This window comes from Dendrobates tinctorius, unplaced genomic scaffold, assembly GCF_039654945.1.
Source record: "Dendrobates tinctorius isolate UK_male_01 unplaced genomic scaffold, ASM3965494v1 ptg000133l, whole genome shotgun sequence".
Lineage (NCBI taxonomy): Eukaryota > Metazoa > Chordata > Amphibia > Anura > Dendrobatidae > Dendrobates > Dendrobates tinctorius.
The window spans coordinates 2,098,811-2,170,899 of NW_027361801.1; positions in this window are offsets into that span (position 1 = coordinate 2,098,811).

Here is a 72,089-nt window from a genome sequence, read left to right on the forward strand (position 1 = left end):
TGGAACTGATTACCGTATTTATTGTTCATTAACATTACTTCTGTTACATAATTATAGTTAGCTTGTAACATCCAATTATTTTCATTAATTTTACTGTAATTTTTATAATTACTGGAAGTATGGTGGCCTTAAAAGAGATTTTACATACCTTTTAGTTCATTTCCACCACACACAGATGTTATGAACTTACCTATCCCAGCTATCGATTGTCTCTGCTTTCAAGTGCCATTGTTTCGACCCTGTGGATGGCACTGACATCACCAGGGGTGATGGTCCTGATATCATCGCTAGGGAAGGAGTACTCGCTGCCCAGCAGTCACTTTAGTCTTGGAAGAGTGTTCTCCCTTCCCGTTGGCCAGCTTGAGCCAGCTAGGCTTATTAAAGTTGATGGTTATACTAATAAAGGCACTGTGGACAGACCAATTGTTGTTCGCATGTTGCCCTATGTAAATAAATCCACTGCCTTTGCCAGTTGGTGCATTGTATAACTCTATTTTTGGTTTAGCTATTATTAGTTTGACACGCTTTGAATTCGGGCCATGGTTTTTCTGCTTTTACTTTGCTGCTGAAAACTCACTGGATGCCCTTCTGGATTCTACCCTGAACTGTTTGATTACAGTTCTGCCTCACATCTCTGTCTTAGGTCCTCGTCACACATAGCGATCTCGCTAGCGAGATCGCTGCTGAGTCACAAGTTTTGTGACACAACAGCAATCTCACCAGCGAGATCGCTGTGTGTGACAGCGATCAGCGAGCGGCCCCCCTGCCAGTATCGCTGATCGCTGTAGGTAACCGCTGGACATTTCTTTTGTCGCTGGTCTCCCGCTGGCCAGCATGCATCGCTGTGTGTGACAGGCGGGAGACCAGCGATCTGCTGGTAGCTAACGTACACATCGGGTATCCAAGGAACGTGCGTCCCTTAGATACCCGATGTGTACGTTAGTTACCAGCGCGCTGATGCAGGGAGCTGGTAACTAACGTACACATCGGGTATCTAAGGGACACACGTCCCTTGGATACCCGATGTGTATGTTAGTTACCAGCTCCCTGCATCAGCGCACTGGTAACTAACGAACACAGCGACGCCGCGCGCTCGGCGTCGCTGTGCTGATCGCTGGTGAAGCTGTCTGTGTGACAGCTCACCAGTGATCACATAGCGACTCACCAGCGATCCTGACATATTGTTGTTGGGATCGCTGGTGAGTCACTATGTGTGACTCCAGCTTTAGTCTTGATGTGGCTATGCTCAGACTAAATCCTTTGTGTTTGATTTTCTGATTATCTCCACTTTCTGGCACTGACCCGTTTTGCTAAAGACTGTGCCCCAAACTTGTCCAACCGGCCAGCAGCTACTTCAAGGAGACAACTCGGGGTCCTGAAAGGCAGGAAAGGGCAAATACCTATAAAGGGTGATAGGATGAAAACCAGGATTTCCTTGGAATATTGAAAGTGAAATGGTAAATTTCAAGTTTGGCCATAAACAGCTTCATTACATCAGATATCCGTAAAATTAATATTTGTAGGGAAAAATTATTTTACTGTGAAGATGAGAGTCATCAACAACTAAAGGCTGACTAACTGTTATGTCTGTCTGAGCCCTCAGACTCCAAACGGTTACCTAGGACAGACTTGAGGAAAGCCACTTGGCCTGGCAGATTCTAGAGGAATCCCGATCTTTACTTATTAATCTTTGTACATGATCTGGACTAAAACGAGGGGCCATTGGATTGCTTTCATGGAGCAGCTGCTATCCGGAGGAGTGAACCAGAGAATAGTCAGGTAGCCTGGTCAGAATCAGGAGGTCAGCGTAGGGTCAAAATAGTAAAGAAGGAAAATAGTCAATAAGCAAATGGAGAATAGCAAGGCAATTTACACAGGAGCTGGTCAGAATATAACTAGCAGTGGACAGCAGGATTTCAGGATCTTAAATAGCTTGCAGACCACCGAAACCACGCAACAGTCAGCTCTATGTCTCCCATTATGGATGGGACTACAAGTCCCATAGAGCAAAAAACTAGAACAGTCTCCTTTCATTACCTGCAACCAATGAGAGTGTGGCACCGCCTGGCAACAGAAGCATAGGCAGGAAGGGACCATTTGGACTTAGAGATGTGCTCACGACGAGAGGAGCCATACCGCTCCTTTATCAGAGCACTCATGAAAGTGGTCCTATTAAAAAAAGAAAAATGCAAGAGACTATAACATGGGGCACTTAGATACTGAGGTTAACTGCAGTCACATTGAGATTTTAGGTCTCAAGTAGATCAGGGGTTTAAGCCAATTATTAACGCCTATCTATATAGAATATGACAGGACTTGACTCTGTACCAGCGTTCTACCTTCTGTAGTAGAATATAGCAATAAAGAGGCTAATTAAACCATGAGATTTTTCCAAGTAATGTCTACAATTCTTGTATTCTCCAAAGGTGCTGACCATATTGAAAAACCTAATTATTTTTGCAGGTCTGTATTTCTACAAATCTCCCTTATGAATTCTGTTTTTCCAATGAAATAATTGAATTAAATCTCATTGGTAAAAGTGTGGATATTTGGCTGGAGAGGGCTTTCCTCCATAGGATTTAACTTGCTTAGGGAGATGCGCACGATAGATGGAGAAACCCCTTAGAGAAAACTTCAGATCAACAGTTACTGTGGGCTTATCGGCATAATTATAGGTGGTTACTCAAGTGGAGTCTTCGGGGACAATACCTCTTGACCTAGCACTGGATCAAAGACTATTTTGTGAGTCAGAGGAATGAACAGAAATCTGTTGGATTTTAAGTAACTATTGAATTTCAGGATATATTTACATGAATCCACCTCAAAGTGAAATTTAGATTTTCTTGTAGGTGTACTTTTTCTTTAATAATAGTATCTATGAAAATCAAAAGTTGTTAAAATTTCTCCAGTTGAAAATCTGCTTGTGTTGAACCTAGTCAGACCCAAACATGCAACAATCTAAAAAAATTATGATGAAAAGTCCTCCAACATCCAGATAGTTACAGCAATGGTAGTCTAGTAGATTCACTATTTGTTCCACACAATTTGGGTCCCAGTAGTTCCACAAAAACTCTTTTTGTTGCCAGATACTGTTATTAATAATGTTAAGACACAATATAATAATTATGTAATAGTGTCAAAGAGCAGTGCAACACAATGATTATATGAAAAAACACATTTTTAGGTGTCAAATTCAAGTAAAAACAATTAAAAAGCCATTTTTCCCCTGAGGAAGCCACGTTATGGTGGCGATACGCGTGGGGTTTCCACCCACCCCCTCTTGACACATCATGCGGGTATTAGGATCTTGTTAGGACCTGTTTGCTCAGATTGGGCTTCGCTATTCAGGCACTTTCTGCTCCTTCTTTTGAAGATATTTTCTTTACAGTCTTCATAGTGTGCCTATAGGAATCTGTCATACTCCTGGTTGCATTACAATTTGAAGCTTATTTGCTTTTTAGGGGCTATACTCTTTCTATACTGTATATTTGGTGATGTTCTTCACCCATTGTGACATTGCATTATATATTTACCAAGATAGAGGCCTCTTTTCCATGACAATTTATATTGCTATAAGCCTATTTTTTTCTTTAGCATATCGGTATAACCTTTATTGAGATTTATTGAGAATTAATGTATGGTATCCACTACCTGGTCCATTTTTTAGGTATCTCCATAAAGGTTTAACGCTTTATGTTTATCTATACCAAGCTTATTTCATCAGGCTCCAGGTTTTCTGTGTATTGCATTCCTTTAAATCTTTTGTATAGTGCCTTGTTATGATATCTAGTGATTTCTTGTTTAATATATGCTTCACTCAGGTCCTACTTTTCATATGTATTTACAGTACATATTGTATAATATAGCTTTTGCCCAGCATTTTTGAGGAGGTGAGCAACAGATCCCCATTATGGGATCTTTTGTTTTTGGAGTGTCTTTCATGGTCATCCTTTTGGCTTTTTAATTGGTTTTTAATTGAATTTGTCACCTGTAAATGTGTTTTTTCATATGTCAATAAAACTTAGTATTGTTTTTTCAGTATTTTTTGGGATATTATATTGTTATTTTGATTTTGGGGTTGATCGTGCCCTTGGTACACACATCTTTCTTTGTCTATTTCTCTAGTTTCTATGTGTGTGGTCAGCAGTCCCCCTTACCTATTCTTGGTAGTGCCCTCAAAGCCCCCTTTTTTGTTCAGTTGCATTTTTTGGAGTTATTTTGTACTCTGTCTCTTTTGAGTGGTGACACACTTGTTATTGGTTTATTATGGATATGGAAGCAAGGGAAGCATCATGGCTTGGCCAGGTCTCCGGTGTATTTGGTGGTAGTAGGGCCACTGAGGTGGCTGATGACTCTTTTCAGAAATTATCTCTTTTCAGACCTTATTCATCTTAACAAAGCAATAGCTAAAACTTGGTGGAATATAAAGAGTCTAGAAGAATACCTTAAATTGAAATTGGTCCCTAGGGGCTTGAGGATACAGATTTTTCCTGCCAGGGAGGTGGAATCTGGGTTTAAACATGTATGGGAGTCTGGCTTGTTTCAGTGTTCCACGATTCTAATTAACATGCTCATTGAGCATGATAAGACACTACTACTTGATCTAAAGGAGAAGGTTAAGATTGGTGAAAGCTAATTAAAAACTTTTGATATGGAATCTGTGGTTCTACCTTTTCAACAGAGACTTAAAGATATAGTGGACAAATATGTAAATGAAATAATGCGTGGCAAGAAAACTAAGTTTGCCAGAGATGAAAACGATTTTGATGAGCAGAAAGCTTATAAGTGGACACATAATGGCAATCGTAGACAGAGGAGGGGCATTAGCTCCACGTCTAAACCAACGGAATTAAATGCAGTCTCCTTCCAAGATCCACCATCTTCCAGTGATTTTTTGTCCTCAGACACCGATCAAGAAAATCCACCAGGAGGGGCAAACGGCGCAACAAGTTCACTAAACATAAGGAAACGGCATCGGCAGGATCAGACTTGGTCCCCCACGTACAGGAGGGAAACAAGACAGAATCGGAGGCGTTAGGAAGTGACCAGGTCACAGGTGAATTGCAAGTAATTAATTTATCCAACTATGTTCTCTCCCAATATGAAACTAATCTTTTGTCAAGGGGGTTGTCATTCTCACCCACTAATGCACTAAACAAATTTGAATTAATTAAGGACATCTATCTTTTTTGTAGACAGGTCACCTTCAGATCAGGTACCATCAACCATCTGTTATAGACACTCTCCCTGAGGAAGATCGTCAAACATTTCGTGACCTCCTTGAGCTTCTGACTGAAAATCATAATGGTCCAGGTAAGAGAACTGTGTTCTCTCAAAGGCTGCCCTCTCAAGCTACACCTTCGTTGTCTTTGTTCCCAGCAGTTGAAATATTTTTCAATACTACTTGCCGGGATATAATGAATCTCCCGACCGATTTCAATAAGGGTAACAATTTGAGTCGGGAGGAAAAACAAGCATTAAAAAATCTGCAGAGCAACAACTCTTTTCTTATTAAAGAGGCGGACAAGGGAGGGAATGTTGTTCTCTGGTCAACTGAATTGGATTTAAAGGAGGCTCGAAGGCAGCTCAACACTGCCAAATATTATAGGGTGTTACCATCTGACCCCAGGGAAATTTTTAAGACCAAGATTGACAAATTATTGAGAAAAGCATTTGATGTGGGTACCATAAAAAAAAGAACGTGATTTTTTGACTACGAAATATCCAGTGGTGCCCACATTCTACATGCTTCCAAAAATTCATAAGTCACTTCAGGAACTTCCAGGACGCCCAATAGTTTCGGGTATTGGAAGCATTTTTGAGCGCTCATGTGTCTATTTGGATTTTTATTTGCAGCCATTTGTCCTCTCTTTAGGTTCGTACATCAGAGATTCTTCATATCTTATTAATCAATTGGATGGATTTGCGGTGGATGAAAATGTCATATTGGTTACGATGGATGTGAAAGCCCTTTATACGTGTATAGAACATTCTTTGGGCTTACAAGCTGTCTCATATTATTTAAATTTGAGAACTTCTGGAGACCATCTACATGACTCTTTCTTATTGGATCTACTAAGGTTTGTGCTCAAAAATAATTATTTTGTTTTTGATCGCACTTTTTTTAAACAGATATTCGGTACCGCGATGGGTGCCAGATGTGCACCCTCCTATGCCAACCTGTTTTTGGGTTGGTGGGAGGACACATTTGTATCACATCTACCCTTATTTCAGACACGTGTCATCCGATGGTACCAGTATATTGATGACATTTTGTTTTTTTGGTCAGGTTCAATGGTTGATTGTGAGAGCTTTATTTCAGCTCTTAATGTTAATTCTTGGAATATTTATCTTACAGCATCTCTAATGTTTCCGTGAATTTCTTGGACTTGAAAATTGCCAAAAATGGTGATCGGATCTACACTTCTCTATTTCGGAAGTCTACGGCTTCGAATAGTTTGCTTCATTATAGCAGCTTTCATCTATTGCACATTCGCAATGGGATGCCTAAAGGACAATTCTACAGAATCAAGAGGAATTGCAGCAAACATGATCAGTTTTTAACTGAAGCTAGATCACTTTCTACTCGCTTTAAACAAAGAGGTTATCCTAAGCGAATTGTTGCTCAAGCCTTTCAAGCATCCAACCAAAAGGAACGTAAGGAGTTACTGGAACCAAGACAGAGGAAGGCATTCACAAACACCAATATAATCACCACCTATAATAACCGATGGACTGAAGTACAAGAGATCCTAAGTAAAAATTGGAACATCTTACTGAGTGAATCCAGAGTCACGCAGTTTATTGGTGAACGTCCTCGATTGATTGCTAGACAAGCGAAAAATGTAAAGGATCTTTTATGCACAAGTCACTTTAAACGTGCTACAGAACCCCTAGGTAGAGGGGTAAAATTGATTGGGACTTACCCGTGTGGGGGTTGTACGATCTGCCCATTCATTGTGGGTAACAAAAACTTGAATCTCCCAATTTTCCCAGGCTGTATTCAGACTTCTTTCTATTCGAATTGTCGTATGCACAATGTTGTTTATATTATGGTTTTTAGTTGTCCGAAAATTTATGTCGGACAAACAAGCCAAGAATTGCATCGACGTATCCAACATCACTTTTCAAATTTCTCCTGTGCACGAAGGGATCAGGAACTTGGTAAACCTATCACTTCAGTGGCCAATCACTTTTTATTGTGTCACAATGGACTTCCTGATAAGACACGGATTATGGTGGTTGATAAGGCTGAGACCTCCATAAGGGGTGGAAGATGTACGGATGTGCTACTCAGGAAGGAATCCAGATGGATTTTCCAGTTGCAGAACTTAGCACCTAATGGCCTTAATGAAGAACTTTTGTTTACAGGTTTTTATAAAAAATGAGTCCATATAATTATTTTGAGATCTGTATTTATTTGCTCACTTATCTTTCTCCAAAATGCTTGGCAAAAAGGGACAACTAAATTTGTTTTGTCTTACTATGCTTAATATGTGACAATAAATGTTTAATCTATATTATTGCTATATACAGTTGTGGCCAAAAGTATTGACACCCCTGCAATTCTGTCAGATAATACTCAGTTTCTTCCTGAAAATGATTGCAAACACAAATTCTTTGGTATTATTATCTTCATTTAATTTGTCTTAAATGAAAAAACACAAAAGAGAATGAAGCAAAAAGCAAAACATTGATCATTTCACACAAAACTCCAAAAATTGGCCAGACAAATGTATTGGCACCCTCAGCCTAATACTTGGTTGCACAACCTTTAGCCAAAATAACTGCGACCAACCGCTTCCGGTAACCATCAATGAGTTTCTTACAATGCTCTGCTGGAATTTTAGACCATTCTTCTATGGCAAACTGCTCCAGGTCCCTGATATTTGAAGGGTGCCTTCTCCAAACTGCCATTTTTAGATCTCTCCACAGGTGTTCTATGGGATTCAGGTCTGGACTCATTGCTGGCCACCTTAGAAGTCTCCAGTGCTTTCTCTCAAACCATTTTCTAGTGCTTTTTGAAGTGTGTTTTGGGTCATTGTCCTGCTGGAAGACCCATGACCTCTGAGGGAGACCCAGCTTTCTCACACTGGGCCCTACATTATGCTGCAAAATTTGTTGGTAGTCTTCAGACTTCATAATGCCATGCACACGGTCAAGCAGTCCAGTGCCAGAGGCAGCAAAGCAACCCCAAAACATCAGGGAACCTCTGCCATATTTGACTGTAGGGACCGTGTTCTTTTCTTTGAATGCCTCTTTTTTTCTCCTGTAAATTCTATGTTGATGCCTTTGCCCAAAAAGCTCTACTTTTGTCTCATCTGACCAGAGAACATTCTTCCAAAACGTTTTAGGCTTTTTCAGGTAAGTTTTGGCAAACTCCAGCCTGGCTTTTTTATGTCTTGGGGTAAGAAGTGGGGTCTTCCTGGGTCTCCTACCATACAGTCCCTTTTCATTCAGACGCCGACGGATAGTACGGGTTGACACTGTTATACTCTCGGACTGCAGGGCAGCTTGAACTTGTTTGGATGTTAGTCGAGGTTCTTTATCCAACATACGCACAATCTTGCGTTGAAATCTCTTGTCAATTTTTCTTTCCGTCCACATCTAAGGAGGTTAGCCACAGTGCCATGGGCTTTAAACTTCTTGATGACGCTGTGCATGGTAGACACAGGAACATTCAGGTTTTTGGAGATGGACTTGTAGCCTTGAGATTGCTCATGCTTCCTCACAATTTGGTTTCTCAAGTCCTCAGACAGTTCTTTGGTCTTCTTTCTTTTCTCCATGCTCAATGTGGTACACACAAGGACACAGGACAGAGGTTGAGTCAACTTTAATCCATGTCAACTGGCTGCAAGTGTGATTTAGTTATTGCCAACACCTGTTAGGGGCCACAGGTAAGTTACAGGTGCTGTTAATTACACAAATTGGAGAAGCATCACATGATTTTTCGAACAGTGCCAATACTTTTGTCCACCCTCTTTTTTATGTTTGGTGTAGAATTGTATCCAATTTGGCTTTAGGACAATTCTTTTTGTGTTTTTTCATTGAAGACAAATTAAATGAAGATAATAATACCAAAGAATTTGTGTTTGCAATTATTTTCATGAAGAAACTGAGTATTATCTGACAGAATTGCAGGGGTGTCAATACTTTTGGCCACAACTGTACTTACCTTAGTGACATTGATCTGTGGTCTCAATACGTAATTTGTTGATTTTTGTAGGAAAGAATATTAAATGGTATGGGCTAATAGGGGATAGGAGAGGGAAGGTGCAACTTTATGATCACCTTTTCTTTTCTTTTATTCTCTCAGATATGCATAATATTGGATAAATTATTGGGTTCCTTTCTTCCATGTTCTTTGTTATAATCTATATAGAATTGAGAGTAGAGTTGAGCGACTTTGGTCGGATCGGGTTTCGTGAAACCCGAATTAAACAAAATAAGTTTCAGATGAAACTCGTCCGACTAGAGCAAAAAAAGTCGGAGTTTCGTCCGACTTTTATTTCCCATTGACTTGCATTGGGGTCGGGTTTCGGACGAAACTCCGACTTTGTTTTGCTCTAGTCGGACGAGTGTCATCTGAAACTTATTTTGTTTCATTCGGGTTTCACGATACCCGATCCAACCAAAGTCGCTCAACTCTAATTGAGAGTATTTATTGTGATTCGTGCTGCTAGGCCTGTCTCTCTATATGTGGGATGGGATTATCATTGGGATGGCTTTCCCCCCTTTCCCCCATTTGATTACTTTCCTTTTCTTTATTATGTGGTCTTGACACTATTCAAGTGTTTTGTGAATGTTTATAAGCGCTGGTACAACAATGCGTCTTTATACTCATCTATATATATTTTTTATTATTTTTTATTTTTTGTTTTTGGTAGCTATGGTTGCTCTTCTCTTTACACATTCAATAAAGTGTTTCATTTAGGCACATAGCTCCCTTAGCCACGTTTATTGCTATATTGGCAACAACACTTTTTTTCATCATATACATAATTTATTGTAATCAGTTATGTTTGCTAGTCGCTTGCTGTATATTGCGTGTGCGTCAAAAATTCCAATTGCTCAACAATGTTTTGATTGTGCCTGCGCATTTGTATTTGTTTTTCTTGATACTTATTCTGTGTATCTGAATGGCCCCACTTTTGATGAATTGGATTCATTTTATGGCATACTATTTGCTTATTGTGTATGTGTAAAAATCTTTTTATTTCCAGCTGTTTGATAAAAGATTGAGTATTCCATCAGCGTTTGCGTATTTATCATTCTCGGACGTCGTTTTTTGCATGCTAAAACAGCTTTAGGTATGATAATCTGCGACATATATACCTTTTAAATTATCTAAATATGTATGGCTTTGTGATTTCCATTTATTTTTATTTCTAATATATACTGAGTGTCTGGTGATATAGGCGCTGCTAGCATTTCCGGACATTTGTCCAATGTGTGTTGAGTCAACGCATGCGTGAGTTTTCTCTGACTACCTCCCATTAACAGCTCATACTGAGTGGTTTTGTGACATAAGTGCTCCATTGATTCTGGATGCTGACCTGCTCTATGTTCAATCAGCTTGACATGTGAGCGAACTCCGATGTCGGTCCACTGTATGCTGAATCAGCGCATGTGTGAGGTTTTTTTTACTCCCATTACCAGCCTATACTGAGGGCTTTGCGATGCAAGCGCCGTTATCACTTCTGGACGCCGGTCCGCTGTATGCTAATATATGAGCGAACCCTGATGCCGGCTCGCTGTATGTTGAATCAGCGCATGCGTGAGTTTTCTTTGATTGACTCCTACTTCCAGCCTATACTGAGCGCTCTGCGACGCAAGCGCCGTTATTACTTTCGGACGCCGGTCCGCTGTATGCTGAACCAGCTTCACATGTGAGTAATCATTTTGGATTTTGTAGCATATAAAAGAGACATTATCGTGACTCAGACTCACTTCCATTTTTCCCCTGAGGAAGCCACGTTATGGTGGTGATACGCGTGGGGTTTCCACCCACCCCCTCTTGACACATCATGCGGGTATTAGGATCTTGTTAGGACCTGTTTGCTCAGATTGGGCTTCGCTATTCAGGCACTTTCTGCTCCTTCTTTTGGAGTTATTTTCTTCACAGCCTTCATGGTGTGCCTATAGGAATCTGTTATACTCCTGGTTGCATTACAATTTGAAGCTTATTTGCAACGTGATGCCCGCGTTCTCCACCACAATGTGATAAAACACTCCGGGATCGCCTTTGCTGGGGTCAAAGGTCACGTGCAGTCAGCATGAAACTCAGGCGCAGAGCGGGGATTCCTGTGTATAACTGACCCTGGGTCAGGTTTATTAATGGTGAAAGCAATGCATAAAAGAAATAAAACATAAAACAAATCCTTGCCTGTCCGGCACTAACTAAACAAAGTACAACCTAACTACCAGCTGGCGGGCTTCTCCCATCCAGCCAAACCACAGTTGCAGTGGGCACTGCTTCCACTCACGTGTGTGTCTCTCACACAGACAGGCTCTCTGTGTTCCCAGGCTGAGACACTCACACAACCACCTTGCATCCTTATATATCCACCTCCCATTATCCATTAGTAAGCAGGTGCGATACTGACCAGACTAGGCCACATAGGAAAGGAATCTGGGCGAGATATACCTGCCCTCATCCACCATTCCCACATGATTCTCACATATCCCCCCCTTCTGCTCAGACCACTCTGGTCGAGCAATGACACCCGCCAAACAGTGCACTCGGGACAGGGCATCTGCATTCCCCATCTGTACTCCTGGGCGGTGCTCCACCGTAAAAGTGTAGGCCTGCAGGGAAAGGAACCACCGGGTCACCCGGCTATTCCATTCCTTGTTCAAGTGCATCCACTTGAGAGGGGCATGGTCAGTGATCAGCCTGAACTTTCGGCCCACCAGGTAATATTTGAGGGCCTCTAGAGCCCACTTAATGGCTAGGCACTCTTTTTCCACGACTGCATACCTTTGCTCGTGTTTATTCAGCTTCCTGCTGAGATAGAGGACTGGGTGTTCCACTCCGTCCCTCACTTGTGAGAGTACGGCCCCGATACCGGTATCAGAGGCATCCGTTTGTACCACAAACTCGCTGCGGAAGTCTGGAGTCACCAGTACGGGCTGAGAGCAAAGTGCCCGTTTTAGGCTATGGAAGGCTTCTTCAGCCGCTAAACTCCATTTAATCATGACGGAGTCTTTCCCTTTTGTAAGATCCGTCAGGGGGGTAGCGATGGCTGCAAAATTGGGTATGAACCGGCGATAATAGCCGGCGATCCCCAGGAAGGCTTGCACCTGCTTCTTGTTGACAGGTTGTGGCCAGTCCTGAACCGCCTGAATCTTATCAACCTGGGGTTTAACAACACCCCTCCCAATTACATACCCCAAATACCGGGCTTCTTCTAGCCCGATGTGACATTTCTTGGGGTTCGCGGTTAGACCTGCCTCCCACAGGTCGTCAATCACAGCTTGTACTTTCTGGAGATGAGTCTCCCAGTCCAAGCTGTAAATGACAATGTCGTCCAAATAGGCCGAAGCGTACCGCCTATGTGGCCTCAGGACTCGATCCATCAGTCTCTGGAAGGTCGCTGGTGCTCCGTGCAGTCCAACCGGCATATACACATACTGAAATAGACCTTCTGGGGTAGCAAATGCCGTCTTTTCTCTGGCAGCCTCCGCCAGAGGGATCTGCCAATACCCCTTTGTTAGGTCTAGGGTCGTAATATACCGAGCTTTTCCTAACCAATCTATTAACTCATCGACCCGGGGCATAGGGTAGGCATCAAATTTTGAGACCGCATTCAGTTTCCTGAAGTCATTACAGAACTGGATGGTGCTGTCTGGTTTAGGAATTAGCACAATCGGGCTGGACCACGCACTGTGCGATTCCTCAATGACTCCTAACTCTAACATTGCCTTCACTTCTCGGGAAACGGCTTCACGGCGCGCTTCCGGGATTCGGTAGGGCTTTACGTGAACTGTGACACCAGGTTCCGTTACGATGTCATGTTTCATTAGCATAGTCTGCCCGGGTTTTTCTGAGAAAAACTTTTGGTTGTGAAGTAGAAACTGCCTGACTTCCGTCTTTTGCCGCTCCGAGAGAGTCTCTGCAACCCGTACCTCCGGTACGGTATGCGAGCAGACAGGACGGGCCAGCTCCGCTGACAAGGCAGACCGATCCTTCCAGGGCTTTATCAGATTTACATGATAAATCTGCTCAGGTTTCCGTTTACCTGCCTGGTATACTTTGTAGTTTACTTCACCAACTCTTTCCTTGATCTCAAAGGGGCCCTGCCACTTTGCCAGGAACTTACTGTCCACTGTGGGGACCAGGATCAACACCCTATCTCCGGGTGCAAACGTACGGATCTTGGCGCCCCTATCATAAATTCTTTTTTGGGCTCCTTGAGCCCGTATCATGTGTTCTTTGACGATAGGCATAACAGCCGCAATACGGTCCTGCATTTGTGTGACGTGATCTATCACTGTTTTAAATGGAGTGACCTGACCCTCCCAGGTTTCTTTTGCAACATCTAACAGTCCGCGAGGACGTCGGGCGTACAATAACTCGAAAGGCGAGAATCCCATGGAAGACTGGGGTACTTCCCTGATGGCAAAAAGCAAATACGGAAGTAAATAGTCCCAGTTCTTCCCATCCTTGTCTATCACCTTTCTCAGCATCTGCTTCAGAGTTTTATTGAACCGTTCGACCAACCCGTCTGTTTGAGGGTGATACACGGATGTGCGTAACGGTTCGATTTGTAACAATCGGCAGAGCTCCTTCATTATCCTGGACATAAAGGGGGTCCCCTGGTCGGTGAGTATCTGTTTTGGTATACCGACCCGACTAAACACATGCACCAGCTCCTTGGCAATCGTCTTGGTGGCCGTGTTACGCAAAGGGATGGCCTCCGGGTAACGAGTGGCATAATCCAAGATGACCAGGATATGTTGGTGTCCACGTGCAGACCGTGGAAGGGGCCCAACTAAATCCATCCCAATCCTCTCAAACGGGACTTCAATAATAGGTAGGGGTACCAAAGGGCTACAGAACCGGGGCTTAGGTGCAGAGGCTTGGCAGTCAGGACAAGACTCGCAATATACACGAATATCGTGATGCATGCCTGGCCAAACAAAACAGTGTAATATCCTTTCGGTGGTTTTCTGGACTCCCAGGTGACCTCCCATCACATGTCCATGGGCCAGGTCCAGGACCTGCCGCCGGTAGGGTTTTGGCACGACTAATAGTTGCACCGTATCTCCCCCCTTTTTCTCTATCTGATAGAGTAAATCATTCTCCAGAACCATGTAAGGATATGCCAGCCTGGAGCCAGGTTCTACGGGCACCCCATTTATCACTTTCACATTTGTCCTAGCCTGAGAAAGGGTAGGATCCTTTATTTGCTCAATTTGGAAGTCATCTTTCTGAACTTCTAAATCCGGCAAACGGGGAGGTGGACGGCTGTCGGCCTCCTCCTCTTCCCCGGTCTCCTCATTATCACCCGCCATGACTGAAAACGGGAACTGCAGGTCATTTCCCGCAGACTCTTCCCCCGAGTCTTCCAGGGAGACCTCTTCCAGGGGTTCGGGACCCACACGCTCCCTGGGAGAAGAATCATGTACACTATTACCCGAGGGCATCAACTGATTCTCCCACAATTGCCAGAAGTGGGGAAAATCCCGGCCCAGGATAACATCATGCAATAACGCCGGGACGAGTCCCACTTTATGTTGCACAGACCCATAGGAAGTTGTAATGCATATGACTGTGGTGAGGTACGAACAGGTGTCTCCATGCACACACGTTACAGAGAATTTGTCTGATGGCCCAGTCGGGGCTGGCACCAGACTGGCCTTCACCAGAGTCACCACACTTCCCGAGTCTAACAATGCCACCACATTTTTGCCATCAACAGTTAAATCACACAAGTGTTTTTCCACATCCTTTTGACCGGCATTCACACTCACTACCCGTGCAACCATAGACATGCGGTTTTTAGAGTCTGTGACATCGCACTGCATTGGTTCAGTAGTGACCGGACAGTTCGCAGCAATATGTCCCATCTCTTGGCAGCGGAAACACCTAACGGGCCCCTTGCTTAGACCATAGTTCGTTACTCTCGGCCTCGCAGTGCGGGCAGTCCCGTTTTCCTCCCCCACTGTCTTAGGGATTTTTCCATCTCCCCTACTCCCTGGAACAGTCTTACCGGTTCCACGTGGAGACGATGAAGAACGAGGTGGGGTAGCGTCGTCTCGGAGTCCTTCCGCCACGGAGTAACGTTCAACCAGATCCACCAGTTGATCTGCCGTCGTAGGATTTCCATGGCTTACCCACTTCCTCAGGGCTGGCGGTAGGGCTCTCAGGTACTTGTCCAGGACGACTCTCTGGATTATCTCTGGCGCTGTCAACACCTCGGGTTGTAGCCACTTCTTCATCACGTGGATCAGGTCGAACATCTGGGACCGCGGTGGTTTATCCGGCTGATAAGTCCATTGATGCACTCTCTGTGCCCGGACAGCGGTCGTCACTCCCAGCCGGGCCAAGATCTCGGCTTTCAATTTGTCAAAGTCCTGCGCAGCTTCAGGTTCCAGGTCATAATACGCCTTTTGTGCCTCACCGGAAAGAAACGGGGCAATCAGGCCGGCCCATCGTGCCTTCGGCCATTTTTCTCGCACCGCCGTCCGTTCAAACGTGTTCAGGTATGCCTCGACGTCATCATCAGGCGTCATTTTCTGCCAGTACCGACTCACGTGAATCACTCTCGACTCGGCTTCCAGGTTAAGCTCAGGTAAGCTTGCCAAGCGCTGCGCCACCTGCTGGAGAAGCGAACGATCGGTAGCTGTCATGTCCACCAACTCCTTCAGCTGGGCCATCATCACCCGATTAGCTTCTTGCTGGACGGCGGTGGACTGTACCAGCGCTTTCACCACGTCCTCCATGCTCATGCTTGCAACGTGATGCCCGCGTTCTCCACCACAATGTGATAAAACACTCCGGGATCGCCTTTGCTGGGGTCAAAGGTCACGTGCAGTCAGCATGAAACTCAGGCGCAGAGCGGGGATTCGTGTGTATAACTGACCCTGGGTCAGGTTTATTAATGGTGAAAGCAATGCATAAAAGAAATAAAACATAAAACAAATCCTTGCCTGTCCGGCACTAACTAAACAAAGTACAACCTAACTACCAGCTGGCGGGCTTCTCCCGTCCAGCCAAACCACAGTTGCAGTGGGCACTGCTTCCACTCACGTGTGTGTCTCTCACACAGACAGGCTCTCTGTGTTCCCAGGCTGAGACACTCACACAACCACCTTGCATCCTTATATATCCACCTCCCATTATCCATTAGTAAGCAGGTGCGATACTGACCAGACTAGGCCACATAGGAAAGGAATCTGGGCGAGATATACCTGCCCTCATCCACCATTCCCACATGATTCTCACAGGGGCTATACTCTTTCTATACTGTATATTTGGTGATGTTCTTCACCCATTGTGACATTGCATTATATATTTACCAAGATAGAGGCCTCTTTTCCATGACAATTTATATTGCTATAAGCCTATTTTTTTCTTTAGCATATCGGTATAACCTTTATTGAGATTTATTGAGAATTGGTGTATGGTATCCACTACCTGGTCCATTTTTTAGGTATCTCCATAAAGGTTTAACGCTTTATGTTTATCTATACCAAGCTTATTTCATCAGGCTCCAGGTTTTCTGTGTATTGTATTCCTTTAAATCTTTTGTATAGTGCCTTGTTATGATATCTAGTGATTTCTTGTTTAATATGTGCTTCACTCAGGTCCTACTTTTCATATGTACTTACATATTGTATAATATAGCTTTTGCCCAGCATTTTTGAGGAGGTGAGCAACAGATCCCCATTATGGGACCTTTTGTTTTTGGAGTGTCTTTCATGGTCATCCTTTTGGCTTTTTAATTGTTTTAATTGAATTTGTCACCTGAAAATGTGTTTTTTCATATGTCAATAAAACTTATTGTTTCTTCAGTATTTTTTGGGATATAATATTATTATTTTGATTTTGGGGTTGATCGCTCCCTTAGTACACACATCTTTCTTTGTCTATTTCTCTAGTTTCTATGTGTGTAGTCAGCAGTCCCCCTTATCTATTCTTGGTAGTGCCCTCAAAGCCCCCCTTTTTTGTACAGTGATTATATAACACTGCTGTACAATGACTATGAACAGTGCCAAACAATGACTATATAGCAATGCCATACACTTTAAACGTTCTTATTCGGTCTCCAGACTATCCCCAGCCTCTACTATAGCAGAATGGGTGCATATTTCCTTAATCTGACAAGCTGTTTTATCTGATTACTAATGCTGCAATGATTGAAGAATGAATTTTATCTCTGCAGTTTTTCTTCTAGGGATGAGCAAACCCCGAACATAGACTTTTTACAGTACATCTGGTTTACTGTTCGGATTCGCAAGTCTAATAAAGCTTGTTGAAAGCATCCAGTAAAGGCAATCAATAAGCTTTTAGACTGTGGGCACTTCAGGAGCCAAGTATTGGCATGGCTGTGATTGGCTGCAGAAGCACGTGACTCGGTTGTATAAAGGCCGGATCACGAATGCTACCCCAATTCTGCTCTTAATTATGTAGAGATAGGACGCAGCTTGACTGAGGGACAGATTCTGAGTGCGCACTCCGCAAAAAAGCCATTGTGTGTACTCTGCGACCCATATCTGTGGGAGTACTGTGCCAAAAGCCAATGTGTGCACTCTGAAAACTGTCTATTGGAGTACTGTGACAAAAGCCAATGTGTTCACTTGCAACCAATATCTATGGGAGTACTATGCCATTAAGCTGTTGTGTGTGCTCCCCCCCACCTGTGGAAGTACTGTGCCTTTAAGCAGCTGTGTGTTTTATAGTAGTCTTAGAAATAAATAATTGGCAGCAGCCATCTCATTACCAATTGCAGGCAAAATAAATACTTTTTCTGGACCAGTGTGTGTTTTCTAGTACTTTTGAAAATAAATAATTGGTATCAGCCATCTCATTGCCATTTCTAGGCTGAATAAATGTTTCTGGAATGGTGTGTGTTTTCCAGTAGTCTCGAAAATAAATAATTGGCATCAGCTTTCTCGTTGCAATTTCTACACCAAAGAAATACATTTTCTGTACTGGTGTGTGTCTTCTATTAGTCTGGGAAATAAATAATTGGCATTAGCCATCTTGTTACCATTTGTAGGCCAAATAAATAATTTTTGTAAATCAGTGTGTTTTCTATAATTTTGCTAAATAATTGGCTTCAGCTGTCTGATTGCCATTTATAGGCCAAATAAATTCATTTTCCCGACTGATGTATGCTTTCTAGTACTTTTGAAAATAAATAATTGGCATCAGTCGTCTTGTTGCCATTTCTGGGGCAAAGAAATGAATTTTGTGGATCGGTGTGTGCTTTCTACTACTTTTGAAAATAAATAATTGCCATCAGCCATCTCATTGCCATTTCTAGGCCAAAAAATAAATTTTATCAACTGGTGACTATTTTCTAGTAGGCTGAGAAATATATAATCGGCATCAGCCATCTCGTTGCCATTTGTAGGCCAAATAAATATCATAAATTTTCAGGACCGGTGTGTGTTTTCTAGTACTTTTGAAAATAAATAATTGTCATCAGCTGTCTTATTGCCATTTGTAGGCCAAAGAAAAAAATTATGGAGTGGTGTGTGCTTTCTAGTAGTCTGGAAAATAAATAATTGTCATCAGCCATCTAATTGCCATTTCTAGGTGAAGTAAATTATTTTTCTAAACCAGTGTGTGTCTTCTAATAGTCTGGGAAATAAATAATTGGCATCACCAGTCTTGTTGCCTTTTCTAGGCAAAAAAAAAATTCTAAATCGATTTGTGTTTTCTAGTAGTCTGGGAAATAAATAATTGACATCACCCATCTTCCTTGCCAATTGTAGACCAAAAACATACATTTTATGGTGTGTGTTTTCCAGTATTTTTGAAAATAAATAGACCTACTCTTCCGCCATCTCTTTGAGAGCAGTGTAAAGAAAACCTCTTCCAAAAATGAGGAGAGCATCAAATGGGGACCTGGATGTGGCTGTGGTAGTGCTGATGTAGCTGCTGATGGTGATGGTGGGGTAGCTGATGAAGGCGTTGTCATACCTGCTATGTGCCTAAATAAAAAACCTTCCTCTGGTGCACACAGGCGACAGGACGCTATGTATCCTTTCTTAGGCCCGAATACCGCCTCACAAATGGTGAGGCCACAAGATGTTGAAAAGGTGTTAGATTTGATAGATGAGAATGGCTTAATTATCTTCTGGTCCACTGCAGAAAGTGCACAGTTGGCACCTAAGGGCCATGGTCATTCAGCTTGCATCTCACTTCCTTGCAAATCAGCCAAGCAATCTGAGCCCCAAGTCATGCAGCAGTCTCTTCTGCTTTTTGAGGACTCTGCACTCTGCTGGCATGGGTTCCGTGATCCATCCTCCTGGTCCTGGCACAGAAGTAGAAGAGACTGAGTGCCCTGATAACCAACCACTTGTTATGTTGGAGGATCAGTACATGGGAAGGATAGTGCACAGGGTCAGTGAACCACCGGAACACAGATGATGATGAAACTCAGTTGCCAACTGCAGCATCTTTCTGCACTGTGCTGACTGGCGAGGAGGGCAGGGCTGAAGAGTCCGTGGAAGATGATGTGGGGGATGATGAGGTCCTAGACCTCACATGGAGAAGAGGCCATCCTATTGACGTGCTTAGTTCAAAAGAAGAGGAGGTGGCCATGCTGCCTCAGCAGCACAAAAAAAAGAGGGAGCAGAGCGCAAAGGCACAGACGTCGGCGTCTAGCCAGTACGTCAGCTGCTACTGCCCACTACACCACTGAAATCAGCACACCAAAGACAGCTCCAAAAAGCTCTCTCTTTTGTTTAGGAAATGTGCTAATGGCAAGCGAAAGGTGGTCACATGCTGTGTCATCATACCCTAAAGCGAGGCATAAATATTCTGAACCTGAGCACCACCTGTAAGACGAGGCATCTGAATTCCAAGGTGCAGTGGAGTACACACCTTAAAAAGCATGACTGATCTGAGCCTCCTTCTCAGTGTCACTGAACCTCAAGCCTGGCCTGGTGGTGTCTGATAACAGGAGAAATCTCGTTGCTACTCTGGGTATAGCTGGTTTGACACCCATCCCTTACCTGGTGCATGTGCTGAACTTGGTGATGCACAGCTTCCTGAAATACTTCTTGAAATACTACCCACATATGTCAAAGCTGCTGCTAAAAGTGCAGGCAGTGTGTGTACACTTTTGGCGTTCTCACCCTGCTGCTACTGGCCTGTCTGCTCTGCAATGTCATTTCTGCCTTCCTGCTCACCGACTGATGTGCAACTTACCAACAAGGTGGAACTTTAACATGCATATGCTGTAGAGACTGTGCAAATTGTAAGGGGGTGAGATATATGGTAATGTCTTTCATGTTCCCCTTTCCTGATAGGAGGTTCAGAGAGGGTTAATTGTAGGAGGGGCTGCTGAGAGTTAAGGTTAGTGATGACCCCGACTAGTATAGTCAGTCAGGGTCAGGGCGCACAAGTGCCCACATGGGCTACAGACCCGGATAGCTTGGCAGTCACGTAACGTTAAGTCGTTATTGCCCACGCTACCCACGGCCACTGAATGCCTTAGCAGTGGGTCAGAACAGGAGAAGGAAGATGTAGCGTCTTACCGCCTGGGCCAATGCTTTTAGGGTAGAAGTTGGCTGGACTAAGGAGATGAAAGGAGTTGAAGCTTTGACGAGATTGGTACAGACGGGCCAGATGCTTCACCAGGGGTCACTAAACGTAGTGATTCATGAATTCATGTCTGGGGCGAAACAGGCTGAAGGAAGTGTCATTATAATAAGGTCAGGCCTGGAAGAAACTGAGAAGCAGTCTAGTATGGTCCAGTCCGGGCGTGTACTGCACAGAAGTGACAACAGGAAAGGGAAAGTTTAGAAAGCAAGCAAATATTATAATGTACCAACAGTGGATGCAACGTGCAAAATCCTAAGTAAAGAAAGTGTTAAAGTTGTCTCGGACTGTGTCTCCAAAGATGGGGGTCACCTAGAAGAGGGACCGTTATGACCTGGGAAGTGCCCGGGTGAATTGGAATCTGGAGATGCAGCTATGCCAAAAAGAATAGTATTGTTTCATGTAAGGGAAGGACTGGACACAGCTGCCACCGGAATACAGGTCACGACTACAGTCCTGTCCCTCCCTTACATTTGGCATAGTCGGCAGGATGTCGACACCGTGCAGAGAGGGAATGCTGCAAGTGATGAGCTTGAGAAAGATGAAGTGTGGCAGGATGCGGTTGCCTTGCCATGTGGAGAATTTGCTGGAAAAGATGATGAGATTGTATGTGCTACTGCTGAACCCCGGGAAGATGACCAGAAGAAGGAGTCAGAAGTTGCTGTTGATGAAGAAGCACTGGATTGGTCTACCACTAATTTTTTGACAACACCTGACTTGACTATTGCATCGGATTTGACTGATTGGAGAGGAAAAACTAACACCTTCACTGTGACCAAGATGGCGGCAGTAAGAATGGCGGGAAAAGACAGGGAAGAAGTAAACAACGAGAACTGAAGCAAGCAAATGTTATAATATACCAACAGTGGATGTAACGTGCGAAATCTTAAGTAAAGGAAGTGTTAAAGTTGTCTCGGACTGTGTCTCCATTGATTGTGGTCGCCTAGAAGAGGGACCTTTATGGCCTGGGAAGTGCCCAGGTGAAGCTGAATCTGGAGATGCATCATGCAGGTATACCGAAAAGAATAGTATTATTTCATGTAGGGGAAGGACTGGACACAGCTGCCACTGGAATACAGGTCACGACTACAATCCTGTCTCTCCCTTACACGAGCAGCAGTAAGCAATAGTGGAGTTCCAGCTGCAGCTGTCAGGGCTATGTCGCTCTGCAGAACGACACCTCTTCATCACCAATGAATGGATCTCCATGCAGGATGTGTGTGCCATGTTGCACTGTTTTGAATATTCCACCAATAAGGTCAGCGCGGATTACGCTATCATTGTCTTTACTATCCCAGTTATATGCCTGCTGGAAAAAAAAACAATTCAGGCCATGATGAATGAGATGATGGGACAGGATGAAGAGGAGCAGGAGGAGTAGGGCCAATTCACACTGTTATCAGGCCTGTCATACACACATGGCTTGGAGGGCGGGTTACAGTACCAACAGTGGCCAAGTACCCAACCATACAGTCAGGGACCAGTCTGGGAGGGTAAGGAGGAGGAAGAGAATGAACAGCCCTGTTCACAGAAGGGTGTCACTCAAATCAGCTCAGGGTCATCATGTGGCTTGAGGGATACAGAGAAGCCAGACCAAACAATTACCTATGTTTAACATGGCGTACGCATGGTCTTGTGTTTGCATGCGCTTGTCTGCATTTTCGTGCTAATGCATTTTTTCAAGGTGTGTATCTAGACGCCCCAGACGCAATCTGTTGCATTTTTGGGTCCATCCAAAGGAGTAAAAAAAACGCATGCATTACAGTCTATGGGAACGCAGGCGTGCGCATGGACATGCGTACACCTGCATTTGCGTATGCATGAGTTTTACGAGTAAACATGTGTAGACACTGGTTTTAACCCCTAGAGAACGAATGCGCATAAAAATGCAAACGCATGCAAAAACGCATGATGCGTTTTTGCATGCGTTTCTACTTGCGCACTATGCACAGCGCACAAAGACACAAATGGGAAACTAGCCTTAGCATGACAAAAATGTGGCAAATCTTTCTCAGCACGCCACAACATCCATCAACATTATCTGATAAGGTCCATGTTAAAGTCGGTGAGCAGGAGGCAGCATTACAACAACATGGTGTAAGAGTACGCGTCCACACATCTCCACGTACTAACTGATGGGTCTGCCCCATTTAACTTCTTGACGAGTTTAGTCATCACAGACAGGAGAATCCACCTGTCCACATGTGGGGAAACTAACATTCCTTAAAATGATCCAGACGTGGAAAACACAGGACTTGTCCATACCTTTGGATGACTAGATAACTATAACAGCCGCACCCAGCTCTGTTTGCCATTCGTTTCCTTTGGGTGCCTCCTCCCAAAATAAAAAAAAAATATGTTGACTATCTACTTATCTGCCTCTTCCACCTACACCACCACTTCCTCCACTTACTAGTCCAGTTGGGCATCTGCCCCCCGGTTGTAGCATGTTTGTAGCTTGTTTGTCTCTTTGGAGTTTATTCTATGTTCTTTTAAGTCAGTTCCCTTAAAAAAAAAAAGCACAAACAGTGTGGGATTACTCCTCTCTTGCCTCTTCAACCTACACCACATCTACCTCTTCTTCCACTTGGACCTACACCTCATAGTTCTAGATAGATAGTTTTAGTTAGGTTAAATTTAGGTTGTTTAAGTCTGTTGTCTGTTCTGTAAAAAATGAAAAAAAAAAACAAACAAATTAAAAAGAAATACAAAAATACAAAAATTACAAAAACAAAAAAAAAACTGAATTTTGGATTACTGTTCCCTTGCCTATTCCACCCATACAACCATGTTCACCTCTTCTGCCACTTGGATCTATGCCTTGTGGTTCCAGATTGCTACTTTTAGTTTTGTAAATTCTAGGTTGTACGTCAGTTTTAAATTAAAAAAAATTAAAAACTATGAAAAAAAAATCACAAAAAAAATTGTGTTGGATTACTTTACAGACATTTTCATCACTGTACCCATTGGGGCTCACAATCTAAGTACCCTATCAGTATGTCTTTGGAGTGTGGGAGGAAACTGGATAATCTGGAGGAAACCCATGCAAGCACGGGGAGAACATACAAACTAATTTTACCAGCTTCTGTGGGAGTGCTGTGCTACATTGTCTGTGGGTGAAATTTGTTATCAGCTTCTGTGGGAGTACTGTGCCAAAAGCCGCTGTGTGTATTCTTTAACCCATATCTTAGAGAAGGCTGGTAGTGCAATAAGAGACTGCGCTGCTGTGGTAGAATTCAAGATATCTTTATTGCCAACGCGTTTCCTGAGCCAGTCCCAGCTCACTTCATCGTGCCCTGATGAAGTGAGCTGAGACTGGCTCAGGAAACGCATTGGCAATAAAGATATCTTGAATTCTACCACAGCAGCGCAGTCTCTTATTGCACTACCTGCCTTCTCTTTGTACCAAGTCCTTGGACCTCGTGCAGACTGCTGCAGCTGTTTTATGCGATTATAGGTGTTGTGACTCTCACAACCCTATCAGGTGAGCCTAACACTTGCTGGGCACTCATCTACTTTCAATACAGGCCTACGCATTGGAAGCGCCCTGTCTCCCCCTTTTCTTTTAACCCATATCTTAGACATATATGAACAAGGGGAAAAGGGAGAAAAACACCAAGGAAAAACAAATTATGTTTATGCATCCAAGTTGCAAGTATTTAGTGGTGCCAGTATGGATCAGTGAATGGAAGAACCACTCGGCAGAACAAGAGAAACCTAAAAGAGGAATGGAATCGAGACACGGGTTACATAATTCAAATATCAAAGTATCAAGACAAAGTAGGTGTCATAAAAATAACAAATATGGCAAGTGGTGGCAGTGAGACACTCACAAAAATTATATAAATTCGTATAAGGTATTAAACAGAAATAGTCCGGTATAAAGAAGACACAGCAGCATATCTCTATATATAAAACTGAATGTATGTATGTATGTGTGTATCACCAGCCAATCACGAAGGATCTTTCATTTCACTAGCGCTGTTCAAAAAAAGCTGAGCTGTGATTGGTTGCTATGAACAACCGTTTTCCTTACAACCAATCTCTAAGCATCTCTCATTTCACCAGAGCTGGTTATAAGAAGCTGAGCTGTGATTGGTTGCTATGAGCAAGTTTCCCACTTGACAACACCTCAGCAGACACTGACATGGTGGGAGAAATCTAGAATCCCCGGAAATATAAGCTCCCAGCCATTGTCTGCCCCCCAGAAAGGAGCAGAGAGCATATGACAGAAATGAATCCCCCCTCCCGCGCCCATATACACATCACACATCCTCCATGCCATAGGCACATCTTCCCTCTTAAAGGGATCTCCAGTATAGAAGTCTGGGCAAATCCATCCAGCGCTTTGGTTTTGACCCCAGGCCTCTCTTAAAGGGATCCCCGGTATGGAAGTTAGGACCGTTCCACTCAGCTCTGTGGTTCTGACCCCAGGGTCTCTTAAAGGGATCATTGGTATGCAAGTTAGGGCAAATCCACTCAGCGTTTTGGTACTGACCCCAGGCCTCTCTTAAAGGGATCTCCTGTACGGAAGTTAGGGCAAATCCCTCAGCACTGATTCTGACCCCAGGGTTCTATTAAAGGGATCATTGGTATGCAAGTCAGGGCAAATCCATCCAGCACTCTGGTTCTGATCTCAGGCTTTCTTAAAGGGATCCCTGGCATGGAAGTTAGGGCAAATCCACTCAGCTTCATTCAAAGGCTTCATTCAAACGTCAATGAAAAAATGATATAGTTGTCATCAGTGTTTTGGATCAGTGTGTCATCAGTGTGTTAGCCGCGTGTCCATTTTTACCATCAATGTGTCATCAGTGTTTTTAACATATGGATAAATAAACAAATTACAAAGTTTCTCCTATACTTTGAAATATTAAATGATGATGACATCCATGTTCTGTACATGCCCCATAGACTTGTATGATCACTTTTCATCTGTGATACCATAAAAAAAAATATCTCCATGATGCATGGCCCGTAAAAAAATACGGCCATATGAAACAGCACCACACTTTATAATGGGTACGGGTTCTATCTGTGAAAAAAATGGATACAACATGTACGTGCAACAAGGACGTCTTAATGAGGCCTAACAGAAAAAAATTTGCACCAATATAGGTACAGTACAGGTTGGGGACAGTCAGGGAACTTCTTAATCCACCTCTGTCGGTGCCATCTCTCAGCATTAGCAGTGGGATTGATTGGACTACTGAAATCCATAAATGGATCACCATTAGTGATGAGCGAGTATACTCATTACTCGAGATTTCCCGAGCATGCTCGGGTGATCTCCGAGTATTTGGATGTGCTCGGAGATTTAGTTTCTATCACCGTAGCTGCATGATTTGTGGCTGCTAGACCGCCTGAGTACATGTGGGGATTTCCTAACAAACAGGTAACCTCCACATGTATTCAGGCTGTCTAGCAGCCGCAAATCATGCAGCTGCGGAAACACAAACTAAATCTCCGAGCACGCCAAAATACTCGGAGATCACCCGAGCATGCTCGGGGAAACCCGAGCAACGAGTATACTCGCTCATCATTAATCACCATATAGCCTTTTTGATCCTAGTGGGCAAAATGTACCAGTTCCAATAAGTGCAATTATATTTAGTCTATACCTACCTTTTGTGTGGAAAAGAGACCCAAACTAAAATTTTGACCCTATTGCAAAGAAGCCAACAGAACATCACACTCCAGGTTTAATTAGTTTGTAGAAACCAGAAAGAGTTCTGGAAGTTTTCTAGTGAAACATGTCAAAAACTGTAAAATAAGGGCACATTACACCAGCTTTTTTCTACAAAAGTGCCCACCTGTTGGCCCTGCTATGAGAATCAGAAGAGTAGGCACATTTTACAGGTTATACCCCCGCCGCTGCCTTCTATTGTACGATATCACAGTCCATAAGCTGATTAAGTGCTCAATGGAATTCCTTGCAAGCAATGAATGAGATTTTCTATTCTCAAGGGGCTAAAAGCTACTTTAACTCAGCCACCACAAAAGGAAAACATAGATGCGATTAAATACTGTATGGTGCAGAAAGGAACTGCTCCTACTGAGAAAACCAAATCCAAAAGCAGAGAAACATGAAACCACTTCCCTCGTAATCATCTCTGCCGCTGAAGTTCAGGATCAGCGGGTCACGTGTCATGGTTGTATCGTGTGTAGATGTCCGGGGGCAATTAATGGTAATCATGTAATCATTAGGAGCACAGGGTGATGATTACATTGATAAGGAAGATCACATTGATAGATAGGGATAGACGGCATTATTAGACCGAGCTTTAGGATATTGATTTTGGACTTTTCGCACTCGTTAGTTCAGGATCAGGTTAAGGCTGCCTAATCTTGATCGATTGTAGATCATGGGTGGAAGGATTTAGAAGATATCTGCTGTCTTGTACACAGAATGGACCCTATATTACACCATCTGCAGATCACAGGGGACCTAAATGATTAGAGAGTCGGGTCGGGTCAATACAGACACTCAAATCAGCAACTATTTCCCTTCTTCAATTGGTTGTGGTGAAATATATGGTTCCAAAGACAATAAGGAGTTTAGGGAAACTGATACATTTGCAACAAATTCAATTTGTTTAGCTAAATGCTAATATTGCAATATATATTAAGAGACAAAGTATAACATGGGAAGATAGATAGATAGATAGATAGATAGATAGATAGATAGATAGATAGATAGATAGATAGATAGATAGATAGATAGATAGATATGTAGGGGACACAGATGAACTAGAACTTTTCGGACTAAACGCAAGTCCTCTTCCTCTCTGAAGAGGCAATTTGTATTTCACAAGTACTTGTTACTTTGTGTTTGGTCTATCACATAAAATCATGGCAGGGGTATGTCTCAAATGACTGGCATGTTGGTCGTCCTGTAAGTATAAGTCTGTGACTGGGCTTCATAGGAGAATAACAATTTATATATTTAATTACTGTCCTTTTGCAGAATATAGTATGATATATCACATGTTCGCAGGTTTGAGACCCCTAGGGAACGAAGAACTAATGTAACAAAAAAGTTTAAATCTCCCCTATTTTCCTATGTAAAAAATAAATGGAAAAAACATCTTCAGTATATAGAGATTGTGGTAGGAATTTGTCAATGATTTTGTACCAGTTTTTGGCAACTAAAAGCTATACATTTCGTTGCACAAAAATGTTCCACTTTATATACATTTCTATGCCACTTTTGCCACTTTTGAGATGACATGTGAATGGAAAAGTGGTGTATTTAGTTATATAAATAGGTCTACAAAAGATTTATGAATTCCAACTGTATAAAAAGTTTCCAAAAAGTTGAGATTCTGACTTCTAGGAGGGTTGGAGTAAAAATTGGTGAAATGTCTAAACAGCAGTGTTTTATTTAACAAAGTGACAAATTTATCAAACATCACGCAACACTCTAAAAGGCAATGCAAACTACAGTATTGCTGACTATGGAAAATCCCCTTCCTAGGAAACTGTCCCCTATAGGTATTACACATGTGAACCACTTAGAGGTCATGACAGCAACCAGCACAATTCCTGAGACTCATTGTAAAGCCCCCGTTACACACTGCGATATCGCCAGCAATATCGCTGTAAAGTCACCGATTTTGTGACGCTATAGCGATATTGCTAGCGATATCGCTGTCTGATACTTACCTCCGACCGGCTCCCCCGCTGGTTATCGCTGATCGCGCGAGAAGCTCCTGGACCATTCCTTGTCGGTCACTTCATGCTGCGCTTCCTGTGGCGCCGACGAGCGACGCGTGGAGCCGGGCGGGAGGACGCAGGATCGCCGCGTCTGACAGGTAAGTAGCGACCCCGTCCCCTGCTATGTCGCTGGTGAGATCTGCCTGAGTGGCAGCTCACTAGCGACCACCCAGCGATTCACCAGCAATCCTGACCGCATCATATCGATGGTCGGGATCGCTGGTGAGTCGCTAGGTGTAACGGTACCCTAAGTCGCACACTGCATTGCCACTACGGCCGGGGATATCGAGTCCCCATTTCCTAACCCCTGATGAACCCTCATTAACGCAGAGGGGGAAACGCGTCGGGTTTCTTTCTGCATCATGGCCGATAAGTATACGCTGCACATATTGCTGTTGCATTTTTTGTAATGAACAATGTTAACTCCTCAATACCCATGACTGGTGAACTGATGAGCATTGCTGTGTCATTTTACACATGAATCTTTATGGTCTCTCGCACCATTATGAGGAATGTTGCTAGCATTATCTGTTTATATAACATATGGGTTTCCTAAAAAGGACAATTGTACTCTGCTATTTCTTGCCTGCCACATGGGGAACCATGGCTTGTGTCTGCATTGAGGGCTGAGAAGTATGCACTGCACATTCTGCTTTAGACAGAGTTTCATGTGGTATTTTTTTCAGTGAACAACGTTAACCCTTTGAAACATAGATATCTTTGATCTATGAACCACTAAATACGGCTGTGTTATTTTTTACATGAATTTTCATGATCTCCAGCATTTCTAGGGGGAATATTTTCAGCACAATTCAGCTTTATAATTTGCTGACTGTTTGGAAAGGGTCATTGCATTGTGCTATTTTTTGTTTGCCACATGAAAAATTAAAAAATTAAGAAGTTCTGCGGGGATGTGATTTTATAACCTCATGAAGGATTGCTTTGTATTGCTGCTACATTATTGGTTACACCGTTATTATATGTATGCTGGATGAGGTGGACTGAACCTCATTAAACCCTGTGCATGTGCAAACAGCTGCTTGACAGACACTAATTTGCTGCTATTTTTGTGCAGTGTCTACAATATTATTTGTGCTGGTCCTAAACTGTGGACTATTATTTGTATCTTTTGTACACTGTTGACTTTAGATATTTATCTCTCTGTAGACGTTTTTCTTGTACATTCCCTATATTAAGGTTTATTATTGCAGGCTAGCATTTTTTGACTACGAGATAAGTCCTATTTTTGACCGGCAGAAAACCCAGTTTTGAAATATTTTCATGTAAAAGACCCTTTAGACTACGAGATAAGTTTGCAGTGTGCTTACTACGAGATAAGTTTACAGCACTAAGCACTTTTTTGAACGAGACTAAGGCCTCTTTCACACATCAGGTTTTCGCCGTCAGGCGCGATCCGGCGCTTTTGACAGAAACCGGATCCGGCGAAATGCAATGCCGGATCCGGTTTCCCCCCCATTGACTTGCATTTGCGCCGGATCGCGCCGGATGGCCATGCGTTTCATCCGGTTTTAGCCGGATCCGGCAATGTGTCGCGATCCGGCGTCTGGAAAAAACGGCTACTGTAACGTTTTTTGTCTCCGGCGAAAAAGCCGGACACGCCGGATCCGGCGCGTCCGGCTTTTTCACACAATGAAAGCCTATGAGCGCCGCAATGCGCCGGATCCAGCGAAAGCCGGATCCGGCGGCCGGATCCGGTTTTTTGGTCTGAGCATGCTCAGTAGCTCTGCCCACAAGACATATATAAAAGCAAGACAGTGGGACCCACAGCCACACCCAACATGCCACCCAAGAAAGCAACCAAGCGCAGCAAGAGAAGGCAGGAGACCACTGCAGCACCATCAGCACCACCACCACCCCAAATGGAGCAGCAAATGGAACATGCTGAGGAGGGGAGGCCAGCAGCAGATGAGAGACGGTAATTATCAAATCCCCCATTCCTCCAAACTAGGGCTATTGAATATCAAGATATTCATTGGCCCTTTGTTTCTCTTTATTCAACAGCCGCCCAATAGATGCAGCAGCAGCAGCAGCAATGGCAGCAGCTGGAACACCACCCACAGGCATGGAGTGTGGCCACCAGGAAGACAGCACATCATCTTCTGGGAGCCCTCCCTCGCATCGTCAGCGTTTGACGGTAAGTTTTTATTTCCAAAATCCATCTTCTCTGTAATATATGTCTATTCATTGCCTTTTATTTCAAAACAGGATTCACAAGATGAAGAGGATCTCCCAGAAGAAGAAGGAAGGGGTGGACAGACACCTGGAGTGGGCTCACAATTGGTAAGTTTTTTGCATCAAACGCAGAAACACAACATCACACTACACACAACACATAGAAAACAATGTTCTGCAGACCACACACAGCAAACAAATGCCAACATCCAAAGACCTAACATTTTTTGTTTTCTTCTCTAGTCTTCCCAATCTGGTGCTCGGCCAAGAGGTCCTCGCAGTGCCTCCCAGGGTCGTCGGCGACAGCAACGCGGCGGTCACCAGCGTGTAAGTATAAATATTTTTGCTTTGTTTTTTTGCACTTTTTATTTCATTTCTTATGTGGAGGCTAATTATGTTATTTTTGTCTTTTTCTTTAACAGCCTTCACAGCGTGCTCCCGACTCTGACGGTGAGGATGGAGGACTCGATGTGGACCACCTCATCGATCTCGTCAGAGAAAGGGAGCCGCTCTGGAATATGGCTGACCGCCGCCACGCTGACCTTATCGTTACCCGACGACTCTGGGAGGAAATCTGTTCGCTCCTTGTGGGCCGCTGGGAGGACCTCGATGTTCGGGCCCAGATTAAAGAGCGTAAGTATATACAGTACCGGTTGCTTGATGTAAACCAGTGTTTCCCGAACTCCAGTCCTCGTGGTCCCCACGGATCATGTGTTCAGGATTTCTATTTACTATGGAAATCCTGAAAACATGACCCCTGGGGACCATGAGGACTGGAGTTTGGGAAACACTGATGTTGTATACTAACCACTCCTTTCTCGTTTCAGGGAACAGAATTGTGAATCGGTGGCGGTCTGTGAGGGATCGTTTCAAGAAGGAGTTCAATAAAGAGATGCGGGCCCCGAGTGGATCTGGAGGACGCAGGAGCAAGTACAAGTACGCAGAAGCCCTGTCGTTCCTCCGGGAAACAATGGTCACCAGAAGGTAAATATTACACACCACATGTGAAAAAAATGTTAGATGTAAATTTTTTTTTCAGCCAGGGCCATACCATGTCAGTATTTTAATTGTTTTTTTTTCTCTTTATTCCACAGCACGGTGAGCAGCACTCGGGAGCCTGCACGATTGGACCCTTCTGAGGCGATCCATGAGGAGACCGGCACCGAGGGACACTTCGACCGCCCCGGTACATCTGCACCTTCCCAGCCTTCCCACACATTCGACCCATCTGTCCCATCCACCAGCACAGGAGCATCGTGGCCGCCTACATTACATGAAGCTGCTGGTGAGGAGATCGCTTTCCCTTTACCCCACCCTTCTGCCCCTGCCACCTCTAGTACACCTGCGGGTACTGGGCGGCAGCGGCAGAGGGGTCAGGAAAAGACTTATGCGCCAGAGTTCTTGCATCTGAATGCATCTTTCCAGAACTGTCTAAAAGTCTTGTCAGAGCAAATCTCCGCAGGCTATCAGCAGATCAACTCCAGCATTCTGGAGGTGAAGACACTTCTGCAAACCATGCATTCAGAAGCAAGATCTTCTCCAAACCACACCTTTTTCTGGTCTGTTGTGGAGTGCATGGAAACGCTCTCTCCTGCCCAGCAGATGCATGTAATGCATTCATGCCACGCTGCTCTCCAGCAAGTTACCTCCCAACCTCCTCCTCCCACCACAGTAGTTCCTCCACCTGCACCCCCTCCAGCCACTTTCCATCCTCCCCCTCCTATTACATCTACACCCCCTCCAGCCACTTTCCATCCTCCCCCTCCTATTACATCTACACCCCCTCCAGCCACTTTCCATCCTCCCCCTCCTATTACATACCATCCACCTCCCCAGCACCATCCACCTCCCCAGCACCATCCACCTCCCCAGCACCAGCAACCTCCCCAGCACCAGCAACCTCCCCAGTACCAGCAACCTCCCCAGTACCAGCAACCTCCCCAGTACCAGCAACCTCCCCAGTACCTGCAAACTCCCCGGTACCAGCAACATACCCAGTACCAGACATCTCCCCACTTCCAGCAACCTGCCCCGTACCAGACATCTCCCCACTTCCAGCAACCTGCCCCGTACCAGACATCTCCCCACTTCCAGCAACCTGCCCCGTACCAGACATCTCCCCACTTCCAGCAACCTGCCCCGTACCAAACTCCTTCCCCATACAACTTGCCATCAACATCATCTGCTCCTACAGTCCCTGCCCAACCCTCCACTCCACCACCCACCACCTCTTCTGCTTCCCACATGTCCACCCATTCTGTAGTTTTTTCCACACCTTCACCTCTAACTGTTCCTTCCCCACCACGATCCCAGTCCTCTCTCCACACTCCCAGTGTCGAAGTGTCCCGCAGCCCCTCCAGCAGTATTTCCACCACACACTACACAGATTTATAATGTGTGTATTTAAATAAAAATGACCAGTTTTATGGTTTCAAAGCTTTATTAAACAAGTTTATTAAAATTTTAAAAAAGTTTACTAAAAAAAACATTTTTCAATAAAAGTTAAATTATTTTACACTGGTTGTCTGTCGTTTCTTTCTGCGGCGAAAAAGGTTAAATACAGGGTATTTAAAAGGTGAAATGGTATTCAAAACTAGGTATATAACTGTGGGTAAATTTTAGCTTTTTGCCACAGTTGTGTTCCTGGTTGTGTTTGAAGCAAAGTATTTCACCTAAAAAGTTGTGTTTATTGTTGGTGATTTCCTAACAATGTACACAACTTTTGTTAAAAGGTGAAATACTTTGCATAAAACACAACCAGGTACACACCTGTGGCCTAAAGCTAAAAATAGAGACCATGACAAGATAGCCAACTTTGGTTGGCAAAGGTATATACTGTTGGTACAGAAGGTACACAAGTTTGGTTAGGGCACAAATCTTTCACACTCTGTCATCCTGCCAGTGTACTCTGCCTTGAGGTGACATAAAGTATAGTGCAAAATTGTCCCTCATTACTGAAACCGTCTCAGAACTTCTAGTGGTAATGTCATGGTAATCTTGCAAGGTGGTTTCTTCAGAGGTGTCCTCAATGGAAATGGGTTCCTTGCAGATAACAAAATTGTGGAGTACCACGCACGCTTTGATCACCTCGTCCACAGTTTCTGTCTTGAGGTTGATCGCAGTCAATAGGACCCGCCATTTGGCTGTCAGAATACCAAAGGTACATTCAACCATTCTTCTTGCTCTTGTGAGGCGGTAATTAAAAATGCGTTTTGGTCTTGTCAATCCTCTGCTAGAGTACGGTTTCAAAAGGTGTTCTGACAGCTGGAAGGCTTCATCCCCTACACAGACAAATGGCATAGGTGGACCAGATGTTTGCGGCAGCGGTCTAGGTGGTGGGAACTGGAAGGTGTTTCCATACAGTTTACGCCCCATGGCAGACAGTTTGAAAACTTGAGAGTCATTGGAGCGGCCATAGGCCCCAATATCAACCGCAATAAATTTGTATTCCGCGTCAGCGATGGCCATGAGGACAATTGAAAAATATTTCTTGTAATTGAAATATTTCGATCCCGATCCAGCTGGCTTTACAATGCGGATATGTTTCCCATCCACAGCGCCCAAGCAGTTGGGAAACTGACATATCTGTTGAAACTTGTCAGCAATTTCAATCCACCTCTCTGTTGTGGGCTCTGGTAAAAACTCTTCAGCTAAGGAGTCCCACAGTGCACGGCATGTGTACTTCACAATTCCAGATATGGTGGAAATCCCGAGTCTGTACTGGAAATGCAGTGACGAAAGGGATTCTCCAGTTGCAAGAAATCTGTGGGGAATTAAAAAACAATAAATTAGTTTTAAATCACAGCATTACATACCAAAACTGACCTATAACACTTGGAGATACAAACTACCACCAACAAGATTGCAGTGAAAGTGTGCTCTGATGCGAGCATATCCAATAAATGTGGCTTACCTTAAAGTCACCATCAGACGCTCTGCGGGTGAAACAGAGAAGCGGCAATAGGTGTCCGCTTTTCTTATGAGGTGTGCAATGCGCTCCACCAAGTAATCAAAATTCTCCATTTTCATCCTAACATATCCAAAAAATTTATCCGGGTTTCGTCGAAGGTCCATGCAGAGTGTAGAATAGACCCCACGCATCATTCTCTTGGCTGTGATGGGGTGGATCCACAAACGTCGTCTACGATGCCTGATGCGCTGCTGTCTCGCTCTCTCCTTCTCCAGAACAATCACCCTCAAACGATTCGCCTCCGCTATAAAATCCGCCAAATTCTTCAAAATATTTCCAATGACAACATCCATCTTCGCCAGTAACTTGCTCTTCTCTCCAACCTGCACTTTCTCCTCTACAACCTGTCAAAGAAGGGCTGTAGGAACATGCTATATATAGTTTTCCAGTAGCCAATCCCGTTCGGAAGGCCACAAGGGTCAATTTTAAAAACCGGATCCGGCGTAATCCGTCGAAAAACGGATAGAAAAACGGATGAACCGGATGAGACGGATCCGGTTTTGTCTGTCAAGAAAAAGACGGATCCGGCAGAAAACCGGATCCGTCACATCCGGTTTTACGAAACATTTGCCGGATCCGGCGTTCCGGCACGACGCCGGATCGCGCCTGACGCCGAAAACCTGATGTGTGAAAGTAGCCTTATTGTCTCCTCACTTTTTTCCAATTTTCGGTATTATGGGTGTGAGTGTGTGAATTTTTTTGTGTCCCCAATTTTTGCATACATAGGGAAGTCTAGGGCGTTATTAGGGACGCCGACGTTGAGCGGGGGCGCCATATCGTCTACAACTAGGGTGCCAACCTCCGCGGTCAGGAAGGGCCTTATCAGGGCGTACTAGGGCGATGCAGCTTTTTTGCCCCTCATTTTGTGAATTAATTAGAACGTCCAAAGTTGACTTATATGCTTGACCCCCTGTGTATCTTGGTAATTGTACCTTTATAGGTTTTTTAGTGATTGAATTAAAAGTTAATTTTTAAGGATTATTTTTCCTCTGGTTTCTCACTCATTGTAAGTGAGCAATAACCACTGTCCTGTTAGCACCACATCTGCAACATTTTCAATGGTACCAGACCCTTCCATGTGTAATCCATAATTTTATCTATTGTGACAAAGTCACTAGCAATATGCTGGAGGGGAGATACTTTTCACCGAGGATATTAGCTTCAGTGATTTGAAACCCAAAAGTTTCCTCCAGCACACTGTGTTGAGAAGGGATAATTGGCAATTTTAAGGGCTGGGTTTATGTGCGTGTGGAAGGTTGTCCACCTTATCTTCACTCCAGGGTGTGGTCTGAGGTTTAAATAGTTGGCCTCCAGTGGCATTCAGTGTTCGGTAAGACTGGAGAGTGGAACTCCAGAGCTAGGTGTCCTGACAAGGAAGCTGAAACTGTGAATGTTTTTTTTTTTCCGTGAGCGGGAGAATCCTGCTTTGTTTGTTATTTTCCTTAGGCCAGGAAGGCCTTGTTTTATTTTGTTAACTCTGCACTGGCATATGCAGCACTCTTAACAAACCAGTGAGAGTCTTTAAGGAGAAGTTTTCCATTGGCTACCTTTGTGTGCAGCCGAATGAGCCAATCTATCACAGTTGGTGCCAGAAGTGCGGTCAATTTCTCCAGGAAGTCAGACAGCATGGAGGACCTGATTAAGACTCTTGTGAAAGCACAGCAGCAGCAACAGCTGTCACATCAGGAGACAAGTAAGCTACTTGTGCAACAGATCCAGCAACAGCAGCAGCAAGAGATCCAGCAACACCGGAACAGCAAGACCAAGCTCCAACAACTGCAGCAGCAAAGTGAGTTGCTTGCAGAAGTGGTTCAAGGGAGGCCGGCATTCCTTCCCCCATGTCGAGGTGATGACACATACGTCCGGAAGGCAGATAGACGACCGATGTAAAAGATAACATGGAAGCATTTTTGCCTGTTTTTCAAACGATAGCAGAGCTGGAGAAACTACCGCCAGACCAGTGTGCGGAGTTGCTGGCCCCCTAACTGGCGAGCTCCAGAAGGTTTATTATGACCTAGTCTAACAAGATGCCTGGGAATATGCCAAACTAAAAACTGAGATACTGGCACACTCGGGTGACTATGTCTATCCGAGCTCAAATGGTCCACCACTGGGCATATTGCGGTGGTAATCTCCTTCACTCCCAAATTTTTGACTTGCTGCAACTGGTTAAGAAATGGTTGCATTTCTCCACGACAGCTCAAATGGAAAAGCAGATCATAATGGACAGATTTATCCACTCCCTTCCCAGGTCGGTGCAGACCTTGGTTGCCCAGTGGGATCACCGAAATGCAGATGACTTGGTTGGCCTAGTAGAAATGTACCAGGTGTTGTAGAGGTCCTTAAGGAAGCCAGGTGGTGTTGCATCCCCATACTGGGGTGCCTAGAGGTAGCACAAATCCCAAAAGAGGGGTAGTAGAGCCGCCACAAAGGAAAGTCTGAGGTCCCAAGGGGTTGCTGAGGGGTTGCCAAAGGCTACTGGTAAGTACTTGCTCTGCTGGAAATGTCACAGTCCTGGTCATAGAGCCAGCCGGTGTCCTATGCCCTATGAACAGATGTACTGTAGCATTGGGAGGCGCTGTTCGCACTATGTCTACCCCTTCTGCAGTGTGGACTATCAGCCCAGTGAGGGTCCACAGGGATGTTCCGTAAAAATAAATGGGGTACTGGTATCAGGAATCTTGGATTTGGGGAGTTTGGTGACCCTGGTAATGGACACACTCCCCCTCCAGTTCATCCTCAGAAAACACATGGGCATCCGCTGTATTCACAGGGACTCCAATAACTACCCAATTGCCAGAATGCCTATAAAAATGAACTGTGGTGCTAAGACCCATGAGGTTAGGGTGGCTAGGGACCTACTACACCCAATGACATTAGGGTGGGACTTTATCTTGTTTTGGGACTTATGGGGAAGGCAGAAGTACTGGGTGACTCACACAAGAGCAATTCACACCATGATGAATCCCCATCGCAGTCGGAGGTGGATAAGTTCCACATGTGTATCCTTGCTGGTGACAAGGATGAGATGGTGACCAATGAAGCCGAGATTCCTATTTGGGACTGCTCAAATGCGGGATCTTACACTAAAAGGTGCAATTGACAATATCATTTTGATAAATGGGTTCCCTGAAGAGCAAAGAGCTGACAAGAGATTTTCAAATTTTGCTTTAAATAAGGAGCTGCTTTTTTAGGTTACTAAGCTAAGAGAAGAAGTGGTAGAGCAGTTGTTAGTACCGGGTCCCTATAGGCATAGGGTACTAGACCTGGCCCATTCTCATGTCTTGGGAGTAGACAAAACTCAAGAACGGCTACTTTAGAGATTCTACTGGCATGGACGTCACACCGTGATTGTTAACTACTGACGGTCCTGCCCTACTTGTCAGCTAACTGCTCCTGTATTCCACTTCCGAAGTCCCCCTAGTGCCGTTATAGAGGTCCCATTTGACCGGATTGCCATGGACCTTGTAGGGACACATGTTAAGTCTGTCAGGGAACAAAGTCACTGGCAAAGTGCTGGAGGGGATATACATTTCACTGAGGCTATTAACTTCAGTGATTTGAAACTCAGAAGTTTCCTCCAGCAGACTATGAGTTGAGAGGGGTTAATCGACCATTTTAAGGGCTGGGTTTATGTGGACACCATAGATCGGGTGAGAGGCTGTCCAACTTAGCGCCACCCAATGGTGTGGTCTGGGGTCTTAATAATTGGCCTCCAGAGGCATTCAGTGTTCGGTACGCCTGGAACTGGTGGAACTACCGTGCTAGGAGTCCTGACAAGGAAGCTGAACCTATGAATGTTGTTTTTTTCCCTGAGCAGGAGGATCCTCGCAACCACATCAACTGTGCTGTATGTTGTGCTTTTTTTTTCCTTAGTCCCAGAAGGCTTTGTTTTATTTTGACAACTCTGCACTGGATTATGCAGCACTCCAAGAAAACCAGTGACAGTCTTAAAGAGACAGTGTTCTCTTGTCTACCTTCGTATGAGCGGATCTACCACAATATACAGTATATCCAGTACAGTGGCATGCCTAAAATACAAGGGAAATGTGTCATTTTTAACTTTAGGCCTTTTAGAGATCATTTCATCTTCAACTTGCTTAACTGTTCACAATAAGAGCAATTTTGACCAGGGGTGCCCAAACTTTTACATGCCACTGTGTGTGTGTCAGTAATGCTTGCTGTACCAGTAATACTAGGTTACTCATGGGGTTTAATTTGACTGGATTTTGGGTCCAGGTTTTTTGAGTAACCCAAAGAACCTGACAGGAAAAAGTCGATCCTATGATCCAGTATGGATTTTATACATTATTAACAGTAGCTGGGTTAGCTTAAACGTCTGGAGTGTGTGGAGACTGGAGAAAGGCAGAGCTGTTGATTAGTCTGCTATGCCAAGAGAGGTGTGCTGTAGCCAAACAGAGAGGTGTTTGTTGGTGAACACGTTTAATACAAGTGTGAACTGCTGCTGGGAATATGGAGGTTGGTGAAGCTGCTACATTTATGTTGTTTCCTTCTCTTTGAAGAAAATTACTTTTTAAGTTAACTATTATTACTGAAGGAAGGTTGCTTCCGTTTTTTGGCTGTAAAGTTTATCATGGACAATAAACTACATGCTGTTTTGATTAAAAAAAAACCTGTGCCACATGTATCCAAACAGCTAACCGTGAGTGTGAGCTCTTACAATATATATCTAGAAATGTATCATTGTCACCCTAAAATTTACAATATAATCTGTCTTTATGCAGAATTGTTTTTAGAACACTTCGCCATGAATGTTTCATCTGCCTTCATATTAAAATGTGACAGTCAATAGCTTGTTATTTTTTCCATAGCTCTGCCATTTTATTATGTGCCTTTAATAGAAATTTCTCTAAATCATTACATAAAGGACCTTTCAGACCTTCTTAGAGCAAGGGGTTTGGAGAATTATGAGATCTGCTGGGATTTTATTCAATTTTTTTCTCATGCAACCAATGTAAAGTGTGCCAGAAAAAAAAAATCATGTCTGTAATCATTAGACTAAATCTGTGCAGAATATCATTATTATCATATAGTAGGAGGCAACACAGTATATAGGGTACTTCATGATAGGGGCCTGGTCTCAAGCCTGTGCTAATAAATATTCACCTAATGTATTTTGAATATCTTACCACTTCCAAATAAGAGAGCTACAATTACAGTACCTACTAAATTGTGGGGAACATCACAGCATGTTTTGCAGGGGCCCATGCACCCACTAACTACTGTTAGGGCAAATTATAGATGTCCCAACATTGAAGGGTCAGCATGACAACACAAATCTGTTAATAAAACAAGCTGACTGCCTCCTAATACAACATTTGCCATATGAGTAATTCCCTTGTTATCGCCGTTGGATTCACACATTTGAACATCATTCACAAATCATTGATTCCCGTCACGAACGTAAGAAAAGTCACTGCTACACAGTGGATAACCTCTGAACAGATGGTGCAAAAACAATATCTGGTCTAAAGTATTTGGGCACCTACACATTACAAGTACAGGAGCTTTTCTGACCTCCCATTCTAAATTCATAGGCATTATTGTGAAGTTGGTCCCCTCTTTGCATCTATAACAGATTCCGCTCTTCTTGGAAGGGTTTAAAAGATTTTGGAAGTGTCTGTGAGAATTTCTGCCCCTTTTTCCAGAGCAGCATTTGTGAGGTCAGACACTGATTTAGGAAAAGGCAAGGTGACGGTTTGCTGAGCGTGTTTTTTCCTGGTGCCGTCTCCCACCTCTATAGTAAAGGTAATGTACCATTCACTAAGTTCTACTGTGCTTCCTGAGTTCCAATAAAGTTGCACCTTTCTAGACATTGATATTGGGGAGGCAGTCGGGCTCACAAGCTCCATTCTAGTTCATTTGAAAAGGTGTTGGATGGGGTTGAGGTCCAGACTCTGTGCGGCTGGTCAAGTTCTTCCACACCAAATTTCCCATCATGTTTTTATGGACCTTGTCCACTGGACACAGTCATGGGGAACAGAACTGAGTCTTTCCCAAACTGTTCCTATAAACTGGAAGCTACAGTTGTCCAAAATTAGATTTCCTTTCACTGAAACTAAGTTGCTGAGGCCGACGCCAGAAAATAAACCCAATATCATTATCTCTCCTCTGCCAAACGTTATAGTTTTCACAATGCAGTCAGGCAGATAATGTTCTCCTGACATTCAAGAAAAAACACTGAATGCCTGATGAATAAACATCTTGAATGAAGTTAGAGTTCTGCAGATTATCTCTTTTTTTCTTGGATTTAAAATATCCTTGCACCAGAATATTTTACTGTTTGCACCTTTTTTGTTGAGATTTAATTGAAAAGTATGCAGGTTCCTTCTGTCTTTTCGGTTCACCTTGCATTCACCAAACCAAGACTCATCAAACAGATGCCAGAAAGAGAAGTGTGATCCGTCACTGCACAGAACACGTTTCCTCTGCTAGAGTCCAGTGGTGGTGGATTTACACCACTCCATCTGACCTTCTGCATTGTGCTTGGTGATATAATGCTGCATGTAACTCAGCCATGAAGCTCCAAGCAGGGGCGCAGTGTTTGTGCTGATGTTGGTGACTTTCCTCCCTCGGCTCCTCAGCACTCTGTGACTCGACTCTGTAACTTTACGTGGTCTATATTTCGTGGGCGAGTTGCTGTGGTTCCTATAAATTAAATGGTTCTGGATAGAGTTGAGCGAAACGGGTCGGTCAAATTCATAAGTCGCCGACTTTCGCTGAAGTCGGGTTTCATGAAATGAAACCCGACCATAGCGTGAGGTCGACCACAAGGTCGGCGACCAGAGCGCCAAAGTCGCATTTCATATGATGCTTCCAGCGCCCGTTTTCAGCCAATGATGGAGGATGCACACTGTGGGCAACGCGATGACATGGGCATCGGTCACCACCATCTTTGAGAAGGGCATGCAAGTGATTGGCTTGCTTTGTGTGGCGTCACAGGGGCTATAAAAGGGCGTGAACGCCGACCGCCATCTTACTTCTGCCGATCTTAGCATTAGGGAGAGGTTGCAGCTGCTGATTCTGAATAAGGGAGAGCGTTAGGCAGGGAAGAAGAACAAAAATTCTGCTTCTGCTGGTAGCGATTTCCACTGTACAACACAACAGTTTGTGTGCAGTGACAGGGGAGGCTGTATTTTTGTGCATCAGCTCTGTTGGTTATTAGGCTGCCTTATAAGGCTCCCTGATAGCTGCATTGCTGTTTGCACACTGCTGTGCAAACTGCTTTTTTAAAAGCAAAAATACTTTTCTTCCTCTTTTCTGCACAGTTACCAAGCGTTCATTTTTCCACATTTTTGTGTGCAGCAGTCCTGCTTATTGGGCTACCTGCTGCCATACTTGGACTGAGAGCATCATTGTCAGCCTCCTAATATCTCTAGGGAGATTCAAATTCTCCCCAATACTATATACACCTTGTACCTGGTCATACACCTGCCTATTTCAGCCTGTTAAATTGAGGTGTAATCTATAGTGGGCCTGAGATAATAGTTCAGCCTCTTAAAATCTCTAGGGAGCTTCCAATTCTCCCCAATACTATATACACCTTGTACTTGGTCATACAACTGCCTATTTCAGCCTGTTAAATTGAGGTGTAATCTATAGTGGGCCTGAGATAAAAGTTCAGCCTCCTAGAATCTCTAGGGAGCTTCCAATTCTCCCCAATACTATATACACCTTGTACCTTGTTTTACAGTACCAAATAGCTGGTGGTATTTTGGGTACATTTTTGCAAAAATGAGGAAGTATGGTGGAAGAGGCTGTGGAAGTGGGCGGGGGTTGCCAGCTGGTACTGATGGTGGTGGTGGTGCATCTGCTGGTAGTGGCAAAAGCACAATAGCACCTAAGGCAGGAGGTGTTGAGCCTGTGTCATCATCTGGCTCCACAAGGCCTCGAAGGCTCGCTTTTCTGGGAGTAGGTAAACCGCTTTTAAAGCCGGAGCTTCAGGAACAAGTTTTGGCTTACATTGCTGACACAGCCTCCAGCTCTATCGCCTCCTCTTCGGAAGTTTCAAAAAATAAAAGCACTGAGTCGTCAGTGGAGGCTCCTGGACAGGAACAACACCTTTCCTTGTGTCCTTCACCCCTACCAAAAGTGAAGGATGCGGCAGGCCACACTACAGATTACTCCATGTAGCTGTTTTCACATACCATGCCTGGGTTATCAAGTCAAATCGTGAATTCCCCAGTCAAAGATGAATCTGACATGGAGTGCACTGATGCACAGCCACTGCTAGATTTTTCTGCTGGTACATTCACTCAGACCACTACATTGTCCTCGCAGTGTACTGAGCCAGAATCTCACCCTGATGAAACTCGGGTGCCCCTTCCCACATACTATACCACCTTACACGGTGACACAGAGGAAGGTGCACATGACATTGAAGAGGAGGTGATGGATGACCCAGTTGTTGACCCAGATTGGCATCCATTGGGGGAAGAGGGTGCCGCTGCCAATATCTCAGAAGAGGAGGAGGAGGATCCGCAGCATCCAACGACATCGCAACAGCTGTTATCTGGCAGGCCCGTAGCAGTCCAAAAACGGTTTACAAAAACCAAAAGAGTTGCAGGACAGCTTGGCAGACGGTCAAATTAGCACAGCATGCAAGGCCTCAAAATGTCTTCCATAGTAGGAAGAGTGCAATGTGGCACTTTTTTGAACAAAATCCTAATGATCAGGCAAAGGTTATCTGTAAGAAGTGCACAAAGACCTTTAGCCGAGGGAAAAATCTGAGAAATTTGAATACCAGTTGCAAGCTTAGACATTTAACCACCATGCACTTGCAAGCATGGGCGGACTACCAAACCTCACGTACCACACATGCACCTGCTCCGAATGAAGGTAGTCAGCAACGCTACATCGCTTCCCCCACAGTAAGCCCAACCGGTTAGCACACCACCAGCAGCAAATCTTGAGGTGTCATCACAAGGCCAAAGCAGTCAGGGAATCACAATGTTATTGCTACGAAAGACTGAATCTAGGCCATCAGCAAGACAACCAACACCATCATCATCACCATCACCAACCCTCTCTCAGTCCGCCATTTCCACCGCTAGTTCCACCATATGCGGCTCTCAAGTCCAGCTCACCCTACCAGACACTCTGAGTAGGACAAGAAAGTACTCATCCTCTCATCCGCATACACTGTGTTTGAACGCCCACATTGCCAAACTAATCTTGTTAGAGATAATGCCCTTGGTTGAAAGCGAAGCTTTCCACGAGCTGATGGCCTACGCAGTACCACGCTGTGACCTACCCAGTCGGCACTTCTTTTCTCAAAAAGCCATCCCAGCACTCCACCTGCATGTGAAAGACCGCATTGTCCATGCACTCAAGCAATCAGTGAGTGGAAAGGTGCACCTCACAACAGATGCATGGTCCAGTAGGCATGGCCAGGGCCGTTATGTGTCCATCACTGCGCACTGGGTTAATGTGGATGCAGGGTCCACAGGGGACAGCGGCGGTGGGACAGTGCTGCCTAGCCCACGGTATAGGAAACAGTTGGCTGTAGGCGTTCGACCCTCCTCCTCCAGAAGCGAAAGCTCGTCCACAGAGCGCAGTCACACGAGCACTCCATCCGCAGCTGCCAGTGTTGCACACGAGGTGTCCCACTATCGAACAGCTAGTGGTAAGCGTCAGCAGGCTGTGTTGAAGATGATGTGTTTGGGTGACAACAGACACTCCACGGAGGTACTGGCCAACTACTTGCAGCGACAAACTGAGTCATGGCTGGGCAGTCTACATCTTGAGGCAGGCAAGGTAGTTAGTGATAACGGTCGGAATTTTGTGGCAGCCATAGCCCTTTCAAAACTCAGACACATACCTTGCCTGGCTCACACCTTGAACCTGGTGGTGCAGTGCTTCCTCAATAATTAACGGGAGTTAACAACCCTGCTCCATAAGGTGCAAAGACTGTGCTCGCACATCCGCCGGTCGCCCATACACTCCAGTCGTATGCAGAAGCTGCAGCGATTGCTCCACCTTCCCAAGCACCACCTAATTATCGACGTTGCAACAAGGTGGAACTCCACCCTACACATGGTTCAGAGGCTGTGCGAACAGAGGCAGGCTGTAATGCATTTGTGGGAGGATACACGGCCAGGCAGTTTGAGGGCAGACATGGAGTTGTCGGGTGTGCAGTGGTCGAAGCTGAAAGACCTCTGTAAAGTACTTCAGTGTTTTGAGGAATGCACACGGCTGGTAAGCACAGACGACACCATCATATGCATGAGCATCCCACTTATGCATCTGCTCATACAAACTTTGGCGCACATTAAGGAGCAGGCGTCTGCAGCCGAGGAGGAAGAGGAGGAGGGAAGCCTTCATGACAGTCAGCCATTGTCTGCTCAGGGAACTCTCCTGGACGAGGTGGAGGAAGAAGAGGATGATGAGGAGGAGGATGATGGGGATGATTATTTAGGGGAGGATGATGCTTCTCAGGGGGCAAGAGAAAATGTTGGTGTGGCAAGGCCAGGTACAGGGTTTGTGCATGACTGGAGGGATGTTGATTTGCCAGAAAGTGCTCCTCCACCCAGCACTCGCAGTGCATCATTGACACCTGGAACATTGGCCCACATGTGTGATTATGCCTTGCAGATCCTAAAAAGGGACCCACGCATTGCCAAAATGATGAACGATGACGACTACTGGTTAGCCAGCATCCTGGATCTACGCTATAAAGGCAAATTCCAAAACATCATGCCACAGGAGAACCTAGAGCTAATATGGGCTAACAAATAAGCAACTCTGGTAAACCATTTGTTTGAGGCATTCCCAGCACACAGCGGTGATGATGGTTCTCCCACGGGCCGTAGGGGGCAACATGGAAGAGGTGTTCGTGGTGCACACAGCCGAAATGGCGCTGGACACAGGGGTTTCATGACCATGTTGTGGACTGATTTTTCAAGTACCACTCACACGACTGGTAATACTGCATCGATTGAAAGTGACAGGAGACAGCAGTTGTCAACTATGGTTACAAACTACTTCTCCTCCCATATCGATGTTCTCCCTCACAGGTCATTCCCCTTTGACTATTGGGCCTGTAAACTGGACACCTGGCCTGAATTGGCACAACATGCCTTACAGGAACTCGCTTGCCCTGCTGCTAGTGTGCTATCCGAAAGAGTCTTCAGTGCTGCTGGATCAATCCTGATAGAAAAGAGGACCCGTCTGTCGACCCAAAATGTTGATGATCTAACCTTCATTAAAATGAACCATGCATGGGTTTCAAAGGATTTTGTCCCACCTTCCCCTGGTGGCACGTAGATTGCCAGAAAAATGGCTCGCTTTTGTCCTCCTCTTCCTCGGACTTCTCCAGTTCCTCCATTTGCAGCTGCTGAATGTCTAACATCAACATATGCCATTTTTTCAACCTCCCTAACTGGGCTGCCTCCCCCCCAGGGCCGGGGTCACCACCTGGCGCACGCACCCGTACGAGTGCCGTTGCCCTGGACAGGTGGGTGGGCCCACTCTTGGGCGACGGCACTGGCACAGAGTCCCTCATAGTACAATCAAGTCTCTCTGACGGCGGGGGTGCACACCTGCCATCAGACACACCGGCATACTATGAGGGGCCCTGTGCCAGTACCGCCGCCCACGAGTGGGCCCCCCCTGCTTGCTCAGGGCCCCAGCACTTGCAATACTTACCTCTCCCTGCTCCACCGCTGTGTAGTCTGGGCTGTTAAATACTTCACTGGGACTGCCAATGCAAATTTGGTGAACTGATAGATGATGGTTAAGACGTAGCTATGCCCTGTCCTGCTGTCTATCTTCAGATGATCAATGGCTTCCATTTGTTATGGACGTCAACTCACAATGAGATGCAGTGGTGGTTTATCATCAGCTTTCACTGTTTTCCTACTCACAGACATGTGACATTCCTGCAGACATTTTTAAATGTGTCCTCTCATGCCAATCCAATAGAATCGCCTACGGCCTGTGGCTTCTGTCTTTTGCACTCCAAAGTTACCTGACAGATCATGATAGGCAGTGAGGACAATGTCTACCTCTCTCCCTGTGGTCACAATTTGATGGAGATGAGTAACGGAGATGGGATCCACGGTACAGCGATACATCAACCCTTTGTTCACAAAGAACTGTTTTCGCTGTCTCCACAGACAAAGTAATTGAGGGTCAGCATCGCTTCTGAGAATTCTCCCGGGAGTTTTTCCCATGATTAGTAATTCCAAAATTTCTGCAATCACTCGACTTTCCATCTGTACTTGTATCCATCTCGTTTCCTCTTGCGGAGAGTCTGGACTGTCTTACTGTGAAGATTGAAAAATACCCCAACAGTGTATACTGGTGTACGCGTCGAATACATTACCCTTTTTCTACTGTTTAGATTCTTGCCTAATCCATACTGAGGCTGTGAGTGTCTTTGTCGGACTGCGGAAATATACACGCAGATTTTTAATGTTTAAACTATGCTATATATACCTGTTATCCGGTGATACTGTACCCTTTCTCAACTTTCTACAATCTTGTCGAATGCATACTTGGCCTGAGACCATCTGAGTCTGCCTAATGATATATAGACAAAGATTTTTAATGTGTAAACTATGCTACATATACTGTATACCTGTTATCCAGTGATACTGTACCCTTTCTCAACTTTATGCAATCTTGTCGAATCCTTACTGGGCCTGAGACCATCTGAGTCTGCCTCCTGATATATAGACATAGATTTTTAATGTGTAAACTATGCTATATACACCTGTTATCCGATGATACTGTACCCTTTCTCAACTTTCTACAATCTTGTCGAATCCATACTGGGCCTGAGACCATCTGAGTCTGCCTCCTGATATATAGACATAGATTTTTAATGTTTAAACTATGCTATATATACCTGGTATCCTGTGATACTGTACCCTTTCTCAACTTTCTACAATCTTGTCGAATCCATACTGGGCCTGAGACCGTCTGAGTCTGCCTCCTGATTAGAGATGAGCGGTGTTCGAGTTGACCTGTTCGCCAAGTTCAAATTTGAGCTGTTTTGGGCGGTGTTCGAGCCTTTCGTCGAACTCGAACACTTTGCTTAAAATTCGGCTGTTCGAGGTTCCGTTCGAGAACGGTTCGTTCACCAAAAGCGTAACTTTATTTCTACATTAATAATGGTTTTCAATGTTAATAGACAGTTTCATGGCATAGTAGCGTTGTCTGGTAGCCAGTGGTGTAGTACACCTGTCAAGGAGCTACACCGTGTGTGTTTCTAATAATTTTTTACCGCATCTTGTCCAGAAAATCCTTTTGGGCCTTGTAGCACTGTCTGCTACTCAGCAGTGGAGCCCACCCGTGAACCTAGCTATGCCGCCTGTTTATGAAAGAACCAGTTTTTGAGTGCATTTAGCCCAGTTAATACTTTGGGCCTAGTAACTGTGTCTGCTACTCAGCAGAGGAGCCCACCCGTGAACCAAGCTGTGCTGCCGTTTATGTAAGAACCACTTTTTAACTCCATTTAGCCCAGTGAATACTTTGGGCCTAGTACCTGTGTCTACTGCTCAGCAGAGGAGCCCACTTGTGAACCTAGCTATGCCGCCTGTTTATGTAAGCACTGTCTGCTACTCAGCAGAGTTACCCAGCCGTGAACCAAGCTATGCCGCCTGTTTATGTAAGAACTGCGTGCTACTCAGCAGAGGAGCCCAGCTGTTAAGCAAGCTACAGCACCTGTGGTTTGGACTAGAGATGAGCGAAACGGGTCGAAAAATTTAAAAAGTCGCCGACTTTTGGCAAAGTCGGGTTTCATGAAACGAAACCCGACCCTAGGATGAGGTCGGCCACGAGGTCGGCGACTTACGCGCCAAAGTCGCGTTTCAAAAGTTTGTTTTGCGCTCTTTTTCAGCCAATCAGGATCCACGGACACTGTGGGCAACGTGATGACATAGGCAGGGGTCACCACCATCTTTCAGAGGGGCATGCAAGTGATTGGCTTGCTTTGGTGGGCGTCACAGGGGGTATAAAAGGGCGTGCACGCCGACCGCCATCTTACTTCTGCCGATTTCAGTATAGGGAGAGGTTGCTGCTGATTCTGTAGGGAGAGCGTTAGGCAGTGAAGAAGACAAAAAAACTGCTTCTGCTGCTAGCGATTTGACCTGCACAACACACCAGTCACTGTGTGTGCAGTGCAAGGGGAGGCTATATAGTGGTGTATCAGTGGTGTTGGTTGTTGGGCTGCCTTCTAAGGCTTCCTGACATTCCTGCATTGCTGTTTACCCACTGCTCCGCAAACTGCTTTTTTAAAAGCAATCCCAATTTTTTTTTTTGTCCTGCTGAGAAGAAAAAAAAACTGCTTCTGCTGCTAGCGATTTGGCCTGTACAACACACCAGTCACTGTGTGTGCAGTGCAAGGGGAGGCTATATAGTGGTGTATCAGTGGTGTTGGTTGTTGGGCTGCCTTCTAAGGCTTCCTGACATTCCTGCATTGCTGTTTACCCACTGCTCCGCAAACTGCTTTTTTAAAAGCAATCCCAATTTTTTTTTTTTTGTCCTGCTGAGAAGAAAAAAAAACTGCTTCTGCTGCTAGCGATTTGGCCTGCACAACACACCAGTCACTGTGTGTGCAGTGCAAGGGGAGGCTATATTGTGGTGTATCAGTGGTGTTGGTTGTTGGGCTGCCTTTTAAGGCTTCCTGACAGGCTGGCATTGCTGTTTACCCACTGCTCTGCAAACTGCTTTTTTAAAAGCAATCCAATCTCCCTTATCCTCTAGTCACTTTTGTCACAGCTGTGCCATCGAGCCTGTGACATAGCGCTCAGATATCAGTGGGCCTCACACAATCCAAAAGTGTCCAGTGTCCACAAGTGTCTGCAGAAATTCAAAATCTCCCTTATCCTCTCGTCACTTTTGTCACAGCTGTGCCATCGAGCCTGTGACATAGCGCTCAGATATCAGTGGGCCTCACACAATCCAAAAGTGTCCAGTGTCCACAAGTGTCTGCAGAAATTCAAAATCTCCCTTATCCTCTCGTCACTTGTCACAGCTGTGCCATCGAGCCTGTGACATAGCGCTCAGATATCAGTGGCCCTCACACAATCCAAAAGTGTCCAGTGTCCACAAGTGTCTGCAGAAATTCAAAATCTCCCTTATCCTCTAGTCACTTTGGTCACAGCTGTGCCATCGAGCCTGTCACATAGCGCTCAGATATTCATTGGGCCTCACACAATCCAAAAGTGTCCAGTGTCCACAAGTGTGTGCAGAAATTCAAAATCTCCCTTATCCTCTAGTCACTTTGGTCACAGCTGTGCCATCGAGCCTGTCACATAGCGCTCAGATATTCATTGGGTCTCACACAATCCAAAAGTGTCCAGTGTCCACAAGTGTGTGCAGAAATTCAAAATCTCCCTTATCCTCTCGTCACTTTTGTCACAGCTGTGCCATCGAGCCTGTGACATAGCGCTCAGATATCAGTGGCCCTCACACAATCCAAAAGTGTCCAGTGTCCACAAGTGTCTGCAGAAATTCAAAATCTCCCTTATCCTCTCGTCACTTTTGTCACAGCTGTGCCATCGAGCCTGTGACATAGCGCTCAGATATCATTGGGCCTCACACAATCCAAAAGTGTCCAGTGTCCACAAGTGTCTGCAGAAATTCAAAATCTCCCTTATCCTCTCGTCACTTGTCACAGCTGTGCCATCGAGCCTGTGACATAGCGCTCAGATATCAGTGGCCCTCACACAATCCAAAAGTGTCCAGTGTCCACAAGTGTCTGCAGAAATTCAAAATCTCCCTTATCCTCTCGTCACTTTTGTCACAGCTGTGCCATCGAGCCTGTGACATAGCGCTCAGATATCAGTGCGCCTCACACAATCCAAAAGTGTCCAGTGTCCACAAGTGTCTGCAGAAATTCAAAATCTCCCCTGTCCTATAGACACCTTGTACCTTGTTTTACATTACTATATAGTTTGTTGGATTTTGTCTACATTTCTACCAAAAATGAGGAAGGCTGGTGGAAGAGGCCGTGGAATTGGGCGGGGGTTGGCAGCTGGTAATGATGGTGTTGGTGGTGGATCTGATGGTAGTGGCAAGAGCAAAATAGGACCGAATGCAGGAGGTGCTGACCCTGCGTCATCGTCTGGCTACATAAGGACTCGAACGCTTAGTTTTCTAGGAGTTGGCAAACCGCTTTTAAAGCCAGAGCATCAGGAAAAAGTTTTGTCTTACATTGCTGACTCAGCCTCCAGCTCTATCGCCTCCTCTTCTTCAGTTGTAAAAAGTAAAAGCACTGAGTCGTCATTGGAGGCTCATGTTCATGAACCACACCTTTCCTTGTGTCCTTTACCCCAACCAAGATTGAAGGATGACGCAGGCCATACTACTGATTACTCCATGGAGCTGTTTTCACATACCATGCCTGGATTATCAAGTCAAATGGTGAATTACCCAGGCCAAGATGAATCTGACATGGAGTGCACTGATGCACAGCCGCTGATGGATGATTCTGCTGGTACATTCACTCAGAGCACTACATTGTCCTCGCAGTGTACAGAGCCAGATTCTGACCCTGATGAGACTCAGGTGCCCCTTCCCGCACACTATACCACCATACACGGTGACACAGAGGAAGGTGCACATGACATAGAAGAGGAGGTGATGGATGACCCAGTTGTTGACCCAGATTGGCATCCATTGGGGGAAGAGGGTGCTGCTTCCAATAGCTCAGATGAGGAGCATCCACAGCAGACATCGACATCGCAACAGCTGTTATCTGGCAGGCCCGGAGCACTCCAAAGACAGGTTCCAAACATCAAAAGAGTTGCTGGACAGCTTGTCCAGAGGGTCAAAAGATCACAGCGTGCTAGGCCGCAAAATGTCTGCCAAAGTAGGAAGAGTGCAGTGTGGCACTTTTTTGAACAAAATCCTCATGATCAGGCCAAGGTTATCTGTAAGAAGTGCGCAAAGACCTTTAGCCGAGGGAAAAATCTGAAAAATTTGAATACCAGTTGCATGCTTAGACATTTAACCAGCATGCACTTGCAAGCGTGGACACTGGACACAACACCAAACCTCAAGTGCCACATGTGCAACTGATCACAACGAAGGTAGTCAGCAACGCTACATTGTTTCCCCCACTGTAAGCCCACCGGTTAGCACAGCAGCAAATGTTGAGGTGTCGTTGCAAGGCCACAGCAGTCAGGGAATCCCACTGTTATATCAACGAAAGACTGATTCTAGGCCATCAGAAAGAACACCAACTCCATCACCATCATCAACCCTCTCTCAGTCCGCCCTGTCCACCGCTACTTCCACCATATGCAGCTCTCAAGTCCAGCTCACCCTCCCAGACACTATGAGTAGGTCAAGAAAGTACTCAGTCTCTCATCCGCGTACACTGGATTTGAACGCCCACATTGCCAAACTAATCTCGTTTGAGATGATGCCCTTTCGGTTGGTGGAAAGCACAGCTTTCCGCGAACTCATGGCCTATGCAGTACCACGCTATGACCTACCCAGTCGCCACTTCTTCTCTCGCAAAGCCATCCCAGCCCTCCACCATCATGTGAAAGACCGCATTGTCCATGCACTCAAGCAGTCAGTGAGCGGAAAGGTGCACCTCACAACTGATGCATGGTCCAGTCGGCATGGCCAGGGCCGTTACGTGTCCATCACTGCGCACTGGGTTAATGTGGTGGATGCAGAGTCCACAGGGGACAGCGGTGGTGGGACAGTGCTGCCTAGCCCACGGTATAGGAAACAGTTGGCTGTAGGCGTTCGACCCTCCTCCTCCTCCAGAAGCGAAAGCTCGTCCACAGAGAGCAGTCGTACGAGCACTCCATCTGCAGCTGCCACTGTTGCACGCGATGTGTCCCCCTATCAAGCAGCTAGTGGAAAGCGTCAGCAGGCTGTGTTGCAGATGATGTGTTTGGGCAACAGACACACCGCCGAGGTGCTGGCCGAGTACTTGAAGCGACAAACTAAGTCATGGCTGGGCAGTGTACATCTTGAGTCAGGCAAGGTAGTTAGTGATAACGGCCGTAATTTTGTGGCAGCCATAGCCCTTTCAAAACTCAGCCATATACCTTGCTTGGCTCACACCTTGAACCTGGTGGTGCAGTGCTTCCTCAAAAATTATCCGGAGTTAACAGCCCTGCTCCAGAAGGTGCGAAGACTGTGCGCGCACATCCGCCGGTCGCCTGTACACTCCGTTCGTATGCAGAAGCTGCAGCGATTGCTCCACCTTCCCAACCACCGCCTCATTATCGACATTGCAACAAGGTGGAACTCCACCCTGCACATGGTGGAGCGGCTGTGCGAGCAGAGGCAGGCCATAATGCATTTGTGGGAGGATACACGGCCAGGCACTTTGAGAGCAGACATGGAGTTGACAGGAGTGCAGTGGTCGAAGCTGAAAGACCTCTGTAAAGTCCTTCAGTGTTTTGAGGAATGCACACGGCTGGTAAGCGCAGACGACGCCATCATAAGCATGAGCATCCCACTTATGCGTCTGCTCATGCAAACTTTGACGCACCTTAAGGAGCAGGCGTCTGCAGCCAATGTTGATGAGGAGGAGGGAATCCTTGATGACATTCAGCCATTGTCTGCTCAGGGACCTCTCCTGGACGAGGTGGAGGAAGAAGAGGAGGAGGAGGAGGATGATGGGGATGATTACTTAGGGGAGGAGGATGCATCTCGTGGGGCAAGTGAAAATGTTGGCGTGACAAGGTCTGGTACAGGGTTTGTGCGTGACTGGAGGGATGTGGATTTGCCAGAAAGTGCTCCTCCAACCAGCACTCGCAGTGCATCATTGACACCGGGAACATTGGCCACATGTCAGATTATGCCTTGCAGATCCTAAAAAGGGACCCACGCATTGCCAAAATGATGAACGATGACGACTACTGGTTGGCCAGCATCCTGGATCCACGCTATAAAGGCAAATTACAAAACATCATGCCACAGGAGAACCTTGACCTAATATTGGCTAATAAACAAGCAACTCTGGTAAATCGGTTGCTTGAGGCATTCCCAGCACACAGCAGCGGTGATGGTTCTCACACGAGCCGTACGGGCCGGAGGCAGCTTGGCAGAGGTGTTCGTGGTGCACACAGCAGAAGTGGCGTTGGAGACAGGGGTTTCATGACAATGTTGTGGACTGATTTTTCAAGTACCGCTCACACAACTGGTAATACTGCATCGATGGAAAGTGACAGGAGACAGCAGTTGTCAACTATGGTTACAAACTACTTTTCCTCCCATATCGATGTTCTCCCACACAGGTCATTCCCCTTTGACTATTGGGCCGCTAAACTGGACACCTGGCCTGAATTGGCACAATATGCCTTACAGGAGCTCGCTTGCCCAGCTGCAAGTGTGCTATCGGAAAGAGTCTTCAGTGCAGCTGGATCAATCCTGACAGAAAAAAGGACCCGTCTGTCAACCCAAAATGTGGATGATCTAACCTTCATTAAAATGAACCACGCATGGGTTTCCAAGGATTTTGTCCCACCTTCCCCTGATGACACATAGGGTGACAGAAAAATGGCTTGCTTTGGTCCACCTCTTCCTGGGACTTGACCTATTTCACCTTTTGCATCAGCTGAATGTCCAACATCAACATATGCCACTTTCTAAAACTCCCTAACTGTGCTGCCTCCCCCCCCCATGGCCGGGGTCACCACCTAGCGCACGACACCGTGCGAGTGCCGTTGCCCTGGACAGGTGGGTAGGCCGACTCTTGGGCGCGGGCACTGGCACAGGGTCCTTCATAGTGCAATCAAGTGTCTCTGACGGTGGTGGTGCACACCCGCCGTCAGACACACCGCCGTACTATGAGGGGCCCAGTGCCAGTACCGACGCCCACGAGTGGGCCCCCCTTGCTTGGGCAGGGCCCCAGCATTTGCAATCTTTACCTCTCCCTGCTCCTCCGCTGTGTAGTCTGGGCCGTCAAATCCATACTGTGCCTGACACCGTCTGAGCCTGCCTCCTGATGTATAGACATATATTTTGAATGTGTACGCTATCCATACATGTTATCTGGGGATACGGTACCCTTTCTAACCTTTGTGCAATCACGTGCAATCCATACTGGGCCTAACACCGTCTGAGCCTGCCTCCTGATGTATAGACATATATTTTGAATGTGTACGCTATCCATACATGTTACCCGGGGAAACGGTACCCTTTCTAACCTTTGTGCAATCACGTGCAATCCATACTGGGCCTAACACCGTCTTCCTGCCTCCTGATGTATAGACATATATTTTGAATGTGTACGCTATCCATACATGTTATCTGGGGATACGGTACCCTTTCTAACCTTTGTGCAATCACGTGCAATCCATACTGGGCCTAACACCGTCTGAGCCTGCCTCCTGATGTATAGACATATATTTTGAATGTGTACGCTATCCATACATGTTATCCGGGGAAACGGTACCCTTTCTAACCTTTGTGCAATCACGTGCAATCCATACTGGGCCTAACACCGTCTGAGCCTGCCTCCTGATGTATAGACATATATTTTGAATGTGTACGCTATCCATACATGTTATCTGGGGATACGGTACCCTTTCTAACCTTTGTGCAATCACTTGCAAGCCATACTGGGCCTTACACCGTCTGAGCCTGCCTCCTGATGTATAGACATATATTTTGAATGTGTACGCTATCCATACATGTTATCCGGGGATACGGTACCCTTTCTAACCTTTGTGCAATCACGTGCAATCCATACTGGGCCTAACACCGTCTGAACCTGCCTCCTGATGTATAGACATATATTTTGAATGTGTACGCTATCCATACATGTTATCTGGGGATACGGTACCCTTTCTCACCTTGTTGCAATCACGTGTAATCCATACTGGGCGTGAGAACGGCTGGCGTGCTGTTAAGCAAGCTACAGCACCTGTGGTTTGCACACGTAAGTTTTCATTTTTTCAGGAATGACGGTTAGGCCTAATTCCGGAACTGCGGTTGACCTGCACTTACTGGGAAATCATTGTTCGCGGGTAATAATTGTAATCAGTGATCCCCATCACTAACGTTGTTCAGCGGGTTATCTGCACCTGTAAGCGACAAACGCTGGCCTTTTCAGTGTAGCGCACATGCAGCCACGGACATGTAAGGGCATGACACACCAGTTATTGGCCAATCTCATGTGCCAGAGCCTCACGTGTCCCTCTAGTAAGCCGGACTCGGACCGCGGGGCATGACGGAGTCTCGTTCGTTAACGGAATTAAGCTTGCAATGTGTGCATCTGTTCTGTAGCTGGCATGGTTGAGGTTTCCCAGGTGGAGTCGAATTTAACCGTAGGCTCCACTCCTGGTGGTGCCCTTCTGGACATTCCTTTAAGGTTCAGCTTTGCAACCATACTGCCCACGTAAAACAAACACTTTGCCTTCATGAACGCTGTTTGGAGGGTCATGACTCGTGGGAATAACGCCGCCCAATCAGTTAACCTGCTAGAGAGATCGTTCGTTGCTCCCAAGCATGACATCACACTCCCTAGGAAGAAGGTAATGCCACTGTGGCGACCGTACTCCTGGGGGCGACACAAGTGCACTGATGCCCAGCCACTGCTCGATGAATCTGCTGGTACATTGACCCAGACCACTACATTCCCCTCGCACGCTACACGACCTGAATCTGACCCTGATGAAACTCAGGTTACCCTTCCCATATACAGTTCCATCTTACACGGTGACAAAGAGGAAGCTGCAGATGAAAGTGCAGGTTCGGCCCACCCGCCATCAGACACACCACCGTACTATCAGGGGCCCTGTGCCAGTGCCGTCGCCAACGAGTGGGCCCCCCCTGCTTGCTCAGGATCACAGCACTTGCAAAGTTGAAATACTGTGCAGTGAGATGGAAGATGGGGACGACGAGGAGTCCAGACAAGTACAGGGATTCCCTAGCGAGGAGACTTATTTGATTGTTTTCAATGTTGGGACAGCAATTTTTGGGGAGCACTATACTCTGGAGAATGATAGATGGGGCCCACCATACACTGGAACATTCCAAGGGTGGACATCAGACACTGGAGCAGCATTTACAGGGCCCATTATACACTAGAGCATTAGAAATGGGGCCCATTATGTTTGGAGCATTATTTGGGCCCATAAGACAGTGGAGCTTCATCCATGGGGACCAACATATACTGTAGCATTATGTGGAGCTCATCATATACTGTTTCAAACATTATATGGGACCAATGATTTTGTATGGAGAAATAGATGGGCCTCGTCATGAGATGTAAAAAGTGAGGTATTTTTCATTGTACTATACCGCTATTTCTCTGCCGTATCGGAGCATGATGAGTTGTGGTATGTGTTAAAGGGGCACTCTTTCGCCCAGGGCACATGAAAACCTGCAGTCAGCCCTCCCCCCCCCACAACTTTAGCCAAATAACCCCCATTTTTCAGTGCGTAACTTGTATTATGAAGTTAATTAAGGTTGACAAGCTTAAGTAAGAAGAATTGATGCATTTGGCATTCAAATGGGCACTGTAGGTGTGTTTCCTGTCCTCCTCTCACTGCCGACTTTTATTCCCCATTGACTTACATTGGGTTTCGTGTTTCGGGACGACCCCGACTTTTCCCTATAATCGGACGATCTTGCTCGACCCGACTTTTGGAAAAGTCGGGTTTCACGAAACGAAACGCGACCCTAAAAAAACAAAAGTCGCTCAACTCTAGTTTGGACACTTAATTTTTTCACATTCTTTCTGGAATGCCGGTTAGGCCTAATTCCGGAATTTCCGGTTGACCTGCACTTATTGGGAAATCCTCGTTCGCGGGGAAGAATTGGAATCCCAGATCCCCATCACTAACAGGGTTCAGCGGGTTATCCGCACCTGTAAGCGACACACGCTGGTCTTTTTAGTGTAGCGCGCATGCAGCCCCAGACATGTAAGGGCATGACAGACCTGTTATTGCTCGATCTCGCGTGCCAGAGCCTCACGTGTCCCTCTAGTAAGCTGGACGCGGACCGCGGGGGCATGCCGGAGTCTCATTCGTTAACGGAATTAAGCTGACAAATCGCTAGCACAACTAAAAACGGCCATGCACCACCACCCACAGAATCGACAAAGCTTGCAATCTGTCCATCCTTTCCGTGCTGGCATGGTTGAGGTTGCCCATGTGGAGTCCAATTAAGCCCCAGGCTCCACTCCTGGTGGTGCCCTTCTGGACATTCCTTTAAGGTTCAGCTTTGCAACCATACTGCCCCCGGAAACCAAACACTTTGCCTTCATGGACGCTGTTCGGAGGGAATGGGAATAACGCCGCTCAATCGGCAGTTGGCATAATTTATGTGGGAAGTCCGACGGTATATGATCGTCTTCGATTTTAGAATTTTTTTTTATTTTAGATTTTTATTCCAGCCTTTCTTGACTTTATAAGGGCATGTCATGCCAATCTCTGTGTCTCCTCCTCCTCCTTTTACTCCTCCACCTCTTTTCTGTACAGTATGTAGTTGCCCTTTTCCATATGTTATTTGTGTCTTCTGAGCAGTTTGTCTGCTTTGGGACACCTTTTAAGGTGTTTTGTAATTGTTTTCTATGTGTTTGTATGTGTTTGTGTTTGCCTGCCATTGTTTTCAATGGGGTTCGACGGTGTTCGTCGAACGTTCGACGAACATTCGACGAACTTGCCTCCTGTTCGACGAACCAAACTCGAACACTAGCGGGGTGGCTCAACACTACTCCTGATATATAGACGTACATTTTTAATGTTTAAACTATGCTATATATGTACCCTTTCTGCCAGGAAGTCCTCCTCCACCCACCACTCTAAGTGTATTATTGACACCTGGAACATTGGCCCACATGTGTGATTATTTCTTGCGGATCTTCTTTTTATATTGTGGTGTGATCCATCCTGATCGTGTGAGAGTCTGTGGGTTAGGCCCGGATCACACACAGCGGAGCGTGCGGCTGCATAGAAATAAATGGAGCCGCACGCTCTGCTCCCGTGTGCTGACAGCAGTGCCGGGTATTACCATGCGAGACTCGGCCGTATTCCTCACATGTGTGATCCCGGGCTTACTCCTGCAATTTATATGTAGATTTAAATATTACCCCAACACTGTATACAGCTCTACGCTTGTGATACATTACCCATTTACTGGTTTTTATATTCTGGTCTAATCCAAACTGACCAAGTGAGAGTCTGTTTCTGACTGTGGAAATAAATACTGAGATTGACAATGACCCCTACACTGTACACAGCTGTATGCTTCAGATCCATTACCGTTTTACGGCTTTTTATATTGTGTTGTAATCCATACTGAGCCTGAGAGCGTCTGTGTCTGCCTCCTGAAATATATACGGAGATTTAGAATGTTTAAACTATACTATATATACCTGCTATCTGATGATACTGTACCCTTTTTCTACTTTTTATATTCTTGTCTAATCCATACTGAGCCTGTGAGCGTCTTTGTGTGACTCATGAAATTTATAGGGAGATTGACAATTATCCTTTGACTGTATAGAGCTGTACGCTTCTGATACAGTACCATATATCTGATGTTATTTTGGGTACATTTTCTCCAAAATTTGGAAGTATGGTGGAAGAGGCCGTGGACGTGGGCGTGGGGGGCCAGCTGGTACTGATGGTGGTGGTGCATCTGCTGGTAGTGGCAAAAGCACAATAGCAGCTAAGGCAAGAGGTGTTGAGCCTGCGTCATGGTCTGGCACCGGAACGCCTGGAAGGCTACCTTTTCTGGGAGTAGGTTAACCGCTTTTAAAGCCGGAGCATCAGGAACTGGTTTTGGCTTACATTGCCAAAACAGACTCCAGCTAATATGCCCTCCTCTTCTGAAGTTTCAAAAAATGCAAGCACTGAGTCGTCAAGTGCTGGCTCCTGGTCAGGAAGAACCCCTTTCCTTGTGTCCTTCACCCCCAACAAAAGTGAATGATGCAGCAGGCCACACTTCACATTAGTCCATGTACTGTAGTTCTTTCTCACATACCATGCCTGGGTTATCAAGTCAAAATGTGAATTCCCCAGTCCAAGATGAATCTGACATGGAGTGTGGGTGGCCAGCCAGGGCAGTGGGGTTAATTGGTACCGGGCCGGTGTCTCAGAGGGATGTGTCACGGTGATGGTGACCCGGTCCATGGCCCTGGGCGTCCATGCAAAGGGGTGAATAACGTTTATAGGTAAATAATACGTGATGCCACCTGTGGTTTCTGATCAGATTGACCAGCGCTGCAGTGTCACTTCTCTGGGACAGATGTTGTGGTGCAGCTAAGATGTAGAAGCCCTGCACAGGTAGGGCAGTAGTCGCAGAGCAGATGAAAGAGTTGGTACATGGTGTGCAGTGCAGGATGTAGCAGAGCCGTGCGCCAGGCGCAGAGAAAGATGACAGACACAGTCGTGCAGTTCCTTTACCTGTACTTGGTAAGTGCCGTCCAGGACCCAGAGTACAGATGGAGAAGGAGTTGGTCAGCCTGGAAGCAAATTAGGAATTCTCTCTCTGCAGATAGGTAGTGTGGCCTCCGTTCTAGTGCTTATCTGAGGTACTCGCAGTACTGAGTTCACTGAAGTTCCCACTGTTAACTCTCTTTTGAAACTTTCTCGTATGACAGGCAGCCGTAGCCTTTTCCTTCTGGCTCACACAAGTCGCTGCTGGGGCCTCCGAGCCTTAGTTGGGAACAGAGCATTTACAGCTGCTACTTCCTCCGGTTTCTGCTGCAGGACCGTCAGTGTCCCTACAAACTCAGAGACCGGAATCCGGACCATGCGCTCCAGCTAGGAGTGAGTCTTAACTCTGCTCATCCTCCAGCTCCCCTTCTCACGTCCACACACTTCCCCTTCTCTTCACAGACTGCCCTAACTTCCCTCCTCCTGACCACAGAGAGCAGCTCCTCAGCAGTCAGGTTCAGAGCTCTCCATGCTGGCCTGGAGTGGGAACTGTGTTGTGTGTTGGTTTAACTGCTAGAGAGATCCTTCGTTGCGCCAAAGCATGACATCACACTCCCTAGGAGGAAGGTAATACCACTGTGGCGACCGTACTCCTGGGGGCGCCACAAGTGCACTGATGCCCAGCCACTGCTAGATGATTCTGCTGGTACATTGACCCATACCACTACATTCCCCTCGCACTCTACACAGCCAGAATCTGACCCTGATGAAACTCAGGTTCCCCTTCCCGCATACTATACCACCTTACACGGTGACAAAGAGGAAGGTGCAGATGAAAGTGCAGGTTCCTTAAGCAGGTGTGGGGGGCATACTCATGGGCGACGGCACTGGCACAGGGCCCCTCATAGTACGCAAAAGTGTCTCTGCCAGTGGGGTGGGAGGGGAGGGCCCACCCGCCGTCAGACACACCGCCGTACTAAGAGGGGCCCTGTGCCAGTGCTGTCGCCAACGAGTGGGGCCCCCCTGCTTGCTCAGGATCACAGCACTTGCAAAGTTGAAATACTTACCTCTCCCTGCTCCACCGCCGTGACGTCTTCCGCGTTTCCTGACAGTGACATTCTGGTCAGAGAGCGCGATGACATCACGTCTGTACGCCCTCTGCCTAAACAGTCCAAGTGCAGAGAGATTGAAGATGGGGACGACGAGGAGTCCAGACTAGTACAGGGATTCCCTAGCGAGGAGACTTATTTAATTGTTTTAAAGGTTGGGAGCAATTTTTGGGGAGCACTGTACTCTGGAGAATGATATATGGGCCCCCCCATACACTGGAACATTCTAAAGGTGGACATCAGACACTGGAGCAGCATTTACAGGGCTCATTATGCACGGGAGCATTAGAAATGGGGCCCATTATATATGGAGCATTATTTGGGCCCATAAGACAGTGGAGCTTCATCCATGGGGACCAACATATACTGTAGCATTATGTGGAGCTCGTCATATACTGTATCGAACATTATATGGGACCAATGATTCTGTATGGAGAAATATATGGGTCTCATTACTCTGTATAGCGCACTATGCGGTGGCCATAATACTGTATGGAGTAATATACTGTCTGTTTTTGGAGCTATTGGAGAATTTAAAATGGATATCAGTCATGTGATGTAAGAAGTGAAGTATTTTTCATTGTACTATACCGCTATTTCTCTGCCGTATCAGAGGATCATGAATTGTGGCATGTGTTAAAGGAGCCCATTGACACTTTTTGGCCCTGGGCCCACGAAAATCTGGAGCCAGCCCTACCCCCCCCCCCCACAACTTTAGCCAAATAACCCCCTAGTTTTCAATGCCTAACTATTATTATAAAGTAAATTAAGGTTGACAAGCTTAAGTAATAAGAATTGATGTTTTTGGCATTGAAATGGGCACTGTAGGTGTGTTTCCTGTCCTCCACTCACTGCCGACTTTTCTTCCCCATTGACTTGCATTGGGTTTCGTGTTTCAGTCGGCCTTCGACTTTTCACGATTATCGGCCGATTGCGTTCGACCCGACTTTTGCGAAAGTCGGGTTTCATGAAACCCGACTCGACCCGAAAAAAGGCAAAGTCGCTCATCTCTAGTTCTGGATAATCGGACAATGATTGGCCTCAAAGAGGTATTCCAATGATAACAAGCCAACATCTATCCATTAGATAGTTGTAACCCTTAGTCAGTGGTGATCCAATTGCTGAGATTCCCTCTGATCACAAGAATGATGGACCTGTGCCCCAAGTTTGAATAGAGTGGAGGCAGTAGCGTAGCTACCGGGGGGGGCAGAGGAAGCGGTGGCCCTGGGCCTCGTGCTCAGGAGGGCCCACCCAGAGCTACGCTACACTTAACTGTAAAAGGCTACTTTCACACATCCGTCTTTTTTAATCCGGCACGATGTGGCGAAAAGTGTGAAAACCGGATCCGGAACTGGATCCGGTTTTGTCACATAGAAAGTAATGATCGCCGCATCGTGCCGGATGTACATGCGGCGACCCAGGTTCTTTCCGGATACGGCAAAAATGCTCCGTCCGGCTTCTGCAAAAAACGTTCCCTGCAACGTTTTTTGGCAGCGCCGGAACGGCTTTTTAAAGTGCGCATGCCCGGACACTGTGTGATTTAACCCCACAGGTGCCCGGCAAGCGCAAGACTCTCTCTCTCTCTCCATACCTTTCTTTTGTCTGACTACTCGTTCCCCCGCTCTCTCCAGATGGCTCTCATCGCTGCGGCTCCCGTCTCTACAGCGCGGCTCCCGTCTCTACAGCGCGGCTCTCGTCGCCCGATGCTGCGGCTCCTTTAAATTTTATCCAGGCCGCATCCGGCGACGCATCCACATCCGGTGTCACCGCTACAGGCCGGTTCCGGCGGCACGGCTTTTCGCCGCACGCCGCCGGAACCCTAAACCGGATGTGTGAAAGAGGCCTAAGTGTGCACAGTACGCCGATACATTGGAGCAGGGAGAGACACCTCTGAGTGGAGGTCTGTAAGATGGCCATAAATAGACTTCCACTATCGGACTCCGGCCACAAGAGGTCACTGTTGCCTCTTGGATAGACTACTGTATATGGCAGACCTCATGGTGTTTTCAGTACAAGCAGAGCACTGACTGAGAACGAGTAAGATAAAAATCCATTGCCATCCTGGGAGCTCGGATAAACTGACTAGAGTACTGGAGAAACTTGTGCCTGTTTCCATGATGCCTGTTAGCAGGTAATAATTACTTTGGGATGACGACTACAGTAGGATGCTGAGTTGGATTCCCCCCAAGGCATCAAGTTTATGAACGCTGCACTGCACCACTGCAGGGGCCGCCCCTTGCACCCATCTATTTATACCCTTGCCTTGGTTAACTCTTGGTTACCACAATAGACAGAAGCACAGATGAGGCAAATTATAGTGTATCTAAGACAGTGGTCCCTAACCTTTCTGACCTAGAGAGCCAAATTCAGCGCTGAGAAAGGGTCGTGAGCCACATCCAGTTCCCTCCCCCCTCACAGCAGTGGCAACCAGAGCCCCCATTATTGGTATAATGATAAACAAAGCTTTTCCACAGAAATCACCTCGAAGCAGTACAACAAGATCCAGTGATCCCCACAATACCCCCATTCAGTATTGTCCCATCCAGCACTCCCAACACACTGTCACATCCAGCTTCAGGCACCACCTCTCACAGGTAGTATCATCCTGTCTCCAGCGTACCATACTTAAATTAAATCGAAACTTTTAAGACCAGTATACTGTATATGCATCCAGATCTGCTCTTCTGTGCAGGGCTACTCACAAAATTCACCAGTTTGAGATGTGCTCTTGAAGTGATGGCGGGGGACCACCACAATGCAGGGAGACTACGGTACACAAGATGAGGTGCAAACAACAAAGGGTTAATTTATTTACAGTCAAGGAATGTAGTGTTTAGGAAAATGCAGAAACAGGGGTATGCAGTGAAAACAGACAATTTACAAGGATAATATTCTCTAGCTGGGCCGTCAAACAGCAGGGAGCACCAACTATCACAGCTCAGTGTATTTATCCAATTGGCCAGACAACACAGTAAAGTAATGTATGATGCTACACTAACTATAACCTATCTGGCCTTTGCTAACCTGGCCACATGGCGCCGTGCTCTATCTATTGCAGCCTATCCTAAACCCTAGCATGTGCACAGAAGAGGCTAATTGTTATGAATGAGTCACTGAGGAGGAAAAAGCAAAAAGCAAGCTAAGCCCACTGACACTTTTTTTTTACAATTCTCTCCTGCTTTAGAGTACCCTAGAATCTGCGGTATGGCTGGTGATTCTGTTATGAATGAGTCACCGAGGAGGAAAAAACAAAAAGCAAGCTAAGCCCAGAAAACCGGAGAGGTTGGTAACTAGCAGATTGCAGACCCCTGATCCTATCCACAACAACTAGCAGTAGCCGTGGAGCGTGCCTACGGTGGTCCTAGATGCCTCGTCACGGCCTGAGAACTAAATAAGCCTAAAGAAAGAAAGGGAAAATCTAAACTGCCCCAGAGCAGACCCCAAAGCAGTAAACAGCCCCCAACATATATTGTCGGTGAAACAAGATGAAAACACAGACACAGATAGAAAGATAGGCTGAGCAAACAATGGGGTCCTCACTAACTAGAAAGGACAGGAAAGAATAGCTGCTGTCTGCAATCATGCAAAAAACCCTGCCAAAAAAAAGGTCCAACACATCTGATAGAAAAAGGCCCTGAAGTCGCTAGACTTCAAATCACTGTATCAGCACTCAGGTATATTCTGAAGACAGAGCAAAAGAGATCAACTGATCAGAGACAAAACCAATGTCTCCACTCCTCAAATGCCCATTTCATGGCTAACAATTCCCAATTCCCCACATCATAGTTGCGTTCAGATGGGGAGAACTTTCGGGAAAAGAAGGCACAGGGATTCATTTTAGACGTCACCGGATCTTTTTGGGACAAAACAGCTCCTGCACCAATCTCTGAAGCGTCTACCTCCACCTGAAAAGGAAGTGAGACATCAGGTTGCCGCAAAACCGGAGCAGAAGTGAACCTCCGATTCAGCTCCTGAAAGGCAGAAACAGCCTCTGAAGACCAATTCAGCACATCAGCACCCTTCTTAGTTAAATCAGTCAGTGGTTTAGCAATACCAGAAAAATTAGCTATAAATTTACGATAAAAATTAGCAAAACCCAAAAACTTCTGGAGAGCCTTCAAAGAAGTAGGTTGAACCCAATCATAAATGGCCTGTACCTTGGCCGGGTCCATTTCAATAGTTGACGGAGACAAAATAAATCCCAAAAATGAAATCCTCTGTACACCAAAAAGGCACTTCGATCCCTTAACATACAAGGAATTCTCCCTCAAAATCCGGAGCACAGTCCGAACATGTTCCACATGAGAATCCCAATCCCTGGAAAAGATCAAAATATCATCCAGATAGATGATCAAAAACTTATCCACAAAGTCCCGGAAAATATCATTCATGAAGGATTGGAAGACAGAAGGGGCATTAGTGATCCCAAAAGGCATAACCAGGTACTCAAAATGTCCCTCCGGAGTATTACATGCCGTCTTCCATTCATCCCCATGCTTGATGCGAATAAGATTATACGCCCCCCTGAGGTCAAGCTTAGTAAACCAGCAGCACCTTTAACTCTGGAGAATAAATCAAAAATCAGGGGTAACGGATACTGAAATTTAACCGTAATTTTGTTGAGGGAACGATAGTCAATACAAGGCCTTAATGAACCATCTTTCTTGGCCACAAAAAAAACCCATCACCTAAGGGCGAAGAGATGGTCTAATATGACCCTTCTCCAACGACTCCTTAATATAAGATCGCATAGCCTCGTGTTCGGGTACAGATAAATTGAAAAGTCGACCCTTGGGAAATTTACACCCAGGTCTCAACTCAATTGCACAGTCATAACTCCTATGAGGAGGCAAAGACACAGACTTGCTCTCACTAAATACATCATAAAAATCAGCCAAATAGTCAGGAACATCATGCGACTGGGGAGAGGTGGAGAAAACAGGAGTGTCGCCAAGAGCACACCGACAACCCCAACTCACCACAGACACAGATTTCCAATCCAAAACCGGATTATGGATTTGCAACCAGGGAAAACCCAGAACAATGGTATCATGTAAATTATGCAACACCAAAAATATGCAATTTTCTTGGTGGTCTGGGGCGACCCGCATTGTCACCTGGGTCCAAAGCTGAGGTTTATTATTCGCCAAAGGAGTAGCATCAATACCCCTCAAAGGAAAAGGCGTCCGCAGAGGTGTCATAGGAAAACCACAACGTTTAGCAAAATCCAAGTCCATTAGATTCAAGGCCGCTCCTGAATCCACAAAAGCCTTCGCGGAAAAAGTGGATAAGGAGCAGATCAGAGTAATTGCCAAAAGAAACTTAGGTTGTACACCACCCACAGCAAATGTGTGTGCAAAACGTTTCTCTCGTTTAGGGCAGACAGAAATAACATGAGAGGCATCTCCACAGAAAAAACACAGCTTATTACGCCTTCTAAACTCCTGACGTTGCACCCTAGACAAAACTCCATCACATTGCATAGGTTCAGACATTTGTTCAAAATATGGCAGCTCCTCCTGTGTAGTCTTGCGTTCACGTAAACGCCGATCAACTTGAATGGTTAATGACATAGAATCGTCAAGACCAGAGGGAACAGGAAATCCCACCATAGTATCTTTTAAAGTCTCAGACAAACCCTTCCGAAAGAAAGCTGCCAATGCACTATCATTCCATGTAGTAAGGACCGCCCACTTTCGGAATTTCTGACAGTATAACTCTGCAGGATCCTGACCCTGCTTCAATGCCAATAGGGCTCTCTCAGCTTGATCAATAGCATTAGGTTCATCATATAACAACCCCAAGGCTTGAAAAAATGCATCCACATTAGTCAAAACAGGATCTTCAGGTGTCAAAGAAAGCGCCCAATCCTGGGGATCGCCGCGCAGCAAGGAGATGACAATTTTAACCTGCTGCACAGAGCTCCCCGATGAGTTAGGCTTCAAGGCAAGAAATAATTTACAATTATTCTTAAAATTCAAAAATTTAGACCGATCCCCAGAAAACACATCAGAAGCAGGGATCCTTGGTTCAACAGCATGTGAATGAGTGAGATAGGTGGAAATTACCCGCACTTCAGCAGCGAGCTGCTCCACACGATCAGACAATTGCTTAATCTCCATCAAGGAGAAAAAGAAAAAAAAAAAAAAAAGAATCCTCCTAAAAAAAGAGAAAATATACATACAAAAAAAAAAAATTCTGACACTTTTTTTTTACAATTCTCTCCTGCTTTAGAGTACCCTAGAATCTGCGGTATGGCTAGTGATTCTGTTATGAATGAGTCACAGAGGAGGAAAAAACAAAAAGCAAGCTAAGCCCAGAAAACCGGAGAGGTTGGTAACTAGCGGATTGCAGACCCCTGATCCTATCCACAACAACTAGCAGTAGCCGTGGAGCGTGCCTACGGTGGTCCTAGATGCCTCGTCACAGCCGGAGAACTAAATAAGCCTAAAGAAAGAAAGGGAAAATCTAAACTGCCCCAGAGCAGACCCCAAAGCAGTAAACAGCCCCCAACATATATTGTCGGTGAAACAAGATGAAAACACAGACACAGATAGAAAGATAGGCTGAGCAAACGATGGGGCCCTCACTAACTAGAAAGGACAGGAAAGAAAAGCTGCTGTCTGCAATCACGCAAAAAACCCTGCCAAAAAAAATGTCCAACACGTCTGATAGAAAAAGGCCCTGAAGTCGCTAGATTTCAAATCACTATATCAGCACTCAGGTATATTCAGAAGACAAAGCAAAAGAGATCAACTGATCAGAGACAAAATGGGGATTCAGCCCAGTCCCAGCCAGGGCTGGCTGAACACAAAAACTAAGTAAACCAGACAAAAACTCATATGAACAATAGCAGAGAAAACTTAGCTTTAAGAAGGCAGGAACCAAACTGGAAACCAGAAGCCACAGTCAGGAAAAATCACCAGCAAGAAACTAGGGAGTCGGCTGCCTTAAATCCAATCAGAAACTAATGATGTTCAATCGCAGTCCTCTTCCTCAGGTGGCCGGTCTCTGCCATTTATATCAGCTTCATTACCTCCCTTCACCAACAGAGGGAGTCCAGATAGAGAACTCACTACTCCTCTGTCAGCACAGCCAGCTCCATAACCCTCACCAGAAGCCAGAGGCAAACCCGAAAATGAGCTCACAACAGCTAATATTCACAGTTGCATTGGTATCTCAGTCCATTCCCGGGGGCCTGCAGCTTTGCAAGATGGTGCGCACTTCTTCCTGGAAGCTCTGTGCAACGTGGTCTTTTCCTTGCGTGCAGGTCCAGTGATGCTCCTAGAAACGATGGATTCCCTCCTCTGAATTCCTTTCTTGTCTTTTCTTCGTGGCTCCTCACGGCAATATAGGAAAGCCACCTTGTTTTCCACAGAAGAGTTTACAAAGTCTTTCCTTCACAGCTTAGGTACATGTTGTTCCTGCAGAAATCTCGACTCTCTCCTCACACACAGAAAAGCAGCCCCTCCCCTCTCCAGTGCTGGCAGAAGAGACCAAAGCAGTCTTTACAGCAGGGAAGTGCAGAATGTTTCACTGCTCTAATCAAGGGGGTGCTGTCTCTTAAAGTGGCAGCTTGTCTCTATGGCCCATAGCAACGCCACCCCCTTGCACTCTTCATACCTGTTTGCTAAACCTGGAGCTAATGTACCAAGCTGGCAGACAGCCGCGAGCCACAATTCATGGGATCGTGAGCCACATGTGGCTCCCAAGCTACAGGTTGGGGACCCCTGATCTAAGAGAATATCCTGGGCCTATAGATTGTGCAGTGCAGGGGTCCTAGCCGACCTGGGCTAGGTGTATGTGAAATTTAACTGTGTTTCTTTCTTCCGATGTTGGAGTAACTCAGGTTCTGTTGTCAGTAAAAAGTAGTTCCTTGACAAATTGTCTTATCATGTTCTTTGTTTTTGCCTGCTGTATTCAGGGAGAAACCACCCCAATACACGGTCAACAACTTGTCATAGTTGGCAGGATACAGTGATTGCCATGGATAAGAACATGGAGGGAAACGATTCCTTTTTTTACAGTGGCCCTGGCTCAGATGCTGAAACTGTCTGCCACAGCCTTGGTTCCAGAGGGTTACCTTTTGGCCGGGGCGCTATTGCAGCATTTCCCAAAATATAACTGCAAAAACATGACATTGTAAGACTGGACAGTAAGATTGTGGAGAGTTATTAAAATGTGCAACTTTGATTCTGAAGTTGTGAGCAGAAATAGCACTGAATGCCCTAGAGGGCGACACCAAACAGACAGTAATGGTATAGCCGGAGTCTAAAAGGGACACCTTAGACAAAACCACAGGGTCAAAGTTACTCAACTGCAAAGTTTCTTTTTCAACCTGTCTCAGTGGGAAAGGCAAGACTCTAATGCAATAATCCAATGCTTTGCAAGAAATGGTGACGTACAATCATGGGACAGCCAGGCTATGGGAGCTTTCCAGGAAGTGAATAGGATGTTACAGGATCAGTTCCTAGTTGGATTAGCCAACAAATTCCTACTGGACAAGTTGCAAGAGATAACCCGGATGGCAGCTAACCTGACGTTTTACAATGTCTACCTTGCTGTAATAGAGAGGGAGGGGGAGTCCACACCTGTGGTTGAGAAAGTAGTCAGGTAATGAGAAGCCAGGCGGGGTCCGAAGACTCAGAGACTCTGAAGGATGTGGTTCATCGCTATGGGAAGTGTCCCAGATGCGAATTAGACCAGTCCAACCTCCAGAAACAACTTCTGTTTCCTAAGCTTCTTCATCTGCCCCGAATCGGTTGCAGAGGCCAGAGGAATTGCGTCAGGTGCTCAAATACTCAGGAGGCCCCTCTGTGGAAATTGTCAGGGATTGCAATGGCAGGACAGACTTAGAGATGATGGTGCCAGCTTTAAACTACCAACCGCTGCAGTAGCTGGGCACCCTGCAGCGGCCTCCAATTTGCAAAGTCCACCACGTGGAGAACACGATTTGTATTCATGTTGTCCGGTGCTAGAGGCTGATTTTGAAGGAATGAGGTGTTTGGTGGATCTGAATGCACACTTATGCCCCTAGAGATCTTCAAGAGCTATTTCAACCATATGACGGTACCTGAAGATGGGAGTGTTATTCGTCTTACAGCAACTAACAATGGCTAGCTGCTCGAGTAGGAAATCGTGTGGATGAGAATGAAGTTATGTGGCCAATACATCGGCACAAAAGAGTGTTTCTGGTGGATCACTTCCCAATGGGGGGAAAGGACATGACCTTGAGAATTAACATATTATGGGATATGGATCACTGTTCAATAAGGATGGTCCGCGGTACTGTCAGCGCACTATAACCCATCGACTAAACCAAAGGGTCCTTCAGCAAGTGATGAGAAGATACAACTTTCAGAAAAGCACATCATCCGGTCGTCCCATGTGCCTTGTCAAAGTTCCCTCATGTATACCAATGGCAATTGCACAGAAGAGAGAGCAACTGCTGATGTTACCCATGGAGGCCTAACAGAAGCTGAATAGACTGGAGGTGCTGTTTGAGCCAATATTCGAGGAAGGATCCCAGACAAGACTTTAATGGCCCAGGCACTAGCAACAGGATGACTGTCCATTGCATTAACATGCTGGATAGTAATGTCTCTATACCCAGTAGTATGTTGCTGGCTGAAGTCTATGTGCCTGATAGGGAGATATTACCAAGAACAGGGTTTGATCTCCAGCCCAATCGGAAATCAGCCTTGACTTATGCTGTTGATGTGGCCAGGAAGTAAAACCCAACTGCTGAGTGGAACGGCTGAATCATAATGGATCGGATATGGATGGATTTGAAGACTCTGACCGCTGTCCAGGAGAGGCTTCTGGAAGTTACCCCAAGGGAATTCCAGGAGGCCTTTTCTCATCTTGAGGAAGATTTTGGATGCTCCTCTACCATTAAGCATGAGATTCCAACCAGGAGCACTCCTCCAATCCGGGAAAACTACCATCAGATTCCTTCAAAGTGTACCAAGAAGTAAAGAAAATAGTGGCCAGCATGTTGGACAACCAGGTCATATGAAAGAGCCAGAGTCCTTGTGTGGCGCCAATGGTCGTGGTACATCAGAAGAACAGGTCCCTCCGCTATTGTGTCGTCAACAGAAAATTGAATGATCACACAGTATGGGACTCCTATCCTGTCCCACAGATCAAATAATCACTATCTGCTCTAGGTCAGGCTAAGTACTTCTCCATCTTCGACTCGGCCAGCAGATACTGGTAAGTTCCAGTGGCCGAGAAAGATAAGGCGATGACTACGTTCATCCAACCATTGGGACTCTACGAGTTCAACAGAATGTCGTTCCATTTTTCAAATGCACCTGGGACATTTCAGCAGCTAATGAAACATTGACTTGAACTTTGAGTCCATGCTGGTCTACTTGGACAATGTGCTGGTGTTCAGGATGTCATTCAAGGATCATCTGCAGAAACTGCACAGGTCCTGCAGCGACTTTGAGACCATGGACTGAAGATCAAACCCAAGAAATGCCAATTGTTCTAAGAATGCATAGATAACCTGGGTACTGTGGTAACTCCCGAAGGAGTACAGCCAGCTGCTAGCAAGGTTGAGGTCATCCAGAAGTGGCATCTACTGAGAACGTTGAGAGAGGTGAGAGCCTTTTTGGGACCGATGAGATTTTACCAATGGTTTATCCCAAAGTTCACCTATCTGCTCGGTCCTTTAAATGAGCTGCTGAGAGGCACATCGCGAGGGCCCAATAATCGTCCTATTCAGTAGGGTGCTCAGTAACAGAAGGTTTTTTAGGATGTGAAAGTTGCCCTAAGCAGCATACTGATTCTGGCTTACTGATGGCACAGCTGACTAAGTTTAGCTACCGTGTCAAGTTCCGGTCAGGAATGAAAAAGGGAAACGCAAATGTATTATCCCGGGTTTTGATGGGACCACCAGCTAGATGTGATAAACTTGAGGACACTGAGAACCCTGACCATAGCCGACTGCCTGTCTTCCAGAGCATGATAAATTCAAGTGGGGAGGC